Source organism: Bos taurus, chromosome 10 (genome assembly GCF_002263795.3).
Source record: "Bos taurus isolate L1 Dominette 01449 registration number 42190680 breed Hereford chromosome 10, ARS-UCD2.0, whole genome shotgun sequence".
In the NCBI taxonomy this organism is placed as follows: Eukaryota; Metazoa; Chordata; class Mammalia; order Artiodactyla; family Bovidae; genus Bos; species Bos taurus.
Window position 1 is genome coordinate 66,992,442 of NC_037337.1, and position 64,831 is coordinate 67,057,272.

Sequence of the window (64,831 nt, forward strand, 5' to 3'; positions counted from 1 at the left end):
AAAAACCTGACAAGGAAATCATCAAAAGCACTCTTCAGTTGGAGTTAGGGTCAGGTGGTACAAATGAATTTTTGATTGCAAGCAGGAAGATGGAAATCTTTTTCTTTAATGTATGCAAGTTCAAATACATAGAAAATTAGAGAAATTCTGTGAAATCTTAAGCACTTAATACTCAGCTTCAACCATTATCAACACATAGCTAATCTTATCTCATCCAAAACCCTCAGAACTGCTCCCATGGACCATCACAAAGCAAAGGTCAATAATCATTTTACCTACAAATATTTTAATACATATTAATAAAATGATAATACGTGCCATTGAAAACACAGACAATAATAATTAGTTCAGTTCAGTCACTCTGTCGTGTCCAACTCTTTGCGACTCCATGGACTGCAGCATGCCAGGCCTCAAAGTCCATCACCAACTCCCAGATTTTACTTAAACTCATGTCCACTGAGTGGTGATGCCATCCAACCATCTCATCCTCCGTCTTCCCCTTCTCCTCCCGCCTTCAATCTTTCCCTGCATCAGGGTCTTTTCAAATGAGTCAGTTCTTCACATCAGGTGGCCAAAGTATTGGAGTTTCAGCTGTGAGTGTGCTGCACTCAATATGCGAGCAAACTCAGCAGTGGCCACAGGACTGGAAAAGGTCAGCTTTCATTTCAATCCCAAAGAAAGGCAATGCCAAAGAATGCTCAAACTACCGCACAATTGCACTCATCTCACACGCTAGCAAAGTAATGCTCAAAATTCTCCAAGCCAGGCTTCAACGGTACGTGAACTGTGAAGTTACAGATGTTCAAGCTGGATTTAGAAAAGGCAGAGGAACCAGAGATCAAATTGCCAACATCCGCTGGATCATAGAAAAAGACAGTTCCAGAAAAACATCTACTTCTGCGTTATTGACTATGCCAAAGCCTTTGACTGTGTGGGTCACAACAAACTGTGGGAAATTCTTAAAGAGACAATAATAATATGTCACCTAAAAATAATAATTCTAGTCTTATTCACATAGAGTTCAAAGTTCAAATTTCCCTCATTTTTTTTTTTCCTTTTCTTTTTTAACAGTCGGTTTGATTGAGTCAGGTTCCAAACAAGGTCCACATTCTTTGGTTACTTCATATATGGGGTTTCCCCCTCCAATTCTTCAGAAAATTAAGAGTTTTGAGACCAATGCCAAATACAAGTGTCTCATTACAGTCCAAAAGAACTAAGGATTCAAATTTTAAGTTAAAATTAAATAAAAGTCTGCTTTTTCACCCTGTGTTGGGTAAATAAGAGCATATGTTACAACATTAAATGGCCATCACTTTTAAGTTGTCCTTTAAATTCATAACACTGGTAATATATAAGCTGTGATATACCACAGAATGTGCTATTTAGAGTTAGAAAATACACCCCACCAATACATATTTTCCAATAAATTAAGCTCCTGCAGGAGTCATGTATGTCCATCCTTTTACTTCTCTTTAGAGAAAGAAATGCTAAGTCATACGACGTTCCTACAGTATTCAAGCCTAGTTGGTTTTTTCCTGTCTTTCAAGAAAGACACACAAATCAGAAAACTAGAACTTCCAATCTCTTGTCAACCAAAACCAAAGGCAGAGCCCATTAGTAGAAACTAATAAATACTTTAGATTTTTGTAGGCAAAGAGCAATTTGTCACGACTCTTAAGGTTCTGATACCCAGAGCTGCTTGTGCAATTCTGACACCTTACGGATAGCAAACCAAGTGAAAAACATGCTGTGGTTGAATCTATAAAGCTTTTTTCCCATTCTCACTCCTCCCAATACCATAAGGTCAAAAACTCCTTCCTACAAGAAAAAGAAATGCAACTCAGCCAACTCTAACAGTTTCCAGTTAATAGATGCATTTAAAAATAACACCCTGAAAGCAACACTACACAGTAAATAACACACAAAGTGGGAAGCTTGAACTCAAGTAGTCATTTATTGGATAATCCACACAATGAACATTTAATGAATGTCAGGATGTGCTAAGTGTTAGAAACACAATGATATAAAATAGATTTAAACTGTGGGCCTGACCTAAAAGAGCTTATAAAGTCTATTAGAGAATAGGTCTACGTCAAAATCATCAGGCAAAAAAACACACACTTGTTTGTATAACAACTAGGAAAAGAGCTAGGAAAGAGAGAAACTCTATGCTGAGAACTTAATGACTAGCTAAAACAGCACAGTTACAGGAAGCCTGCCTGAAAAAGGCATCTAAAGGACCAAAATTGCCTATACAAAGATCCTTTGATTAAAGTGAGCACAGCACATATAAGATAACCAAAGGCCAGCGTGATTCAAGCACAGAGAATGAGCTGTAACACGTACAAGAGGAGGTTGGCAGGTGTTGGACTACATAGGGTGCAGTGGGTCATGTTAAGTATTTTGGTCTCTATATGAGCAAAGGGAAGCCACCAAGGTGTTTTAAGCAGGGAAAAGAATCAGATTTGCATGCAGGAAATAGGCAGAGAGGTTGCAGAGAACAAGACTATTTAACTGGCAAGGCTAATCCAGGTGAGAAGTGAAACACAGCTTAGACATGTTGATGAAAAGAAAGAGAAGTAGGTGAATTTCTGCTAATACTTGTTAACATGTATTAAACACTATAAGAAGACACTGTGCTATGTCCTTTTCATCGATCCTCAGAACAATCCCATTAGATGAGTATTGTATTATCCTAATGTGAAAGAAACTAGGACTAAGAGAGGTTAAGTATCTTCCTCAGAGTTACGCAACTAGGGGAGCCAGGATTCTAGCCAGACAGCCTGACTCTATCTAGCTCACTCTCTGAACCACCACGAAGGACCTGGTGACAGACTGAATACTAGGCAGGGTAGATTAGGAAAAAAGGTGACTCCTTAACTTCTTGCTTATGTAAAACACTTAAATGGTGCTACCTTTCACTGAGTTAAGGAACACTAGGTTTAAGGGGAAGAGATGCGTTCTATTTTGGATAAATCGAGCCGGCTTTGAGACACTCAAGTGGGTAAAGGCTTCCTGCCTGCTGCTGCTGCTGCTGCTAAGTTGCTTCAGTCGTGTCCGACTCTATGCGACCCCATAGACAGCAGCCCACCAGGCTCCCCTGTCCCTGGGATTCTCCAGGCAAGAACATTGGAGTGGGTTGCCATTTCCTTCTCCAAGGAGATGCTAACTAGTAGGATATACAAATCTGGGCTGGATCTCAGAAGTAAGGTCTGCAATACAAATTCCCAAGTCATCTATATGCAGGTAGGTGGTAACTGAAGCTATGAGTGTAGGTAAGAAAGGAAGGAGAAAAAATACAGAATGGAAAATGAAGCATTAGGATGGAGCCCAGGATTCCTACTTGTGACGTAGCACAGGGCAGGAGGACTACATGGGACACAGACAGACCCACAACAGGAGAAGCCCTCAGTTCTGTATCTGAGACATCCAAGGAAAGAAAATGCTTCAAAGAGGAGAGCGTTGTCAACACCCAGAATGCAGCTGAAAGATCAGAAAAGATAGATGAGAACTGAAGAGAGAGTCCCTTAGCTTTAGTGACCATGACAATTCGGTGGAAGTGGGTTGAGCAATAAGTGGGAGGTCAGAGAGGAGAACAGTGGGATTTTTGTGTTTTGCTTCTAATGAAAGAAAAGCATATTTTAAAACCCGATGGGAAAGATCCAGGAGATCCTCGTGGGTAATTGATTTAATTCTCCACTATTTTTGAGCGTGGAGTCAAACCAGAGCCCCCAGACCACGAAAGACCAAGCTTTTGACAATCACTGAAAGGTCAAGCGCCAAAGCACTGGGTCAAAAGATTTCCAAGCAAGGATAAGCAGAAATCCATAGAGCCAGGCCAGGAGAAGGAAGAGACAGAGGCTAAGGCGAGGCCGAGAGAATGGAATCAGAATTCGAACCCTCCCCCAAAGGCTGCCAGGCGGAAGGGCTCGGCGCCCACCGACCCCTCAAGCCTGGCCTGGGCCCTGACAGAGAAGCCAGCGTTTGAGGGAGCCCTCAGTTGGGCCAGACCCCCTGGCCCCTCAGATTTTTCGTCGTAGGAGCTGTGACTCTCCATCCAGAAGGATTCGGTGAGCACGACCCATTCCTACTGGCCGCACCCTAGTCACCGAGCCCGCTAGGCGGGCCAACCGCGGGCCCGGCAGGATGCTGCTGCTCTTGGGCGAGGCGGCAGCGGCGGCGGGCAGAAGACAAGGCTCCGACTGTGGGTACCCGCCAGCAGCCGGCCGGAAGCGGCCGCCGACCCACCCCGGGCGATGCCCGCCGATACCGGCTCTGGCAAACAGGAAAGTCCGGCGGGCTGACCCGGCCCTTCGGCCAGCCCCCGCCCTCCCCAGTGGCAACTCACCATTTTCCTTCCGGCCGGCAGTAGCCTTTCGCCGTCCCTCGGGCCCCTTTAAGAATAGCACTGCAGCCGCCTCCCTTCCTGCCCGGCGCCTGGCAGAACCGCCCCCACTGAACGACGCGACAGCGGCAGGCCATCACGTGATGGGGGACGGCGGGTGGCGCGGCTCAAAATTAAATCAGAACGCGAGCGCCCGCCTCCATCCAACCCTTTAGGGAGGAGGATGTCCTGTTGGATCCGGAGTGAGTGGCGGTGCCAAAATGCACTCTTAAGATTTAAGTCAGTTTTTGCTTCCTTTTAACGTTCAAGTTCTGAGTGCAGTTTCCTGGTGACATGATTAAGTCCACGATTTCAGTGATAAATAGGAAGGTTATCCCCAGCCTACCTTACAGATTACACACCTAGATACACCTGCCTTCCCTCCCACCCTCTTTGGAATCTTGTTTTCCCCCCGCCGCAACCACCTTCCGGTACTTGGTTAACACATTTGTTTCCTCAGTGGAGTTTATTTATTGAAGTATGATTGAATGATGTTTGATGTCTGGATGAGTGCTCTCGTAGTCGTTGCCTAATCGCTCACTAAGAATTAGTTTCTGTAGGAAGTACTGACTTAGTTCAGTTCAGTTGCTCAGTCGTGTCCGACTCTTTGCGACCCCATGGACTGCAGCACGCCAGGCTTCCCTGTCCATCAACACCCGGAGCTTGCTCAAACTTATGTCCAGACAGTCGGTGATGCCATCTAACCATCTCATCCTCTGTCGTCCCCTTCTTCTCCTGCCTTCAATCTTTCCCAGCATCAGAATATTTTCCAGTGAGTGGCCCTTTGCATCAGGTGGCCAAAGTATTGGAGATTCAGCGTCAGCATCAGTGCTTCCAATGAATATTCAGGACTGATTTCCTTTAGGATGGACTGGTTGGATCTCCTTGCAGTCCAAGAGACTCTCAAGAGTCTTCTCCAACACCACAGTTCAAAAGCATCCGTTCTTCAGCACTCAGCTTTCTTTATAGTCCAACTCTCACATCCATACATGACTACTGGAAAAACCGTAGCTTTGACTAGACAGACTTTTGTTGGTAAAGTAATATCTCCGCTTTTTAATATGCTGTCTAGGTTGGTCATAGCTTTTCTTCCAAGGAGCAAGCATCTTTTAATTTCATGGCTTCAGTCACCATCTGCAGTGATTTTGGAGCCCAAAAAATAAAGTCTGTCACTGTTCCATTGTTTTCCCATCTATTTGCCATGAAGTGATGGGACAGGATGCCATGATCTTAGTTTTTTGAATGTTGAATTTTAAGCTAGTTTTTTCACTCTCCTCTTTCACTTTCATCAAGAGGCTCTTTAGTTCTTCTTCGCTTTCTGCCATAAGGGTAGTGTCATCTGCATATCTGAGGTTATTGATATTTCTCTCCACCATCTTGATTGACTGACTTATTGGAGCTAATTTATTTTTGAATGTGGTGGGAAAGTAGTTTGGAAGAAGTAAGGATTGAACTCAGAATTCATACAGGTACCTTCAATGAAAGAAGCTGCCTGAGGCAAATCTCATGGTATTTACAGCTTATTCCCCAGCTGCTAGCATGGTCCCCTGTCCATAATAAATGCTCAGTTCGTATTTGTCAAATGAAAGAAGCAAAGAAAAAGAAAATTCCAGAACATACCCCCACTGCCATCCTTCTTCATTAGTGTTAGACTGAATTATTAGAATTTTTAAAGTTTGTTTTTAATGTTGTTTAATGACTTGTTAGCATGTTAATAAATAACATTAAATCAGAGTTCAGAATATGTAAACTAATACAATACCTATTTTTTCTCATAAATTAGAAAACTGTTAGAAGGATTTGTGGTTATTATTGTTGTTCAGTTGCTAAATCATGTCCAACTCTTTGCGACCCCGTGGACTGCACATGCCAGGCTCCTCTGTCTTTCACTATCTCCCAGAGTTTGCTCAAATTCATCTTCATTGAGTCAGCGATGCTGTCTAACCATCTTATCTTCTGCTGCCCCCTTCTCCTTTTGCCTTCAGTCTTTCCCAGCATCAGGATCTGTTCCATTGAGTCAGCTCTTCACATCAGGTGGCCAAAGTACTGGAGCTTTAGTATCAGTCCTTCCAATGAATATTCAGGGTTGATTTCCTTTAAGATTGACTGGTTTGATTTCCTTGTAGTCCAAAGGGCTCTTAAGAGTCTTCTCCAGCACCACAATTCACAAGCATCAATTCTTCGGTGCTCAGCCTTCTTTATGGTCCAAATCTCACATTCCTACATGTTTACTGGAAAAACCATAGCTTTGAATATACAGACCCTTGTCAGCAAAGTGATGTCTCTGGTTTTTGATATGCTGTCTAGGTTTGTCACAGCTTCCAAGGAGCAAGCGTCTTTTAATTTCAAAGCTGTAGCCACTGTCTGCAGTGATTTTGGAGCCCTAGAAAATAAAATCTATCACTGCTTCCAGTTTTCCCCTTTCTATTTGCCATGGTTTCCCTGGTGGCTCAGACAGTAAAGACTGCCTGTAATGCAGGAGACCCAGGTTCAATCCCTGGGTTGGGAAGGAAGTCCTCTGGAGAAGGAAATGGCAACTCACCACAGTAGAAGTCCATGCACAGAAGAGCCTGGTGGGCTGCAGTCCATGGGGTCACAAAGAGTCAGACAGGACTGAGGGACTACCACTTTCATTTCCCATGAAGTGATGGGACCAGATGCCATGATCTTCGTTTTTTGAATGTTGACTTTCAAGCCACCTTTTTTACTCTCCCCTTTCACCCTCATCAAGAGGCTCTTTAGTTCCTCTTCGCAAGGGTGGTATCATCTGCATATCTAAGGTGGTTGATATTTCTCCTAGCAATCTTGATTCCAGCTTGTGATTCATTCAGCCCGACGTTTCACAGGATGTACTCTGCATATAAGTTAAATAAGCAGGGTAACAATATACAGAAAGATTATCTATAAGAAATTCCACAGTTCAACTACATTCTCGTAGTGATCTGCCCCTCTCCCTATACTTTTTACTATGACTAGGGAACTGGGAGGGCTTCTCAGGTGGTGCTAGTGGTGGAGAACCCACCTGCCAATGCAGGAGACGTAACAGATGTGGGTTCAATTCCTGGGTCAGAAAGATCCCCTGCAGAAGAAAATGGCAACCTGCTCCAGTATTCTTGCCTGGAGAATCTCATGGATAGAGGAGCCTGGCGGGCTGCAGTCTACAGGGTCACACAGAGTCAGATACGACGTGATTTAGAACGCGTATTAGACTCAAAGAGAAGTTGGAAAATCAAGGGAAGATCAGAATTAAAATAATCTTTTCTGACCTGAATTTTTCTAAGTTCATTCTCTGTATTGCAGCCATGCTAAATAAAGTGTTTGTATTTTTACATATTCTTATTCATGCATGCAACAAATAGTTATTGAGGACCTATAATGTATTGGCTGTGTCCTGGTGCCAAGATCCAAAACAGATTAAAATCCCTATTGTCCTAGATGGTGCTCAGTTACGTCCGACTCTGTGCGACCCCATGGAGTGTAGCCCTCCAGGCTCCTCTTTCCATGGGATTCTCCAGGCAAGAACACTGGAGCAGGTTGCCATTTCCTTCTCCAGGGGATCTTCTCGACCCATGGATCAAACCCCCTTCTCTTACATCTCCTGCATTGACAGGCGGGTTCTTCACCACTAATGCCTCTTTAGAAGCCTAGAAGTAACATTCTAATGGGGAGGAGGAGGTAACAGACAATAGCATAGTAAATCAGTAAATACTGGTAAGTTAGAAGGTGATTGGGGTTGGGGAAAAGAATTGAAAAAGGGAGATGAGGAGTGCAGGTGATGAGGGATATTTTCTTTTAAATAGGGAAGCTGTCCTAATCCTCACTAGGAAAGTCATATCTGAACAAAGATTTGAAGCTGTAGAGATTGACCATAGTATCTGGAGAAACATCCCACACAAAGGGAACAGCACTGCAAAGGCCCTGAGGCAGAAACATGCCTATTGTTATTGCATGCTCCATTCTGTACAGCCTTGTAAGCAATCACAAGGGTGTGCTATCAGAGAGACTGAGCAGGACAGTAGCATGACCTGTTACACGTGTCCTTCTAAAAGGATCCTTTAGTTTTATTAGACTGTAGGGATTAAGTGACTTCCGGAGCCAACCACAGTGAAGAAAGCAAGCTGCAGTCGCTCTCCCCCACTGATTACAACTAAAAACTCTGGCAGAATATGAAAAGCACTTCCTGAGGACTCTGAAGAGTAAATAATAGCAAATTAGCTAGTGGATTGGGAAAGGAAGTGTTTTCTGTGTTTTTTCTTGGCCACGCACATCTTTGTTCCCCAACTGGGAATCAAACTCAATCCCCTTGCAGTGAAAGCACAGAGTCTTAACAGATGGACCACCAGAGACATCCCAAAAAAGGAAGTGTTTTGACTGTCTCTTCTTCCTCCTGTTTGTGAGAGGGATTCTCGCCCTAGGATTACGGGGATGGCCGAGCACACAACATCCAAAACTGGACAGGTGAAGTGGACAGTTTTTTTAGTCACATACATTCACAGTCTGGGGGAGGGGGACACCAAATACCATGTACTTGGGAACAGAGTGAACAACTAGAGGCAGGCTTTGCAGTATCAAGAAGGTGAGGTACCCCCTGGTTTCTGCAGGAGGGTATGGCCGGCTTATCTGAATGATTTCATAATTGGCAGGAAACAGAAACCCAGTACTCAAGGACAAGCACTGTGCCTGGTGCCCATGGTAAAAAGAGTTGTTTGGCCAGGGGCCCTCAGCTGTGGGAACAGAGTGGGGACAGAAACTTGCTGTTAGGTTACTCCCGATTCCACCAGGTATCAAGGCAGCACATAATTATTATACCTTAATTTTAGGCCTTACACTGCAGGAAGTCAGAACTTGACAAGTGACTAGGATGGTGCTGGTGAGTTTTCTAGTTTTTTCCCTCCTCTACTGCCTGACTTGAGAGCAGTCTAAATCGGTGAAGCAGGGACTGCAAAACCTCCAAAAGGAACCCTTTCTTCTAGCCTGGGGGTGGGAAAAAGGAGCCCCTGGGAACAGGAGAGTATGGATGGAAACTCCTTCTTTCTCTCCTAGCCCTCCCCTGAGGACAAAAATAATCAAGTTGGCATTATCACGGCAGGGCAGGCTAAAGCACCTAAAGCCCTGAGAGAAAATCCATTTTGCTGCATAAAGGAATTTGGAAAGGGTCCCTGTCATACAAAAGTTGATGGAGGTATCCTGGGTTTTCTTTTTTACTTTGGCTATGCTGGGTTTTCACTGTGGTATGCGGGCTTTCTCTAGTTGTGGCTCCGCAACAAGTGGGATTGTAGCTCCCAGACCAGGGATTGAAACCCAGTCCCCTGCATTGGAAAGCAGATTCTCCACCACTGGACCACCAGGGAAGTCCTTTCCAATTATTTTTTCCTCCCTTTTCTCTTGTTACTTCACCTGAAGGATAGGCTCAGTCACTCAGACCAGCACAGTAAGTGTAGAGGGAAAATATTCTGGGAGCTCCCATCTTTCAGTCCAGAAGAACAGAGAAAAGGGCCTCTGGGAGTCAGAGGGTGTAGAGGAAATCTTGAATAGGAGAGGCTGGGATTGACACTGGGCACATACCCAAGTTCCACATGTGCAGGACACACCCACAGAAGCACAGCAAAGACTTGGAGAGCCTAACTACAATGTAAATCATTGCCAGGATTGGGGTTAACCCCAGAGTGGCTCATGTGAGGAATGGACTTAACAGCATAATAAAGACTTTGAAAATTGAGCTGCCACTCTGTATCTTGATTGTGGTGATAGGAACATAACAAGACATGATGAATTTTTCTGTATATAAATTAAAAATTAAAATTTTAAACATGGGAAAAAAATAAAAGAACTAAGTGTGGGAAACAGAGGAGCAAGGAAACCATTGAAGAGACTGTTGTAGTAATCCAGGGTACACATGGCCTCGACCAAGGTGGAAACAGTGATTTGGTGAAAAATGCCTAAAACTGATAGAATTTTCTGTATCCATAGTTCTCAACTTCAGCAATATTGACATTTGGAGTTGGATAATTCCTTATGAGCAGGCTGTGCTGGGCATTGGAGAGTGCTTAGCAGCATCTCTGACCTCTATCCATTAGACACAAGTAGCCTCTCAATCAAAATATGTCCAAATGCATCCAGACATTGTTAGATGGTGCCAGGGCACACCGTTGAAGATGGATGTTCTAGGTGAATGCCTTAAGCTTTGGGCCACAGGTTAAGCATTGCATTAGTCATCAGTGTCAACTCAGTTGGAACAGGCTTCAGGTGGCCTCCTGACACTTAGTACATACAGATTATAGAAGTGCAACATATAAGACCGTGAGACTTTTTTTTTTTTACTAGAGGAACTTACAAGTTCAGTGGGCTACAAAAGGTTAGGTTCTGCTAAAGGACTGTAAAATTTTTCACAGTTCTTGTCATCTATGAGATCATACCCAAATTGCACACTCATTCAATTGCGTTGTGCAGTGATTGTCTCAAAGCTTGAAACTCAAGAGTCATGATGCTTATCATCTTCCTTGGTGTCTCCAAGACACAGATGAATTTGTCCTTCTAAGAAATAATATAGGTGATAGAAATAGCCATATAAAATGAATGAAGGGGTTGCAGTTCCAAGGAAAATTTACAATGGAAAATATTTTTTAAAACATAGTAGTATTTTTGGCATTTCTAATGAGACCTTCTCCTTGGTCACCTAGAAGTATCCATCAACCCTGGAGGATAAACAGAACTGTGATGTCAGAAATGCCAAAGAAAGTAAGCAGCTTTTAACTACCAGAATAAGATTTTTGAATCTGAAGAAACGCAGTAGTCTTGAAAAAGCCAGACACTACCAAGAGAGAAAGGTTTTATAAAACTGTAAAGCTCCATGAACATTTCAAAATCCAGACCCTGGCAAAAGTAAAAGTGGCATTTAATACACACCATATGGTAGAGAAAACTGAGGCTATGACATAAGGAAAGTACCTGCTGAGTGGGAAGGAGAGAAAGTTGCCCTTGGGATCTGGAGCAGCGTGGGAAGAAGGGGCTCAGGGAAGTGCAGTGGGCAGTCCGAGCCAGCCTGTTCTGGCAGCCCAGCCCCCAGGCTGATGTCTTAGAATGGGGGACAAGGAGGGGTCATAGGAAAGCAAGAAGAGATAGGAATGGGCAGACCACTTTCCCTCTAAGAAAGGAAGGGAGGCCTTGCACTTAGCTTTGCCCCTCCTTGAATATGGGTTTCCCTGGTGACTCAGATGGTAAAGAATCGGCCTGCAATGCAGGAGACCTGAGTTCAATCCCAGAATCCAGAAGATCCTCTGGAGAAGGGAATGGCAACCTACTCCAGTATTCCTTCCTTGGATGGACAGAGGAGCCTGTCAGACATGACTGAGCGACTTATACTTCCACTTCCTTTCTCCTTGAATATGACTCAGGAGCAACAGGGTTCAATGGCAGTGGGGGTCTAACTTGGTATCCTGCAGTTTTTAGTGGCCTACAGGGTACAAGTGGGAGAAGCTACATATTCCTAGTTCCCTCAGGAAGAACCACTGGAGATGATGAACAGTCTGGGGAACCAGCTAAACTAGTGCCTGAGGGGTTTACAACCAGAGGTAGGTGGCTAGAACCCTGAGTCTCAGGAGTGGTTGCCAACCCATGGCCACAAAAGACCAGATGAAATCTGCATCATCTTACTGAGGTCCCACAGGTGTACAGAATGAGACCTCATTTTCTCACCCCTACCATGAGATCACACGAATACCCTTTACAATTGGGCACCATCTTAGAGAAAAGCAAGAAAAGGAGAGACTAAGAACTTTTCTGAAAGAGATCAGCTGCCCAAAAAGTGCAGTTATACTTAAAGAGACTAAGCTAACTTATTAAAATTTATTTATTTATTCACTTTTCGCTGCACTGGGTCTTGCTGCTGCAAGCAGACTTTCTCTAGTTGTGGCTCTCTAGTTTCTCTGGTGGGGGCTACCCTTCACTACAGTGCTCGGGCTTCTTAGCGCAGTGGCTTCTCTTGTTGTGGAGCATCGGCTCAGTAGTCGTGGCTTAGCTGCTCTGCAGCACGTGGAATCTTCCCAGACCAGGGAATGAACCCCGCTGCTGCTGCTAAGTCGCTTCAGTCGTGTCCGACTCTGTGCGACCCCATAGATGGCAGCCCACCAGGCTCCCCCATCCCTGGGATTCTCCAGGCAAGAACACTAGAGTGGGTTGCCATTTCCTTCTCCAAAGCATGAAAGTGAAAAGTGAAAGTGAAGTCGCTCAGTCGTGTCCGACTCTTCTCGACCCCATGGACTGCAGCCTACCAGGCTCCTCTGTCCATGGGATTTTCCAGGCAAGAGTTCTGGAGTGGGGTGCCATTGCCTTCTCTGGGAATGAACCCTAGTCTGATTCTTCTCTGAATACTGCATCACCAAGGAAGTCTGAGGCTAAGATAAATTTAATTGATGAGTTTAAGCTCCCATTGTCCTTTCTACTTTTCAGTGGGGTGGGAATTCTTGAGCAAAACTGTATCAGTTATAGACAATAAAGAAGAAGCATTCTTTCCTTTCACCAGAGAGTAATACATTTTTTGGCCTAATATAGGTGGCTCAGATGGTAAAGCGTCTGCCTGCAATGCAGGAGACCCAGGTTCGATCCCTGGGTCGGAAAGATCCCCTGGAGAAGGAAATGGCAACCCACTCCAGTACTCTTGCCTGGAAAATTCCATGGACAGAGGAGCCTTGTAGGCTACAGTCCATGGGGTTGCAAAGAGTCGGACACGACTGAGCGACTTCACTTCTGCTTCTTCTATAGGTACTTTATGCTGCCAAGTTATCTTATGGAGAAGAATCCCCTCCCATCATCCCTCCCTTCTCTAAACGGGTGTTGAGTGGCTACAAGACATATGCTAGGTGCTGGTGGCACACACATCGACTAGCTGTCTTTCCGGCCGCAGAGAGTTGGGAACCCCTAGGCCAGACAGACTCATGAGCAGATCTTCACTAGGGTCAGGGGGATCCCACATAGATCCACATGGGGTGCTCTGGGAGAGGCATCTCCTCAAGGGTTGGGAAGTGTTCAGGAAGACTTCCCAGAGAAGGAAAGTTCAGAACTGAGGCTTAAGAAAAGCTAAAAATTCTCTAGGAGAAGGGGAAGGAAAGAAGGGTTTTTCAGGCAAAGGGAACAGCGTATGTATAGAGGTGTGATGATTAATTTTGTGTGTTGACTTGTCCACGTATTGCTCAGATTAAACAGTACTTCTGGGTGTGTTTGTGAGGGTCTCTCTGGTTGAGATAATCACATTGAATCAGTGCACTTGGTAAAGCAGATATCCTTCCCCATTGTGGGTGGGTATCATGCAATCCCTTGAGGGCCTGAATAGAACAAAAGGCAGAGGATGGAGGAATTTGCCACCCCATTTTTCTTTCTGCTTTCCAGCTTGAACTGGAATAGTGGTCTTCTGCCCTTGCACTGGGATTTATACCATTGACTCCTTGGGTTCTCAGGCCTTTAGACTTGGACTGGAATTACCCCACCAACTTCCCTGGCTCTCCAGCATATAGATGGCTGAGCTGACTATGGGACTGGACTTCTCCGCCTTCTTAATCCTGTGAGCCAATTCCTCATAATAAGTCCCCCTCTCTCTCTCCCTCCCTTCCTGGAGAAACCTGACTAAATAGTTTCTTTCACTGATTTTAAAAATTTATCCCCCACCCCCCCGCCCCACAACATTTTGTTGTGGTTCAGTTGCTCAGTTGTATCCAACTGTCCAACTCTTTTCAACCCCATGAACTGTACCATGTCAGGCTTCCCTGTCCTTCACTATCTCCCAGAGTTCGCTCAAACTCATATCCACTGAGTTGGTGATGCCATCCAACCATCTCATTCTCTGTCGCCCTCTTTTTCTGCCCTCTATCTTTCCCAGCATCATGGCCTTTTCTAATGAGTTGGCTCTTCCCATCAGGTGACCCAAGTATTAGAGCTTCAGCTTCAGCATCAGTCTTTCCAATAAACATTCAGGGTTGATTTCCTTTAGGATTGTCTGGTTTGATCTCCTTGCTGTCCATGGGACTCACAAGAGTCTTCTCAAGCACCACAGTTCAAAAGCATCAATTCTTTGGGGCTAGTCTTTACGGTCCAACTCTCACATCCGTATATGACTACTGGAAAAACCATAGCTTTGACTATACAGCCCTTTGTTGGCAAAATGATATCTCTGCTTTTTAATATGCTGTCTAGGTTTGTCATAGCTTTTCTTCCAAGGAGCAAGTGTCTTTTAATCTTATGGCTGCAGAAACTGTCCACAGAGATTTTGAAGCCCAAGAAAATAAAGTCTGTCACTGTTTCCATTTTTTCCCCATCTGTTTGCCATGAAGTGATGGGTCCAGATGCCATGATTTTAATTTTGAATGTTTAATTTTTAATTTTGATTGTTGAGTTTTAAGCCAGCTTTTCCAAAGTGCCCAAAGTAAATGAAGTTTAATTTTTGGGCCACTTGCTTGCATAGGCCCCCTCCCAAGGCCTTATATTTAATTTTGTATTTGTAACTTTGTGTTCACCCTCCTAGAATCGAGTCCCGACATGGTATATGCTTCAGGCCTCACAAACTTGCATCTCTGATGTGTTTTAGAAAACCAGTAATTCAGTAGATCTAAGAGTTGTATTTGGAGGGGATGAGGGAAGGGGAACAGGGATGAGTGATGAGAGATTGGAGATTAAGGATCTAATTTCAGTGAATGACAGCTACATCCACTCATCTGGTAGAAGAACCAGAACTTCAACTTCTGCTATTCTCATGCCCCATGTCCAATCCATCATTAGGTCCTGTGACAGAGTGCTGGTTCTCCCTCAAACTGTTTTTTCCTTCTATAAGGAATAAACCCTTCCAGTTTTAGATGGACTGTATTTTCCAGCCTCTTCCAGTTAGATTTTGGCCAACAGTATGTGCAATATATCCTGAGATTTTTCTTAAATTGAAATGGTGTCTCATTCTCCCTCATCTTCCTCCCTCTTGCTAGAAGGAATATGGACATGGTAGCTGGAGCTACAGCAGATGTCTTGGTCCATGAGGTGATTTTAGGAATATGGGGGCTACACATAGTGGAGCAAAACAGAAGCCTGAGTCCCTTACACTGTGAAGCACTATACCAATCATGCATTACCTAGTTTTGGACTTTCATCTGAAAGAGAAATAAACTTCTATCTCAGGTAATACTGTTATTTATTTATTTAGTCACTCATAGTTGAAATCCCTTCTAACTGATAATCCACTTCCCTGCAAGTCCTCATCACTTTCCTAATCAGAGTTACCAACATTTCTTGTCTAGACTTTTGAAAGAATCTATTAATTGGTACCTCCATATTCAGTTATATCCATCCCACCTTCCTTCCAATGAATTTTCTACACAATAGCTAAACTGATTGGTTCAAAATGCACATAGAATATTACTCCCTGTATTAGTCTGCCTGGGCTGCCATAATAGAATACCACAGACTGACTAAAACCAAAGAAATTAATTTTCTCATGGTTCTAGAGTCTAGAAGTCCAAGATCAAGGTGCCAGCAGCCATTTTGGAGAGAATTCTCTCACTTGGTTTTTAGAAAGCGGCTTTCTCCCTGTGGCCTCGTATGGCCTTTTCTCTGTGCACACAGCTATCTCTGGTGTCTAGTCATTTATCTTTTTATAATAAATACACCAGTCCTATTAGATTAGGGTTGCACCCTTATGACTTCACTTAACCTTCATTACTTTCTTAAAGGCCTTATCTCCAAATATAGTCACATTGTGGGGTTAAGCCTTCAATATAAAATTCTTTTCTTTTTTTTGAAGGGAGACATTTCAGTCTGTAAAACTCTATTTCTCAATCATATCAGGGCTTCTCATTACTCTTAGTTTAGCTGAGTAGCTAAAATGGCAAAACTTCTGTATGATCTGAGCCCTATATCTCCATTTTCATTTCATAGCAACTTCCTCCTCCCTCTCCATGCTTTAATCATACTGGCCTTTCATTTTCTTAGGTATGCTATGCTTTCCCACCTCAGGGCCTTTGCACATACTGTAGCCTCTGTTGTAAATACTCTATCTCCCTTCCTGTCCCTTGGCCTGGTAAACTTCTCCCCATCAGCTCTCACATCAGTCATCTGTTCTTGAAGGAATCCTTCCCTGATCATCCTTTTATTTCCCCACTTCCGAGTTACATGCTCTCACAGCTCAATGTACTTATTTTTAATAGCACTTATCATAATTTTCCCAGGTGGTGCTGGTGGTAGAGAATCTGCCTACCAATGCAGGAGACACAAAAGATGCAGGCTCCATCCCTGAGTTGGGAAGAAACCCTGGAGAAGGAAATGGCAACCCACTCCAGTATTCTTGCCTGGGGAATCCTATGGACAGAGGAACCTGGCGGCTACAGTCCCTGGGATAGCAAAGAATTGGACATAACTGAGCACTCTTATTATGTCATAATTTTTGCCTTTATATGTTGCTCAATATTCTTCTGTTAATGTTTGTCTTTTCCATCAGATGATACACTCCATGAGAAAAGAGATATGTCACCTTTTGCTTATTACTGTATCACTAAGATGTTCAAGCTGGATTTAGAAAAGGCAGAGGAACCAGAGATCAAATTGCCAACATCTGCTGCATCATCAAAAAAGCAAGAGAGTTCCAGAAAAGCATCTACTTCTGCATTATTGACTATGCCAAAGCCTTTGACTATGCAGACCACAACAAATTCTGGAAAATTCTTAAACAGATGGGAATACCAGACCACCTGACTTGCCTCTTGAGAAATCTGTATACAGGTCAGGAAGCAACAGTTACAACTGGACATGGAACAACAGACTGGTTCCAAATAGCGAAAGGAGTACGTCAAGCCTATATATTGTCACCCTGAGTACATGATGAGAAACGCTGGGCTGGAGGAAGCACAAGCTGGAATCAAGATTGCCAGGAGAATTATCAATAACCTCAGATATGCAGATAACACCGCCCTTATGGCAGAAAGCGAAGAAGAATTACAGAGCCTCTTGATGAAAGTGAAAGAAGAGAGTGAAAAAGTTGGCTTAAAACTCAACATTCAGAAAACTAAGATCATGGCATCTGGTCCCATCACTTCACAACAAATAGATGGGGAAACAGTGGAAACAGTGACAGACTTTATTTTTTGGGCTCCAAAATCACTGCAGATGGTGACCGCAGCCATGAAATTGAAAGACTCTTACTCCTTGGAAGAAAAGTTATGACGAACCAAGATGGCATATTAAAAAGCAGAGATATTACTTTGCTAACAAAGGTCCGTCTAGTTAAAGCTATGGTTTTTCCAGTAGTCAGGTATGGATGTGAGAGTTGGACTATAAAGAAAGCTGAGCGCCAAAGAATTAATGCTTTTGAACTGTGGTGTTGGAGAAGACTCTTGAGAGTCCCTTGGACTGCAAGGAGATCCAACCAGTCCATCCTAAAGGAAATGAGTCCTCAATATTCATTGGAAGGACTGATGCTGAAGCTGAAACTCCAGTAACTTTGGCCACCTGATGAGAAGAACTGACCGTTGGAAAAGACCCTGATGCTGGGAAAGATTGAAGGCAGGAGGAGAAGGGGACGACAGAGGATGAGATGGTTGGATGGCATCACCGACTCCAGGGACATGAGTTTGAGTAAACTTCAGGAGTTGGCAATGGACAGGGAGGCCTGGTGTGCTGCAGTCCATGAGGGTCACAAAGAGTCAGACATGACTGAGTGACTGAACTGAACTGAATGCCTTCTACAGTGTCTGACACATATCTGACCTTTAACTTTTTCTGAATGAATAGTAAGACGTAAGTGGGACTTGGGTCATGGAGAGGTGAGTTTGCCAAATAAGGAACTTGGGACTTCATTCTCAAGGACATATAGCTTGGCAACCAAGAATTTTCACCAGTGGAATGAAATAAGAGATGTGTTTAAAAATATATAGTGTGTTTTAAGAAATCATTTTTTTCTAGCACTGTGTAGAATGTACTAGAAAGAATTTATGTTGGAAATAAAGTTACAAATTTCAACAGTTTTTGTAATTATCCAAGTGGGAAATAAAGGCTTGAGTTAAATTTGTGTTAGTTCCTGTTGTTTTTTTCAGGGACTTCTTCTGTGTGAGTCAGATTGAGTCTGTTTTCTCCACTGCTGGTTTGGGATTTAGCTTTAATAGCATGGCTAGTGAATTATCCTTGTTCATCTGTTTTCCATCTCTCAGTATGTTGCTGCTGTTATTTTATTTCCTGTTCTTCTCGTTTTTGTTGATTTATTTTAAAAATCCCTTTGATGTAATTTTAGTGGAGTTTTGGGAGAGAGCAGCCTTATAGGCATATGTTTAATATATAAGTTTAACTTGGAATTCCTTACATTTTTGTTTTCATTATGGAAATTCTTCACTGTTTATTTCAATAAAACTGCCATTCACATTAGCCAAGATCTTGTTAAGTGACAATGTGAAATGGTGACAAAACTGAGGACAAAAGAGAGGGAGCATAAATTGGTACATTTCTGGAGAATGGTGTTTCTTCAAAGGTTTAAGATACATACATTTTTGAACCAAAAGTTCCACCTCTAGAAATTTATCCCGAGGAAATGATTTAGCTTTAAGAATGTCATTCCTGTGTTGTTTGTAATAGTAAAAAGCCCAAAAATTGAGGGTTGATTAAATAAACCATAAATTTGCACAAGTCATATATGCAGTCATTAAAAATTATGTTGTTAAACCAAGCTTCTCACACAACACTACTCCAGAGCACAAACAATACATGGTCCTTCACCAAGGGATAGGTGAAACCACAGGACAAATTTAGCTCATCTTCCTCCTGCAGTAATTTTATTGGTGATATGGGAGTGTGGAGGCATAACAAGTTATCTATCTCTAGGTCCTTTGTCCCTTTCTTCCATGATAGCAAACCCCCATCTGTAGCAGTGAATACTGCTGCTCAGAATAAAAGACTGCCTGCCTTTCTCTTACCTATGGTAGGTAGGTGGCCTTACCAGCAAACCAATGAGATATCAGTGAATGAGTTTTGAGAAGCAACCAGTATAACTTTAGTTGGAATCTGTGGTACTTCCGCAACCACTGACTCAACCAACCACAGGCCATGTAGTACTGTGTGTGTGTGCTCAGTCACTCAGCCCTGTCCTGCTCTTTGCCACCCCATGAACTGTAGCCTGCCAGGCTTCTCTATCCATAGGATTTCCCAGGCAAGAATACTGGAGTGGGTTGCTATTTCCTTCCCCATGTAGTACTGTAGTATTTACTATTGAAAAATATTCACCTGTAAGTGGACTTTGTGCAGTCCAAATGTGCACGATCCAAACCTGCACTGTTCAAGGTATATATGTATATATGTATCAATCAATCAGTTCAGTCGCTCAGTCATGTCCAACTCTTTGTGACCCCATGGACTGCAGCACACCAGGCCTCCCTGTCCATTGCCAACTCCTGAAGTTTACTCAAACTCATGTCCCTGGAGTCGGTGATGCCATCCAACCATCTCATCCTCTGTCGTCCCCTTCTCCTCCTGCCTTCAATCTTTCCCAGCATCAGGGTCTTTTCCAACGGTCAGTTCTTCTCATCAGGTGGCCAAAGTTACTGGAGTTTCAGCTTCAGCATCAGTCCTTCCAATGAATATTGAGGACTCATTTCCTTTAGGATGGACTGATTGGATCTCCTTGCAGTCCAAGGGACTCTCAAGAGTCTTCTCCAACACCACAGTTCAAAAGCATTAATTGTTTGGCGCTCAGCTTTCTTTATAGTCCAACTCTCACATCCATACCTGACTACTGGAAAAACCATAGCTTTAACTAGACGGACCTTTGTTAGCAAAGTAATATCTCTGCTTTTTAATATGCCATCTTGGTTCGTCATAACTTTTCTTCCAAGGAGTAAGAGTCTTTCAATTTCATGGCCGCGGTCACCATCTGCAGTGATTTTGGAGCCCAAAAAATAAAGTCTGTCACTGTTTCCACTGTTTCTCCATCTATTTGTTGTGAAGTGATGGGACCAGATGCCATGATCTTAGTTTTCTGAATGTTGAGTTTTAAGCCAACTTTTTCACTCTCTTCTTTCACTTTCATCAAGAGGCTCTTTATTTCTTCTTCGCTTTTTGCCATAAGGGTGGTGTCATCTGCATATCTGAAGTTATTGATAATTCTCCTGGCAATCTTGATTCCAGCTTGTGCTTCCTCCAGCCCAGCGTTTCTCATGATGTACTCTGCATATAAGTTAAATAAGCAGGGTGACAATATACAGCCTTGACATACTCCTTTCACTATTTGGAACCAGTCTGTTGTTCCATGTCCAGTTCTAACTGTTACTTCCTGACCTGTATACAGATTTCTCAAGAGGCAAGTCAGGTGGTCTGGTATTCCCATCTGTTTAAGAATTTTCCAGAGTTTGTTGTGGTCTGCATAGTCAATGGCTTTGGCATAGTCAATAATGCAGAAGTAGATGCTTTTCTGTAACTCTCTTGCCTTTTTGACGATCCAGCGGATGTTGGCAATTTAATCTGGTTCCTCTGCCTTTTCTAAATCCAGCTTGAACATCTGGAAGTTCATGGTTCATGTACTGTTGAAGCCTGGCTTGGAGAATTTTGAGCATGTGAGATGAATGCAATTGTGTGGTAGTGAGCATTAGTTGGCATCACCTTTCTTTGGGATTGGAATGAAAACTGATCTTTTCTAGTCCTGTGGCCACTGCTGAGTTTTCCAAATGTTCTAGCATATTGAATGCAGCACTTGCACAGCATCATCTTTTAGGATTTGAAATAGCTGAACTGGAATTCCATCATCTCCACTAGCTTTGTTTGTAGTAATGCTTCCTAAGGCCCATTTGACTTTGCATTCCAGGATGTCTGGCTCTAGGTGAGTGATCACACCATCATGATTATCTGGGTCATGAAGATCTTTTTTGTATAGTTCTTCTGTGTATTCTTGCCATCTTTTCTTAATATCTTCTGCTTCCATTAGGTCCGTACCATTTCTGTCCTTTATTGAGCCCATCTTTGCATGAAATGTTCCTTTGGTATCTCTAATTTTCTTGAAGAGGTCTCTAGTATATACGTATGTGTGTGTATATCACATATGCACACATAATATATATTTTAAATTATTATTAAAGTGAAAATTAATACAAAAAATTCAAATATTTAATTCTTTTTTTTTCAAGTATCTAATTCTAATTTGAAGGGTAGAGGGGGACGAAAAAAAGAAGAAAAGCGTATGGGAAAACAGTTGATTTATTTCTCAGAATCTTGACATCCAATGCTAATTTGCCTCTAGCATTAAATCCAACTTGAAAAGGCTAACAAGGCGCCTAAAAAGTGCTTGTGAGCCTCTTCTGTGTTTTGTACAGTGCCTATTTGTAAGTTTTGTGGACAGAAAACAAGAGTTGGTGTGGGGTTATTTTACTTTGTAGAACTTAAAATGCCGGTTCTCCTCTTCCTGCCATATCTCTCAGATGTAATAGGCAGGATCTCAAGATTTAGGCTCTGTGACGTGGATTTCGGGCTGAGTCTCCTCTCTCTGGCATCAGAACACCCTACCTGAGTCTTGGACGGAGTCGGCACCAATATCTCTTCAGACTTTGCCGCAGAAAACCGTGGACCGCTAGGACAAACAGCCAAAGAACACGCCCGCTGGATACCAAATCCGGGATCCGGGGGCGGGGCGAGCCTGGGCCCCGACCCTCGGCGAAGCCAGTAACTCGGCACTGGAGCGGGAGGGGCGGGGCGAGCCCTGCAGGCGACCTCGTGATTGGCACGCAGGCTCCCGCTCCCGGTGAGGCTACCCCTATCTCTAGCCTGCTGGAGCGCTAGGCTAGTGCGGATCTACAAAGTTTGTCCGCTCCGGGGCACCGTAGTGACTTTTACGCTGGCGGAGAGGGCCCGGCTGGGCTAGGCTGGGCTGGCCGGCAGGAGCCCGGCTCAGCTTAGGAGATCCTGATGGCTGCGGTGTTTCTCGTAACGCTCTATGAGTACTCGCCGCTTTTTTACATCGCGGTGGTCTTTACCTGCTTCATCGTGACCACCGGCCTGGTGTTGGGATGGTAAGAATCCCCAGGGCTAAGGGCAAGTGGCTTCGGGGCGGACAGCCAGGGAGATGAGTAGCGGCGGGCTGCAGGGTGACTGCTGGACTGGGGCTGTCGGAGAGCCGGTGCTCAGGGCTCCCACCGGCTCAGGAGGAAAACTAGGTGGACACCGCACCCGCACCACTGCCCTGCATCATCGTCCGATCCCCGTCGCTGCGGGTATCTGGGGATGGTGCAGGATTGAGGTATTTTACTCAGCTTTGTTTCTAGGTGATAAAAGTATCCAGTAAGGGCTTGGTCTTGGTGTGAGGATAGAGAGGCTGTCCAACAGGCTTCTGTCCGGATTTGGGGCCTACTGTGTGCCCGGAGTGAGCCCGTCATCTGCGGTACAGTGCTCAGACGTGGACAGTAGACCCAGTTGTTCGTTGCTCTCTGACATGAACTGAGCATTTGCCGTGAGATCTTCGAGTGTAATTTATAACTGAACTCTGTGCCGTTTGAGAATGTAATGATTTCTACACACATTCCACACCTTTTGAACGCTGAAACTATAAAGACATAATTTTGGAGCTGGAAGAGACCTCAGAGATAAGTTACAGTAAGGCATAAGGGCACTTCACCTATTGGAGACTAGGAGAGTAGACTGTTAGCTCATCCGTGAGCCATTCTAGCTCAGAAATTCTAAAATTTCTCTCTCGAAGAGATGCCACTGTGTCTTATAATACAGCTAGCTGAAACCATCTTACAGGCCCATCCTTTGAGAAGAGAGACAGGAGCTGGATTTTGAAGAGTGAGTATTTTGAAAAAGAAATGGAGCTAAACGTGTATAGTAGAGAACAGAAGGCATTTCAGAGATTACATGAGCAGAGGGTCGGAGGAGACATGCTAGTGAATAGAGCAGGCTGTGTAATATGAGTTTTAAAATACCCTTTGAGCATGTATATGTGATTACTTTGGGCTTCCCAGGTGGCTCAGTGGTAAGAATCCACCTGCCAATGCAGGAAATGCAGGAGATGCGGGAGATCTGGGAGGAAGATCCCCTGGGATGGGAGATCCCCTGGTGGAAGAAATGGCAACCCACACCAGTATTCTTGCCTGAAAACTCCCATGGACAGAGGAGCTTGGGGGGCTACAGTCTGTGAGGTTACAAAGAGTCGGATACCACTGAGCAACGGAGCACGCATATGTGATTACTTTAAAGAAAGAACACAAACTCTTGTCAATTTCTGAAAATATGCCATCTTTAGGAACTAAGTAAAGTTTTTAACATTTTCACACTGCTTTCCATGCTGTCAGGAGTTGATTATAAAATTCTTTCTTGGTTGGTGGGGGAAGAATAGGACCAATTTTACACAATTTGATATTCTTGACACATCAGAATTTCTTGCTGTTGTTCATTTCAAGAAAGTTTGTAATTGGATTTAGGAAGATGTTGTCTAAGTGAGAAGCGATGTCTAAACACGAGATTTTTATTGGCTATACTGTTGCTGTCTTCAAGAGTATAATTTTCCTCCATTAAGGAAAATAAGTAACCAGTTGATAATTGCATAATATCCTTAAATTTTAATTTTCAATCAGCCTAATAATTTTAAAATTAATTTTCAGTTGGCCTGATTCAACTAATTAGAGATTGTGGATGTCTATCTTTAGTAATGGGAGGAGGAAAACGAGTAAAGACCTATTGATAGTGATGGTGGTATTTGTGAGTGAAGGGTAGTTCAGAACCTCGTGCTGGGATGGTGAAGAGACAGACTTTGGAGTCAGACAGGTTCAAATCCTGGCTCTGCCAAATTTGAGACTTGGTTTGAAAAGTTAATGATTATCCAAACACTCCATTTAAGTATGACTTTTCCCTGGTGGCTCAGAGGTTAAAGCATCTGCCTGCAATGCAGGAGACCCGGGTTCAATCCCTGGGTCGGGAAGATCCCCTGGAGAAGGAAATGGTAACCCACTCCAGTATTCTTGCCTGGAGAATCCTATGGACGGAGAAGCCTGGTAGGCTACAGTCCATGGGGTTGCAAAGAGTCGGACACGACTGAGCGACTTCACTTTCACTTTCTTTACAAGGATGGAGGCCCAGATAGTTGTAGAACTTCGAGAAGTCTGAATTAAGCATGGCTGAGGCCACAAAACTATATAAGTGCCAGTCACTTCCATCCTGATTTGGCCGTAACAGTCATCTTAAGCTTAATCCAGCCATTCTCTCCATATGGGTTAGCTTTGCCCATGTAGATAACCTTATTATTATTATTTTAAACTAGTGTTCACAGTGAAGGTCATCTAGAGCTCCTCAAAGTAATTTTCTAATAGTACCCCCAGGCAGAAGGCAAATGCATTAATCCACTATGCTTTTTCACTGTGCTTGTCATTGTCTTTAAGCTCCCCCAATATAATTCCTATTGGTCATCTGTCTGCTCTGTCATGGTTCTTACCTCAGTACTGCTTTGCATTTCTGTCCCATTGCTTAGTTCCTTTCCCCGTCTTTTGCACTGTGTGGGAGTAGAGAAAGAACAGGAGCACCTGACTGTTGGAATCCCAGTACCAGTAGCAAAGAATAACACAACTGAAAGTACTGAATTTCTATTTAACTACATGATGGTTTCTGTGAGCTCTAATACTCAGATTTATCAAGCTCTAGCTATTTTGCCAGGCAGTGTGCAGAAAGGAGGCCAGGGTGCCATATACATCCTTAAATAGTTTCAGGTAATTCGTGACCCTGACTCTGCAGTTGTGCTCTGCTTCCTCTTGACTGCAGATTATTAAGCTATTATCCTTCTGTACTTTGCTTGGTGACTGTGGGGCAGAACCTCTAAAGACCTTTCTTCTTTGCTAGCTCACTGCTTCCATGAGGCTTTGCCAGTAGGGGAAGGGAGTAGAAGGTTAGAGGAGGACAGAAGGACTTGCTGCTTCCTGCTTGATTATTTTCCTCCTCTGTCTCACCACAGCCCTGGTGCCTCCCTCTGGCCTTAACAGTGGGTCACAGTTTATAGTTTTCTCCGCTCTTAGAACTAGCCTCATTGTTGCTGCTGCTGCTGCTGCTAAGTCACTTCAGTCGTGTCCGACTCTGTGCGACCCCATAGACGGCAGCCCGCCAGGCTCCCCGGTCCCTGGTATTCTCCAGGCAAGAACACTGGAGTGGGTTGCCATTTCCTAGCCTCATTATCGGAGAAGGCAATGGCACCCCACTCCAGTACTCCTGCCTGGAAAATCCCATGGATGGAGGAGCCTGGTAGGCTGCATTCCATGGGGTCGAGAAGAGTCGGACACGACTGAGCGACTTCACTTTCACTTTTCACTTCCATGCATTGGAGAAGGAAATGGCAACCCACTCCAGTGTTCTTGCCTGGAGAATCCCAGGGACGGGGGAGCCTGGTGGGCTGCCGTCTATGGGGTTGCACAGAGTCGGACACGACTGAAGTGACTTAGCAGTAGCAGTAGCAGTAGCAGCCTCATTATACCCCTCCAAAGATTTCAGTACACCTTCCTCAGATCTGAGTCCCAGCTGCTCGGAGGTCTTTCCTCCAAATCTCTAAGCAGTAGGAATCCTCTTTGCTCTGTTCTGTGTCCTGGGAGTGATAGTTGCTTCCCACTGTAACTAATTCTGTGATACTCAGCGTCTCCCTTTTGCCTTTTCAGTTCTTCAACATCTGGCTAACAAATTTTTATATTAAATTATCTGTTAAAATGCTCATGTGGCTTTGGTTTCTTGACTAGACTGATAAATATTAATATATTGATTAAGAATTTGTTACTCAGAATGGGATCCGGGGGGGAAATCCTTTAAGGTTGGGATTTGGATTTGGTCATTTCTTCAGCCCCGTGCCAATGGGAAATAAGACTCTAGTAATCCATGGTATGGATTGGCATCATGATTAATCAACTTACTGCCTTTTTTGCTTGTGATTAATGATTTCTGAAGTTAAGTGCCTTGGGGGACCAAGTGGCTGAAGTACATGACCATTATGGGAGCAGTGATACTGCAGAGACTGGGGGAAGGATGGAAAGGTTGCTCATGGGGCCACTGGAGCACTTACAGAAAGGAAATGACATGTTCATGTCTTTAAACACTCAGATCAAGTCTTAGTCAGAGAATCACAGTTTTTATGATGCTAAAGCTCTTTACTTCATGTAGCCACAAAGCTTCACAGTTTTAATTGTGCTGGTATTAGAATTGCATAGCCTTGCCAATGTCCTGTTTAGGACAACGACTAGGAAAGAGTCAGAGCCCTGAAACTTGCAATGGCAACATCTAAATGCACTTAGATAGAGCTGAGAATCTTGAAACTCCAGTCACTCTGTGTGCCTCCTTTGTTGATGGAAGCAGCTTGCTTTCCATGTCTGAGAAAACTAGCCTTCTCTTGCTTGTAGGTCCTGTAATACATCTCCTAGGGCAGCTGCTTTGCAAACAGTGTCTATACTCAAAACCTACCTCTGTAACCGTTTGTCGCTAGGCCCAGATCTCTTCATGTTCCACAGAACAGGGACAAAAACCTGACCTAGTTAGAAAGAACCAAGCCTCTAAAAGAATAACAATAGTTGGCTAATTTGTATCCATGAGAATTTGGGAAGTATGTGTGGGAATGAAGTGTAAATATATTAGGCCAAGGAGGGTAGAATGTAACAATGGATCAAGTTACATTTATTGATCTGGATATATTCTTAAAAAATTCTGACTTTTAAGTGTTAACTTGTATATGGTTGACTGAAACTTGAACTAAGAGCTGCCCTGTATACAGAGTCCGACACGACTGAAGTGACTTAGCAACAGCAGCAGCAGCATATTTAGTAAAGTTGAGATGCTAGAACTTTCCTGGCATAATGAAGAGGAAATCTGAGGGCTTAGGAAGATAGGAATATTGGACTGGATTTATTATGTGCCACCTGCATACCTATCCTCTTACTGCATCCTTCAGCATGGCCTAGAAGACACATTTCACAAAGGCGCTAAGGAGAGACTGGTAGCCTTAAACATCTCTGGTGCCTGTCCACTGTAGGGCTTTTATGATGTGGGAGATGCTGCCATTCGGGTGGACCTCCTGATCTGAAGTGAAGTGACAACACATAACCACAGGAGTCAATGTGGACTTCTATCCCTTAATGGGCAGTGAAGGACAATGCAGAGAATGATTTGGCCCACAAGGATCTTTGGAAAACTCAGAAGTGGCCACAGGACTGGAAAAGGTCAGTGTTCATTCCAATCCCAAAGAAAGGCAATGCCAAAGAATGCTCAAACTACCGCACAATTGCACTCATCTCACACGCTAGTAAAGTAATGCTCAAAATTCTCCAAGCCAGGCTTCAGCAATACGTGAACCGTGAACTTCCTGATGTTCAAGCTGGTTTTAGAAAAGGCAGAGGAACCAGAGATCAAATTGCCAACATCCGCTGGCTCATGGAAAAAGCAAGAGAGTTCCAGAAAAACATCTATTTCTGCTTTATTGACTATGCCAAAGCCTTTGACTGTGTGGATCACAATAAACTGTGGAAAATTCTGAAAGAGATGGGAATACCAGACCACCGGATCTGCCTCTTGAGAAATCTGTATGCAGGTCAGGAAGCAACAGTTAGAACTGGACATGGAACAACAGACTGGTTCCAAATAGGAAAAGGAGTATGTCAAGGCTGTATATTGTCACCTTGCTTATTTAACTTCTATGCAGAGTACATCATGAGAAATGCTGGACTGGAAGAAACACAGTTGGAGTCAAGATTGCCGGGAGAAATATCAATAACCTCAGATATGCAGACGACACCACCCTTATGGCAGAAAGTGAAGAGGAACTCAAAAGCCGCTTGATGAAAGTGAAAGTGGAGAGTGAAAAAGTTGGCTTAAAGCTCAACATTCAGAAAACGAAGATCATGGCATCCGGTCTCATCACTTCATGGCAAATAGATGGGGAAACAGTGGAAACAGTGTCAGACTTTATTTTTCTGGGCTCCAAAATCACTGCAGATGGTGACTGCAGCCATGAAATTAAAAGACGCTTCCTCCTAGGAAGGAAAGTTATGACCAACCTAGATAGCATGTTCAAAAGCAGAGACATTACTTTGCCAACAAAGGTTCATCTAGTCAAGGCTATGGTTTTTCCTGTGGTCATGTATGGATGTGAGAGTTGGACTGTGAAGAAGGCTGAACGCCGAAGAATTAATGCTTTTGAACTGTGGTGTTGGAGAAGACTCTTGAGAGTCCCTTGGACTGCAAGGAGATCCAACCAGTCCATCCTGCAGGAGATCAGCCCTGGGATTTCTTTGGAAGGAATGATGCTAAAGCTGAAACTCCAATACTTTGGCCACCTCATGCAAAGAGTTGACTCATTGGAAAAGACTCTGATGCTGGGAGGGATTGGGGGCAGGAGGAGAAGGGGACGACAGAGGATGAGATGGCTGGATGGCATCACTGACCAGATGGACGTGAGCCTGAGTGTACTCCGGGAGTTGGTGATGGACAGGTAGGCCTGGCGTGCTGCGATTCATGGGGTCGCAAAGGGTCGGACACAACTGAGCGACTGGACTGAACTGAATGGATTAGCGTATCCATAGGAATAAAATAGATAGGTGGCCTCCTAAGTCCTACATCAAGTACACAGAAGGAGAAACTCCAGGCTGGAACTAGAAACCTGACTTGTCATAGTGTCATATTGGGGAGTTATGACCTTTATGGGGAGTTATGACCTTTGGCCTACTTTTCAAATCTAAGTCAATCCATAGAGCTGGAGCCCCTGCTTGATAGTGAGGTCAGGTCCTCTTGAGGAAGGTCTCTGTCTCCTGAGTACTGCCCCAAGGGTACTGTGAGTCTTCATTTGGTCTTCTCAAAGTCTCTTGTCTCTCAGCTGCAGACACGCTATCTGTACTCTGCTTTTGATTCTGGAGCTGGGACTTTGCAAAGCTATTTCTCTTATGCTAGTTTGCTCCCTGTGTTAGGCTCTGCCGGTTCAGTTCAGTTGCTCAGTTGTATCCGACTCTTTGAGACCCTGTGGACTGCAGCACGCCAGGCTTCCCTGTCCATCACCAACTCTCAGAGCTTGCTCAAACTTATGTCTGTTGAGTTGGTAATGCCATCCAACCATCTCATCCTAGAGTCTGAAAGGCTGGTAAAGGAGGAAGGGACTTCCTGTTAACCATTTGCTTCCTTTTCCTGGTCTACATTCCTGCAGTACTGGCATCACCCTGGCCTGTAAAGCAGCAGTTTATTTTAGTTTTCAATTTTTCCTCACACCAAGAATCAGGCTTATTGCACTCCTTCAGAAATATCAGTACCAGCTGGCCAGCACTCCTACTACAGAGGTCTGGATCCAGCTCTGGGGGATTCCTTCTCCCAGCTTCTAGCTATAGTAATCCCCACGCTTCCTTTTGTTTCCTTAGCCTTAGGAAGGATAACTGCTTCTTGCTGGGATACCTTAGTGTCTCCTTCTTGCCTTGACTGTCCTCCAGTACTTGGTTAATAGTTCTTTATGTTAAATTCTTTGCTAAAATGTTGATGTGGTTTTCTGTCTCCTGCCAAGCCTGCCTGAGACACTGACCTTGACTATTTCTCATCTCACTTGTCGAATGCAGCAGGTTGTGTGTGTGTGATGAGGTTGGTGATGAGGTACATGTACAGTCGCTTCAATCATACTACCCCATGGACTGTAGCCCGCCAGGTTCCTCTGTCCATGGGATTCTTCAGGCAAGAATACTGGAGTGAGTTGCTATGCCCTCCTCCAAGGGATCTTCCCAACCCAGGGATCAAACCTGTGTCTCCTGCATTGCAGGTGGATTCTTTACCCATTGAGCCATCTCGGAAGCCCTCTTAGGAAAAGAATATAACATTATTTTGTATTTGCTTAGGGTACAAGATATGGGACACTTCTGCTGGGAATAGATTTCTTGGAACAATTTAGAAGAAAAAACTTTTAGAAATGGCATTTCAGACCTTAATAGGGTCTTAAGATAACTTATTCTAACCTTTCTTTTTACAGTTAAAGGCACAGAATTTTAGAGATTGAATCCCTTGACTCAAATTTGCTCAGAAACAACGCTCCTCCTCTCCAAGTATTTCCCCATGAAAGTTTTTTATTGATATATCCTGACCCAGCGTCAGTATCCAGCTAGCCAAGTGAGGCCAATGTGCAAGATGTCACAGAAGAGAAGCGCCCTCACCCCCAGATTAACAGCTGCCTGCGCATTTTCTAACTGGCTTTAGCACTCAAGTCTGAAGGGGTGATAAATGTGTTTACTTTCGGAACTTGAAACTTTCGCCTCAGAGTAACTTTTATTCATGAGGGACTCTGTGACACTCCAACAAGAAAAGGAGGTCAGTTCTACTGATTCAGCAGCTGACAGGAAGCTTAGGAAGTGTGTGCAGAGTAAGACAGTGGATGGGCCCTATGAAAAAGCATGGATTGAATTGGAAGTCCCCAGGTCGCCACTGTGCTGGAAGTTTAAGCAGTAAAAGTGCAGCAAACACTTTAGAAATGGGAAAAACCAGAATTATTGAAAATTCCAGGAGGATTAAGTATGAAATTGTAACAGTAAAAAGAATAGAAAATTCTCTCCCTCTCTCTTTAGAAAGTTCTCTTAATGGGAAAAAAAAAAGGAGGGGGCTGGATTTATATAAAAGAGAAAGCAATGAATGTTAAGAAACATTTATTTAGTTAGCATTCCATTATTAAGAGTTGTCAAAATGACTTTGAATGGAAAAAGATAAAAATGCAATTTGATTGAAGAGAAAATTTGTCAGTTTTATATTTTACTATTTCTTCTAAAATCATATCAGCTATGATCTGATACCGCATATCAATGTCTTTATTGCAATTTGATTGAAAATAAAATTTGTCAGTTTTATATTTCATTATTTCTTCTAAAATCGTATCAGCCATGATTTGGTACCAGGCATCAATGTCTTTATTCAGATTTTTGACTAAAAATGTGGAAAAGACCAGATGTAAGGATGGTAGCCAGAGGCACATACATTACTGGGTCTAAATACTAGCATTTGACAGAACCAATTGTCAACACTAATTATGAATTGTTCTATAGCCAGTCTCCAGTGTTTAACCTTATTCTAAATCATTTCTGCATGTTACCTTTGAGTAATACATTAAAGATAGAAATATTGGCCCACATCAAATAAGTTTAAACTGTGGAAGTTGTGGAATTTTTGTGCAAAAAGAGCAAATTCATCATAGGTCATGTATATGAAAAGGTTGAGGATTATTCTAGGCTGAAAGCTCGACGTGTCATCAGTGTGTATGGTGATCTTAGACTACATTAAGCATAATGTTTAGGACAAGAAATGTGGTCGGGCTATGATGTCACCTGTCACACAGTGAATTCTACTCGCCTCACCCCCTGTTTTCCCCTCAAAGCATGAGGATATCAGGGGAACAGGGCTGGCTAAGTCAAATAAGGACCCAGAGCCTTGACTAAGCCCTGGCCACTCTAGCTATGCTTTACTGACTCCTCTAAGGGGGTAGGAATATGAAAATGTCTGAGACTGTAATTTAGAAGTGTAGCAGTGTTAAGCAGAGAAGGCACTGGCAACCCACTCCAGTACTCTTGCCTGGAAACTCCCAGGGATGGAGGAGCCTGGTGGCTGTAGTCCATGGGGTCGCTAAGAGTCGGACATGACTGAACGACTTTACTTTCACTTTTCACTTTAATGCATTGGAGAAGGAAATGGCAACCCACTCCAGTATTCTTGCCTGGAGAATCCCAGGGATGGGGGAGCCTGGTGGGCGCCCATCTGTGGGGTCGCACAGAGTCGGACACGACTGACGTGACTTAGCAGCAGTAGCAGCAGCAGCAGCAGTGTTAGGACATAATTTATATAAAGCAGTAATGAAAAGTCAAAGAGCAAAAACATTAACCTTAAAGGAAAAGATTAATAGATTTTATGTTAAAATTAAGAACCCTGTTCATCTAAAGATACCATTATGTATGTGAAAAGGCAAGGTATAGAGGAGCTAAAGATATATACAAATAAAGGACTAATATTCATACCATATAAAGAATTTTCTATAAACAAGACAAATAAAGACAAACCAGTAGAAAAGTAGGGAAAGGATATGAAAGGGCTTTCCCCAAAGAGGATATCCAAGTAGCAATAAACAAAAAAGTGCTCCATATCATTAGTCTTCAGGAAAATATAAATTAAAACCGTAATTCAGTGCCACCATACACCTACCAGGATGGCTAATAATGTTTTGGCAAGGATATGGAGCAAGGGGGGACCTCATTCATTGCTGGTAGAGTGTAAATTTATATGTTCTATAACCATATAGAACAGTTGTTAACATTATTCACCAAAGTTGAAGCACAGACCTTTTGGTCAAGAAACTCCATTCCTAACAGAAACGTATTTGCATATATACATTGAGAACCTGTTATGAAAGTATTCATATAAGCAATATTCCTAATGGCCAAAACATGAGAACAACTTAAATGTCCATTAAAAGTAGAACGTGTAAGTAGATCATGGCATATTTTTGCAATAGAATACTATATAGCCACAACAGTGCAGTATCAGTTCAGTTCAGCTCAATCGCTCAGTCGTGTCCGACTCTTTGCGACCCCCTGAATTGCAGCACGCCAGGCCTCCCTGTCCATCACCAACTCCCGGAGTTCACCCAGACTCATGTCCATCGAGTCAGTGATGCCATCCAGCCATCTCATCCTCTATCGTCCCCTTCTCCTCCTGTCCCCAATCCCTCCCAGTAAGTATAGATACAAAAATGAATCTTCAATGTAATGTGATAAAATAAATAAAAGTATACACAGCATGCTTCCACCTATATAAAAGTTCAAAAACAGGTAAACTAAATTATAGTGCTTGAAGTCAAGATAGAGAAGGAAGGGGTAGTACATGGGAGGTGACACAGGAGACTTTCTGAGGATATTGTTTGGTTCTTAACTTGAATAACAATTATTTTGTTATTCAAAAAAGTACTTGTGTACCTTTTTATAGGTATGTTATCCTTTGCAATAAAAAGGTTATGTCAGATAAAAAGGCTGAATATTGAGCAACATGTATAACAACAATTTTAAAAGACATTAAATCAAGGACTGAAAATGTAGACCTGAGATTAAGCATGAGGGAAAGAAATTAAAAATCTAGAGAAAGGAATCTCTTTTAATAATAGATGTACTTTGCCAACTGTTGATGTGATGCTGTGCCAAGCAGCCTTGGGGCATCATGCTTAAAGAGAAGCGGTATTTGCATGTCAAATTATTTGTTTCATTCTGAGGCATATAGGCACAGAGCAGATATGGTATAACCTCTAACAGTATTGATTTATGTAAAGATTTGGAGAAATATTTTTATATTAAAAGCAGATATATTATGAAATATAAAAAGCTTTTCACAAAGGAATATGCTCACAGTGGGCTGCTTCCAGATATTCCCCTAAAGCTTTGCCTTTTGGGGTTTCTGGCTCTAATACCTTAAAGGATTCTTTAATTGAAATTTTTAGGCACAGGATTATAAAATACCTGAAATACAGTACTTGAACCTACAGTAGAAATGAACATGATGAGATCTAAATGCTCGCTTTTACTGCTGGTAATGTAGTTATAGTCAGGCAGTGTGGGTAAAGAAAAAAAATGGTGGGATGAGTTAGGGAGAATTAAATAATGAGGAAGGAGCCAGAATTATTGCAAAATTCAGACTTAAATTGAAGAAAATAGGGAAAACCGCTAGACCATTTAGGTATGACCTAAGTCAAATCCCTTATGATTATACAGTGGAAGTGACAAATAGATTCAAGGAATTAGATCCGATAGACAGAGTGCCTGAAGAACTATAGATGGAACAGGAGGCGGTGATCAAAACCATCCCCCAAGAAAAAGAAATACAAAAAGGCAAAATGGTTGTCTGAGGAGGCCTTACAAATAGCTGAGAAAAGCAGAGAAGCTAAAGGCAAAGGAGAAAAGGAAAGATATACGCATTTGAATGCAGAGTTCCAAAGAATAGCAAGGAGAGATAAGAAAGCCTTCCTAAGTGATTGATGCAAAGAAATAGAGGAAAATAGAATAGGAAAGACTAGAGATCTCTTCAAGAAAATTAGAGATACCAAGAGAACATTTCATGCAAAATGGGCAAAATAAAGGACAGAAATGGTATGGACCTAACAGAAGCAGAAGATATTAAGAAGAGGTGGCAAGAATATACAGAACTATACAAAAGAGATCTTAATGACCCAGATAACCACAATGGTGTGATTACTCACCTAGAGCCAGACATCCTGGAGTGTGAAGTCAAGTGGGCCTTAGGAACTGGATGTGGAACAATGGACTGGTTCCAAAGGAAAGGAGTATGTCAAGGCTGTATATTGTCCCCCTGCTTATTTTAACTTATATACAGAGTACATCATGAGAAACACTGGGCTGGATGAAGCACAAGCTGGAATCAAGATTGCCGGAAGAAATATCAATAACCTCAGATATGCAGATGATACCACTCTTATGGCAGAAAGCGAAGAAGAACTTGATGAAAGTAAAGAGGAGAGTGAAAAAGCTGGGTAAAACTCAACATTCAAAAGACCAAGATCGTGGCATCTGGTTTCATCACTTTATGGCAAATAAATGGGGAAATAGTGGAAACAGTGATAGACTTTATTTTCTTGGGTTCCAGAATCACTGCAGATGGTGACTACAGCCATGAAATTAAAAGACACTTACTCCTTGGAAGAAAAGCTAGGACCAACCTAGAGAGGATATTAAAAAGCAGAGACGTTACTTTGCTGACAAAGAGTCTTCTAGTTAAAGCTATGATTTTTCCAGTAGTCATTTATGGATGTGAGAGTTGAACCGTAAAGAAAACTGAGCACCAAAGAATTGATGCTTTTGAACTGTGGTGTTGGAGAAGACTCTTGAGAATCCCTTGGACTGCAAGGAGATTTAACCAGTCCATCCTAAAGGAAATTAGTCCTGAATATTCAGTGGAAGGACTGATGGGAAGCTGAAGCACCAATACTCTGGCCACCTGGCAAAGAACTGATTCATTTGAAAAGACCCTGATGCGGGGAAAGATTGAAGGCAGGAGAAGAAGGATGACAGAGGATAAGAGATGGTTGGATGGCATCACGGACTCAATGGACATGAGTTTGAGCAAGCTCTGGGAGTTGGTGATGGACGGAAGCCTGGCATGCTGCAATCTGTGGGGTCACGACTGAGTGACTAAACTGTAGAGTGGTTTTTTCTCTGCTTTTTTTCACTCTATAGGATGTAGGTAAGAAAGAGAAGGTGTTTTGACTGTCACAGGAAGATTATATCTTGTGTCCTACCACTGCATATGCCTGACTTGACCTCTAAAGGGCATTGGGGCAACAATGAGCAGTGAAGTCAAAAGCTGTGGGGTAACTGATTCTGAGGATCAAAGAGAAGTTACTGGATTTGTGTTTTCTCTCTGCCAACCCATAAGTCCACTCCATCATCAAGATTACTGTTGCAAGCACTTCCATAATGCCAAGCCCTGTTATAAACATTTGCAGGTGGTGAAACAGTTACATAGAATTGGAGTGATTGCTTAAGGACACATGGCTGTTAAATATCTTGTTCCTGACTTTAGGAGGAAAGCAGTTTTTAATTAAGTATGATGTTAGCTATACTTTATTTTTATTACCACCCTTTATCAGGTTAAGTTCTTTTTCCACATTTCTAGTTTCCTGATGGTATTTACTGGACTAGACATTGGGTTTTAGCAAACACTTTTTCTGCGTGTATTGAGTGTATTTTCTGTATTGAGAAGATTGTATGGTTTTCCTTTTTTGGTTTGTTAATATGGTGTATAATATTACATTTCTAATGTAATGTTAAGCCAGCCTTGCATTCTTGAGATAAACCTTGCATTCTCGAATATTAACCTTCTTATATACTGTTGGATTTAATTTGCTAAAATTTTGTTAAGGATTTTGTATTTATGTTCCTGAGAGATATTTGTTTATTGTTTTTTTGTTTTGTCTCTTCCCTTCCTCTGCAGACTTCAGTTACGTGTATATTAGATTGCTTGAACTTGTCCCTCAGCTCGCTGATGTTTTGGTTTTTTGTTCAGCCTTTTTTCCTTTGTGTTTCATATTGGATACCTTCTGTTGCTATATCTTCAAATTTACTAATCTTTTGTCCTGTGATATCTGTGGTTGTTGTTTAGTCGCAGGGCTGTGTCTGACTCTTGTGACCCCAGGGACTGTAGGCTGCCAGGCTCCTCTGTCCAGGGCATTTCCCAGGCAAGAATACTGGAGTGGGTTGCCATTTCCTTCTCTCCGTATCTTCCTGACCCAGGGATCGAACCCATGTCTTTTGCATTGGCAGGTGGATTCTTTACCACCGAGCCACCTGGGGTGTTTACCGCTAATCCTATCCAGTGCATTTTTCATTTTCAGAGATGGATTGGAGTCTTTTCTGTATCATCCTTGACTCTATACTGTAGCACAATCTTTACTTATTTTCTTGACACATGGAGTATGGTTATAACAATTATTTTGATACCCTTGTCTACTCATCTGAATATCTATCCCATTCCTGGGATCTATTAATACTAATCCCAGTATCTATCCCATCCTTGGGATCTATTCATTAGTTTCTCTGCTCATTCTGGGTCATATTTTCCTGCTTCTTTGCATGCCTGTGAAGTTTTATTACATGCTAAACATTGTGAATTTTACCTTAGTGGGTGTTGGATATTTTGTATTCATATAAATATTCTTGAACTTTGTTTTGGGATTTAGTTAACTTACCTGGAATGCTTTGATCTGTTAGAGACTTGCTTTTTAGCTCTTTAAGGCAGAAATAGAACAGCCTTATCCAACATTCTATAAAATTAAAATCATCTGAAGTGAAATTTTATTCCATTTGTTAATTTTACTGGCTTTCTCTTAGCATTATAGTTATGATTTTGAAATTTTAGTTTGCAGCCTGGATTTTAGTGGAAGTCCCCTGTCCCCTTCCTTTGTCCTCATCCTTGCTGTTTAACCAGATTCCTAGACCCCCTCAGGAAGGACTAGGTCTTACAATGACAATTCTGTTCCATATTGATATTGCCCTAACCCAATTCCTGGATTCAAGGTGTGAACCTGGCTCTGGCCTTTGTCTTGAGTGGACAACCTGTAAGGCCCTCTGTTTGTGAGAAGGCTTAGTTGCCACTGCCTGCTGCCAGACTCAGAACATATCAAACCATGGTATCAGTCTTACTCATTACTTTATTACTTTTTTCTTTTCAGATCCATAAAGATCCAACTTTTAACTCAGCTATGATTTTTTTTTAATTAAAACTTATTAATTAACATTTTCAAACATACAGAAAACTTAAAAGAATACATAGTGAACACACATATACCCATCACTTAGGTTCTACAATCAACATTTTATTATAATGTCTTTATTACATATGTATCTATCCATCTATTCCTCTATCTACCCATCAGTTCATGTTAATTTCTTGAAACTTCAAAGTAAGTTTGTAGTCTTCATCTATAAGTATTAAAGCATTGCATATTGCTGTCTAGAGTTAAATATTTGTTTTTGTTTGTAGTTCTTTTATTTTCTTTTGCAGTAATATTTATATACAGTGAAATGTACAAATCTTAAATGTTGTCAAACATATGTATGCAACTCAAACCTCAACCAAGATATATGACATTACCATCACCAGATAAAGTTTGCTCACACCCTTTCCCAGTCAGTTCGTACTCCTACCCCCTAGAAGAAGGCATTGTTCTGTTCTTTATTTCTACCATAAATTAGTTTTTCCTACTGTAGGCTTTCCTATTATGGAATCATAGAGCATGCACTTTTTTATGTAAGGCTTCTCCAGCACAGTATGTTGTTTTTGAGAATTATCCACATGGTTGTTTCCTTTTCATTGTTGCGTGGTAGTATTGCTTTGTTTAAACAATGACTAAACCACTATTTGTTTACTCATTTCAGTGGGCTCCTTTTGATTTGTCTTTTTCTTAATCAGTCACTGCTACGTGTTTGGAGAGAAAACAGTGTACTAAAGTAACTGTGCTATCTTAAACTAAAGTCCCCTGGTTTAACTAATGTGTTTTCATTTTTAGTTATTTTGTTTAAACTGAGTTAACTTATCTTATTTCTACCATTATAAGGAATTGAATTTATGCATTCCATTTTCCCTCTAAGTTTGTTCTTTATCACACTTTTACATGAAATTTAAAAGTAGAGAATATGTTATATTAATGAAGGGCTATATTTAGTGTTTAAAATTCTTTTGTCCCTTAAATAATATCAAATAGTCTACATATTAAATATATATTTACTTTTTATATCATTTAGAAGTTCAGTAATTCTATCATGTTTTTGCTATTGTATTAGGCACATTTTGGTTATAATCATGGAACTCCTTTGTAATCAACAATAATTAACAATAGAAATCTTTGTTTTCAAGAGTATGTTGATTCAGCCAGGTGAACAATATATTCCAATTCTATGGGATATCTAATCTCTCTTAATTTTGGATTACTTCTTTAATATAATGTAAATTTTCTGATACTTAGGTTAAAAGGAGTAACTAATAAAAAACAAAATACTTTACATATGACAGAAAGTTTCAGTATTTGTTAAAGTTATGCTTTATTTTGTTTTTACCTTTCTTCAGGTTTGGTTGGGATGTTCCAGTAATTCTGAGAAATTCAGAAGAGACCCAGTTCAACACAAGAGTTTTCAAAAAGCAAATGAGACAAGTCAAGAATCCTTTTGGCTTAGAGATCACCAATCCATCTTCAGCTTCAATTACAAGTTGGTGGCTATTTTCCAAAGATTTCTCTGTCTTTCTATGACCCTTTCTTAGCCCCTTAATTTTCTTTCTCTATTGCTTTCTCTTCCTCAGACCCAGCAAACATTTGTTGAGCACCTCTTCTGTTCTAGGAGCTATGCTGCATACCTGAGACACGATGACTAGTAATTCACAAATCTTGCTCGTAAGGAGCTTATCAACTAGTAAATAAAAGCATTTATATGAGAAGAATAAAGTGTCACAGGAGTTAATAAGAGAAGTCTTATTAGGATGCTATGCCATTTTCATTGGTCTTCAGCGTAGAGAGAAAAGCAAAGCAATGTAGTAGAAGTAGAGCTAATTAACGTTGCTACCCTCCTGAAGAACAACCATCATTTCATCTGAAATTCTGGTATTTTGATATTAAATGGTAACAATACATGGTAGTTGTTTGTTTCTGTACTTGGGAAGATAAATTGTCTGCAAGATTATCTAGGAAAGTGAAGTGAAGTAGCTCAGTTATGTCTGACTCCTTGCGACCCCCGTGGACTATAGCCTACCAGGCTCTTCCATCCATGGGATTCTTCAGGCAAGGATACTGGAGTGGGTTGTCATTTCCTTCTCCAGGCATCTTCCCGACCCAGGGATTGAACCCAGGTCTCCCACATTGCAGGCAGATGCTTTACCATCTGAGCCACCAGGGAAGCCCATTATCTAGGAAACACTGGAGTAAAAGAAAGAAAGGGTTAAGTTTCAGGAGGTGTATGCAGGAAAAGCTTCATAAAGAGAAATGTTCTGTCTGTCTCTTATTTTTCTTTTCTTCCCCTACCCACTCTTTCTTTTTTTTTTTTTAAGAGTAGTCTTGAGATAAGTAGGTGTTTATTTGGGAGGTTGGAAGAACTTCTAGGTAGCAGGAGAAGCATGAGCGTAGCACTGAGATATAAACAGAAAAATATGTTAGAGAATCAGTAAGTAGTTTGTTGGGCTTCCCTGGTGGCTCAGATGGTAAAGAATCTGCCTGCAGTGCGGGCAACCTGGGTTCAATCCCTGGGTTGGGAAGATCCCCTGGAGAAGAGAATGGCAACCCACTCCAGTATTCTTGCCTGGAGAATTCCATGGACAGAGGAGCCTGGCTGGCTACAGTCCATGGAGTCACAAAGAGTCGGTAGTATATACAGATATTATGATATGACTCAATTCTTTTTTAAGACTCATAGTACTTCATTATAAAGTGTTCCATATTTTATTCATTTAATCTCTTTTGATATTTGTGTGGCTTTCAGCATTTTGATATAACCAGAGCTCTAAACATACATCTTTTCACATTTTTGCTAGTAATATATTAAGAAATTCTTTTCTAGGTTCTGTTTTTTCTTTTTTCTACTTTTTTTTAATATGCCTTTTCTGTTTTTTCTTCTCCTATCTACTTGCAGATTTTTTATCTTGTTTCATGTAGTGTGGTTCTTAGGTGAAACAGAGGAAAGTATGTGTGATTTTAATATATGTATGTAATTTGTATTAATGGAATGTTTTTCTTCAGCTACTTAATAGCTAGTTGAAAAACAGAGCTAATTGAATTTTCTATTCTTGAATTAATACCTGTGATGTTTGGAATTATATAAAAATTTGAAATCAAATTCTGTTCCAATTACCTATGTGAAATTCCTGCCAATTAAGATTTTTGCTTAACATTGCTGCTACTGTACATATTCAGAATCTGAGCCTCTGTGTACATACTACTAAACTGAGAAGAAAAGTGAAAAACTCAGTCAGTTTTTGATGTCCTCTAGAGCATCTGCTTCTGTCTATGTAGCTCCTTCCCCAAGGAGATCACCCTTTAAGAAGTAGATAATACATCAATAAAAATTCCTATTTGTTAACAACAGAAATGATTCCAATAAAAGGACATTGAATAGTTTACAGAATTGCCAGTAGGTTTGGAGAGCCAGAATCAGATACCAAAGCTGTTCAGTCAGGAACAAGGACCAAAACCATGCCCTTTTGCTCTGGTAAGTACGCCATGGCCACTGAGCACGAGACGTTGCAGCTTGCAGTGTCAACAGTATGAGAAGTGAATGTTGCTGCCCTTGAACTTGATATTGCTACAACTGCCATAGGCAAGGGGAAAAAAGTCATACAGCTGGCATACAGTCCTATGTAAGTGTTAATAGGTAAAACTACATAAGATAATTGTATGTGCATAAAGCAATTACTCTCCAATAAAAAAATTTTAATTTAGAAAAGATAATTGTATGTTCACTTATAACATATATCTACATAATCAGGTTTACTTAAATTATAATATCTTTTATTATGCTGAAAGCAAATGAGTGAGGGCATCACTGTCAACCCCTCCATGTTTTGGAATCTCCACTCTTTCCTCATATTTTGCATATTACATGGGACATTGACTGGATGACAAGAGTATATTAGTGTTGTCACTGAGTATGTTCATATTAATACAGCTCAATTTCTTTTTAATGTTTTTTCTATTCTACTGATCATCTTGTGGCCCCCATGGTTGTATACCTGCACTTTGGGAGACAGCTCTATTAGTTCTTGTAGTGAGGATTATATATGCTGTTAGAGCAGTAGGTTATCAATAGTGAACTGTATTTCAGTCTTTTAAATATGTGTGGGCAGTCTTGAAGTCACCAAAAAAATATTATAACTTCCAAGGCTAAGTATGAAATAATGTAACAGAGTTTACTGAGAGCGCTTCAAAACTGTGTAGACATTGAAGTTTTTATATCTTTTGTTTCAGAGACCATTTCCTTCATTTATAGACACATACCCTTTAATGAGTCCCTTTAACTGCCATCAGCCTGGCCAGCATCCAAAAGGAAGCTTTTGTTATTCACTGTGTATAATTGTAATAGAAATTACATTAGGTAATTTTCTTCTCTTTGTCTCGTTTGTTTTCTACAGCTGGCATAACTTTGACAACAGATTGCCTTGAAGATAGCCTCCTTACGTGCTACTGGGGGTGCAGTGTTCAAAAATTATATGAAGCTCTGCAGAAGCACTTTTATTGCTTCCGGATAAGCACTCCACGAGCATTAGAAGATGCTCTGTATAGTGAATATCTCTATCAAGAGCAGTATTTGTATCCTTTTATTTGATACATCCATTAGCACATGAAAATTTTAGACTTAAGACTTTCTATGAATAAAATTGCGTTCCTAAGTTATTATTTACTCCTTTTGGTATATCGTTGTATTCTTTGCTTATAGTGGCAATTTACCTTTACATCTTCAAAAAGTATTAAAAAGGACAGCAAAGAAGAAATATATTGCCAGTTACCAAGAGATACTAAAATTGAAGACTTTGGCACAGTGCCGAGATCTCGCTATCCTTTGGTAGCGCTATTGACCCTAGCCGATAAGGATGACCGAGAAATTTATGACATTGTAAGTAATTTTAAAATTCTGGAAGCATTACTTTTAAGTGATTTGATTGATGGGTTTTAATTATTTGGTGAGATAGAAAAAGATTTATTTTAATTTCTGCGGCCTGGACACATTTTTCTTGGAAAATGAATGTATGGGAAGTACTCCTGTAAGAGTTTTTTTATATGTATTGCTTCTTCAGAGTGTGATTTGTGGTTTCCCATATGGGTTGCAGGAATATGATTATATTTAGAAAATAAAAGACAGAGTTGAATTATGTTAATTTCCTCATTCTGTATTCTGTGGTATTTGCCACATAGAAGAAGGCTGTTAGGGAGCATGTTTATTCCTGGCATTTTTAGCACCAGATAAATAAATATTGTAATGATCTGAAGTGCTCAATTTTAAGACAGTGTCCACTCTTTTCTTTGCATGCTTGCAGTCATCTTGTTTCCATCACAGCCCCTGTTGCACCTACATCTTATATGTCTTTGGTCCCTATATTTTCAGTAATTATTGTAATCTTCTTTCTTCATTATGTGCTATTTCTTTAGTCCAGTAGTTTATCCCAATTAGGAAGATAAAAGCATGTTAGAGATCTAAAAGGCCCTGAGCCTGACATTCCTCTAAGTACAGTAGAAGCTTGTGCATGAAAATAAACTTTTGGTAAAATCTTATCATGATGAGAATGCCTTTATAACCAATTTGCTACTTTTCAGAAGTGCTTGAAATAGATATATTGATTAATACAGATATGGTAACATTTTTATGACACTTTGTAACATACAAAGTACATTTGCCACCAGTAACTTTATTCCTTCCAACAACCTTGTATGTTAGGGCAAATATCCTTCTTATAAACACTGAGAGTTTGAAGAAAAATCCCAGCCATTCACGAAATAAGAGATGGAACCAGGGCTTGATTTTGAGCCTTTGTAGTCCTGTGCCAGCATCCTTTGTTTTTAACAGGATTATCTCCATGAAACAAGCATGCATTGAGTTTTGGAAGGTGCAGACCCTAATTGGGAGATGTAGACGCTGCTCAGTGTAGTTATGCCTCTGTAGTTTTTTTTGAAGGAGGATGTTAATTTGAAGTTCCACTGAGCTGAAGTCAGTTTGTTTTTTCCAAATAAAAGTCATACTAACTTTTTGTTTATTTCCAGGACCTAACAGTACCTAGAACTCAATGGGTACTCAGTAAATTTGTTAAGTGGAAAAAAAAAAAGTCATACCAATCAATGTTAGCAAGCCACTTACAGCCCCACAGCTAAGCTCCTGGGTAGTCTACAGGAGAGCTCTTGTCTCTGTTTTCCTTCGTGCTCCTGTGGCCCTCCTGTCTTTTCCACGGAAGGAAATAAGATTTGCTGAGTTGGGCGCTTCGTATTTCCAGCCTTTCCGTCCTTTACCCCGCCTACCTGGGCAAGATAGCCCTTCTCTCTCCACCATGTCCCCCCACCCCCCATCTTTTCTAGGTTAAGGTTAAGTCACTTCAGTCGTGTTCGACTCTGTGTGACCCCATAGACGGCAGCCCATCAGGCTCCCCCGTCCCTGGAATTCTCCAGGCAAGAACACGAGTGGGTTGCCATTTCCTTCTCCAATGCATGAAAGTGAAAAGTGAAAGTGAAGTCGCTCAGTCATGTCTGACTCTTTGCGACACCATGGACTGCAGCCTTCCAGGCTCCTCCATCCATGGGATTTTCCAGGCAAGAGTAACCAAAAGGTCTTTATAATTTGGCAGCAACTGAAAGCTACTACAGGTTTTAGAGAGTAGTTTTTTAAAAGTTGAGAAAATATAGAGGCAGGGGTCTCTTGAATAATCTGGATGCAGAATCACTGGACTATGAAGGTGTGTAAAGATATGAGGCCCGATTTCAGTCGAAACAGAAAGGGTCACACCTGTCACCTTCTTCTCAGCCTCCCCTGTGGTTCCTTTCCCCCTCACTGCTGCTGCTCTTTGTCAGCTTGAATTCTCAGACTCTTCCTTATTTTCTAGCTTTCCTCCTCCATCTAAACAGAGGAGTGTGTGTGTGTGTGTGGTAAAATACATATAACATAAAACTGACCATTTCAACCACTTTAAAGTTCAGTGGCATTGTAAATGGGGAAAGATTTGCTCTCGCACCCCTGATCCAACTGGAGTGAAGTCTCCTGGCCCAGTAGTGCTTGGGGGAGGCTTATTCCCACAGGGCAGCTGGGTACCTGGCTCTACAGGTCAGCCATCCTGTTCTCTCTTTCTTTGTACCTCCCTGCCTGGGTCCTTCTCTGGGTCTTCTGTTCTTATCAGCCCGCTCCCTCCTTTCCTTCCTGTTAATCCTAGCTTCTCCATCTCTCAGATAGGGCCTAATACCGGAACGAAAGTCTATTAGTGTATTTTGTAGTCATGTTCTGTTAATTTTAAAAGCAAACTGGACATTTGGTTTTTCAATATTTTATCTGGAGTCAGAGATTCTAAATCTAAAAAAATTAAACTCTCTCATTCCTATTGTAACTCTTATTGTAAATTACATTCAGATCCTATAGTTAGGAACTAGTTCGTTATTTTAGCTAGATAAGGAAAGTGAAGACTGTCATTGCAAGATTTGGACTTAAATTTTTTTTCACTTTTACTAAATTATGCTAGTTTCTGTTTTGTATTACTCAAATAATGTATGTTTGTGGAAGGAAATAGAAAATCTAGAAAGGCCAAAAGGGAAAAAAGGAAAATCACTGGTATTCTGTCACACAAAGACAGTAACTATATTTGTCTATATCTTTCTAGACCTTTATATATGTAATTTCGAGACAAAAATGGGATCAAATTGTCCATTTTATTTTGGGGGTCAGCTTTCATTTAATAATATGTTTTGTACATTTTTCCATATCAAAGGTATATCTACAACTACCTATATATTCATAACTAGCATGATAGTAGCTTCAGAGGCTTTTGATGTTAAATTAGATGGCAGGATTGTCAGTAATAGGTGATAGCATTACTATCTTCTACCAAAATACAATCCTGTTATTTTGATATAATATTAAGTCTCTAAAGTCATTGCCAAATTAATATATCCTCATGAGGCTGTAAAAAATATTGTGTGTTTACAGCCATTGTTTTTTAAACTTTCTATATGCATATAATTTCAGAAACTCGCCAAAATAAAAATGTAAAAGAAACCCATATACCCTTTACCCAGATCTAATTGTTAACATTTGCCCCATTTTCATTATTTGCCCATATATATATGTATATATGGGCTTCTGTGGTGGCTCAGTGGTAGAGCATCCACCTACCAATGCAGGAGATACAGGTTTGATCCCTGGGTTGGGAATATCTGCTGGAGAAGGAAATGGCAACTCACTCCAATATTCTTGCCTGGGAAGTCCCATGATCAGAGGAGCCTGATGGGCTAGAGTCCATAAAGTTGCAGAATAATCAGACATGACTTGGTGGCTAAAAACAACAACAAACAACATGCATGTGTATGTATACATATATTTTAATGAATTGAGAATAAGTTGTATACATGATGATTCTTTATATCCAAGTACTTCAGTGTGTATTTCCTAATAATAGGTGTCTTCTCTTAAGTAACTATGATGTAGTTATCTACTTTATAAATCTAACATTGGTACAATATTTTATCCAATTTATTACCTGCATTCCAATTTGTCAGCCTAACAGTATTGTTTACAACATGTCTTTTCCCTCCAGAACATATTGTAGTTTAGAGTCAGAAATTATATTTGTCATGTATTTTTAACCTCCTTTAACCTGAAACATTTCCATAGCCTTTTTTTTGTCTTTTATGACATTAGCATTTTTGAGGATTACAGTCACATGCACACACTGTTTTTGTAAAACAGGACATTCCTCATTTTGTCTGATGTTTCATCATGATTAGATTGAAGTTAAGCATTTTCAGCCAGTGTACCAGGCAGGTGATAGCGTTTGATTTTCAGGGCATCGCCTATAGAAGAATAGGAGATTCTTTTCCCTCATTGACAATGTTAATTTTGATCTCTGTCAAGGTATTATCTAATTTCCCATCGTTTCCTTTTTTTTTTCTCCCTCCCTTGCAAATAATAGGCAGTGTGTGAAAAGGCACTTTAAGACCATACAAATATCTTGTTCTTTATCAAAATCCCCCCTTGGATTTAATATCCATTAGTGATTCTTATCAGAGTTCATCTTTACCATGATGGTTGCAAAATGATTATTTTCCAACTTCAGCTCTGCATTCAGCCCTCTGCCTTCTATTACAAGTAAGAGACCTCTGATTTATCTCTTTAATTATCTATTTGTTATCTCACAGCTTCGTAAATTCCTTTTCCTCCCAGTGGTTTATAATTCATTACGAATTTGATTATTTAAGTCCTCAAACTACCCTTTCCTTATTTCCTGCCCCAAACTGAGGATTTATCGTCAAAAACAGTGTCCATAAATTCCTCGGATTAGTTCTCTCAAAGTAAAAAACCTACGTAAAGAGGTATAACTCAGATGATGCTTTCATCCACAAGTTCATTGTTTTCTGGCTTATCCTTCCTATGTTTCTTATTCTAATGGTAAGAAAATACAGATATCTATCTATTCTCATTTTCCCTTCTTTCTTATACAAAAAGTAGGAAACACTTTACACTATGCATGTTCTCACTTTTTTTACTTTATATCTCCTGGAAATCACTCCAGATCAGTTCATAGAGATCTTCCTCATTTTTTTTTTAAACAGCTGCCTAGCACTCTATTGTATGTAGGGTATACATGCATTAATGCCATAGTTATTCAACCAGTCTCCTGTGGTTGGACATTCAGGTGGTTTCCAGTATTCTGTAATGACAAATAATCTTGCACTGGATAACTTGTGTGTCGGTAGTTTAATATTGGTGAGGTTATGTGGTTGAAGGTTAAGTAAATGCAGTTCGTTTTGTTACCTACTGCTAAATTCCCCTCCATTGGAGTTGTTCCTTTGGAATTTTTTTTTTTTTTTTAACACATTTCCTCCAGCAGTATATGAGAGTGATGGTTTCTCCATAGAATGTACAGATAAGCTATTCAATTTTTGTTAATCTGATGAGCTAGAAATGATATTTCAGTGAAGTTTCAATTTGCATTTATCATAAGTGAAATTGAACATCTTTTAATATGGCTAAGGACCATGTTTTATCTTTCCGTAAATTATCTATTCATGTCTTTGCCCCATTTCTGTATAGAATTTTTATTCACTTTTTCTTCAGTTTTTTAAAAGTTCTTTATAAGTTGAGGATATTAACTTATGTCTGTGATATACATTGTGAATATGTATTTCAACTTGTCGTATGTCCTTTGACTTTACTTATAGTGTTTCTTGTCATGCAAATTTTACATTTTTATATAGTTATATTTGTCATATTTATCTGCCTCTAGGTTGGAGTCATAGAAAATCTTTTTCTGCACTGAAACTAAAAAGAAATTCATGTTTTTTTCCTAGTACTTGTATAGTTTTATTTTTTACAATTATGAGTCTAATTTTGTTTTCCCAAACAGCTATCCAGTTGCCCCAGTACTTTTTATTATTACAAAGACTCTCTTCGTTTAGTTATTTGAAATGTAACCTTTATATTTGCATATAAGGTTAAGTCTGTTTGTGGACTGTTTATTCTGTTCCATCCAGCTATCTATTCATGTGCCAGTACCACACTGTTTTAATTTTAGAGGCTTTGTAGTGTGCTTTAAAATTTTAGAGGCTTTGTAGTATGTTTTAACATCTGACTGAACTTAGTCCCTCTCATAGCTTTCTTTCCAGTATTTTCCTAGCTCTTATGTTTTATTTTAATTGTAGAGTCAACTCATGTAGCTATATGAAAAACTAATTGCTATTTTTGTTTGGATGACATTAAATTTGTGAATTTGAGGATAAGTAAAATAACTCTGGCAAAATATATATAACTGGGTTCTAGTGACTGTGATTTAAGGAAATTATTATAAGTTTTCTAATTTATCAATCTCTTATTTTTATTTGAGAAATATTTTTCACATATCTGTAAAATAATATAAGGAAATCACATACTGACTGGTGTTCAATTTCTGTTTTAGATTTCCATGGTGTCAGTAATTCATATTCCTGATAAGACTTATAAACTCTCCTGTAGGATATTATATCAATATTTACTTCTAGCTCAAGGTCAATTTCATGATCTTAAGGTAAGTTGTACCCTCGAGTCTTATTTTTGTCTTTTCTGTTTGCAGAGTTTCAGAGAATGACTATTATAAAGAGATAATATTTTCAGTTACTTATCACACAAGTTAACTTTTATTTGCTATTAGACTTGCTAGTTCATATGTTTTTAGCAGCTCTTATAACCCCTGTATTTGAAGCATAATTGTCATTTGTAATTATTTTTACATTTGTTTCTTTGATTTTCAGCAACTTTTCATGTCTGCAAATAATAATTCCACTCCCTCCAGCAATTCTTCTCCAGAAGAAAAAAACACAGACCGAAGTTTGCTAGAAAAGGCAGGACTCTCTGAAAGTGAAGTGGAGCCTCCAGAAGAGAATAGCAAGGACTGTGTGGTTTGCCAGAATGGGACTGTGAACTGGGTGCTCTTGCCATGTAGACACACATGCTTGTGTGATGGCTGTGTTAAGTATTTTCAACAGTGCCCAATGTGTAGGCAGTTTGTTCAGGAATCTTTTGCACTTTGCAGTCAAAAAGAGCAAGATAAAGACAAACTGAAAAGTCTCTGAGGATGTTGTAGCAACTGAAAAGTACACTTCCCACTGAAGATGCAAACTGTATTCTTGGAATTAATCAGAACATGGAATCTACAGTGTTAACCGTCAGTGAAAATTCTATTTTAACTTCATATTTGTACGATACATGGACGGCGAAAATTAATTATTCCTTGCTGTTCGGTATGGCAAATACTGAAATTCCACTCTGTGTCAATGCATAAAAACCCATTCAGCCTCTTGTGAAGAACGTAAACATTTGGCCTTTTATCAGCTAGAGGATTTCATGTAATATCAATTAGAAAAATTCTGAAAAGCAATCCACCTAAAATTTGAGGAAGTAAAAGTCTTAAGATTTCAGAATGTTTTTTCTTTGATGTAATCTGGAGTGCAATTGGGTAAAAGCTGAATTCTTCTAAAATAATTGTATGTTTCTTAGTTTACAAAAGAGTTGGAAAGGGCTTCTAATTTTAAATCCTTTCCTGAAATATCAGTTTTTATAAATATCCGTTTTGGTTTCTCATTTTCCTTATAATCATAGTCACATAAACATATCTTAATTTTTAAATATAGCTTCTTAAATTATAAATGCAAGAAATAATTCTTGACTGTTCTCAGTGTATCATAGATTTAAATGATACTCATTTATAGGAAGCAGATATATAAAACATGGGTAATAAAATTTCTTGGATAATTAAATTTATTGTCAAATATGATTAGATTAGCAGGATGTGACCTACTAGGGAAGATCTGTGAGACTCTCAATACCTTACTTAGATTTCCTCCTGCATAAAGAATCCATCCAAAACTGGAGAGGTTTCAAAGCCAGAAAAATCACTAAAAGAAACAAACCATTTTTTTCTCGTGTGTGTGTGTGTGTGTGTGTGTGTGTGTGTGTGTGTTTTAATGCCAGATTAACCCCATGTCCTTCTGAATAGTAAATCACTTTGTTTATCCCATGTTACATCCTCTTAGGAGTTGAGGAACCTGGTAGTCAAAAAAAGCCCCATTCCCCACTTTTCCCAAGATGATTAAGAAGAATAAAGTAAATCAGAGCTTCCTATTTCTTCAATGGAAATTACCTTTAATTCACTAAGAAATTATATCATGGCAAATAAACTGTGACATGCAGGGAGATTTCCAAGCCTTGTTTTGTCTTGTTTGTATTAAAAATTATGCCTTATCTTTCTATCATTGTGTTTATATAATATTATTTTATTCCCATCAAATATAGCACCCTCAAAAAGATATTACTATTTCTTCATTTTATAAACCAAATCAAATTTCATCTGTATTCAATAACTAGGTAACAGATATCTTCTAGGGGCCAGATACCTTTTGGGAGTCTGAGCTACAAAGAATCAGACAAGTCTCCTGACCTCAAAATATCTATCTCTAACAGAAGCATTGATGGCTTATTAGAAGCACATCCCTGACTTAGATGTTCCTAAAGCCCTGTTCTAAGCCTGGAACCCAGTGGTCAAAAGCTACAGTCCCTGTTGCAGTTGGCTAGCTGTATAGCAGTTCATCTGGGAACTTCACTTTGTATATCAATTGCAGGGGACTACTCAGAAGTCATTTTGACATCCTTATCCATCCTGCTTCCCTTTACAGGTCTATTTGTACCTAAACTGTCCTAGACACACGCTTACTTTCTCATCTTAGGTAGATTCCATCTGCCATCTTATGCTATTTTTCATAACTTTTTTTTATTGTAGTAAAATAGATATGACATAAAAGTTGCCATTTTAACCATTCTTAAGTATATATTTCAGTGGCATTAAGTACTTTCACACTGTTGTATTACCACCACCAGTTTCCATCTTCAGACATTTTCCATTATCCTAGACTGAAGCTCTGTATCCATCAAACAGTAACTCCTCATTCATTACCTGTCCCTTCAGCTCCTAGGCAACCACCATTCTGTTTTCTGTCTCTGTGAATTTGACTATTCTGGGTACTTCATAGGCATGGAATCATACAATATTTATCCTTTGGTGTCCAGCTTATTTCACTAAGTATAATGTTTTCAAGGTGCATCATGTATCCGAATTTCTTTTTTAAGGCTGAAAAATATTCTGGTATATGTATATACCATAGTTTGTTTATCCATTCACCCATCATTTTTCATAGCTCTTAAAGATGATTAGCCCTTCATTCCCCTTTGCTGCAACTAAAATAATTGTTTTTCCTAACCTCAATAGTAATAAATATGTGAAATTTGGTAAATAATCAATTAAAAACAAGTACACTGACTCTTATAGGCTTATGCCATAATTTGCCAATGGCAATGAATAAGAGACATCTTGTGAGAGCATCTATAAAAGCATTTTATTTGACTGGATCACTAGATGAAATGTGATTTAGGGCTTGCCTGGTGGCTCAGATGGTAAAGAATCTGCCTGCCAATGCAGGAGACCTGGGTTTGATCCCTGAGTTGGGAGAATCCCCTAGAGTAGGAAATGGCAACCCACTCTTTCCTGAAGAATCCCATACACAGAGGAACCTGGTAGGCTGCAGTCTATGGGAGTGCAAAGAACCGGACATGACTGAGCAGCTAACAGTAAAGCGCACTAAGTGGCTTACATAGAGTAGTTGGTACTTTCCAAAAACCTGAACCAGGGATACATTAGCAGACCTAATAGGTGACTAGCCACCTCCTTTTTCAATGACGCATTTTTCCCAGCTTGGCACCTATGAGAGTTCTTAATGTCTAAACAATGTCTAAACCACCTCTAGGGGAGGAACTTAACAACTGTTACTTAACAGCTCAACACAAATCACTGAATTATTTCCCATTGGAACTATTGTATTTTTTAAGCCTTCCCACTAATTGTGGAATGAAGAGTTTTGTCTTGGCTTGTGGGAATTTGAAGCATCAATATAGATAATCTGGGGTTTAGGAAGAGTGGGTTGAAGTGATTCATTGCAGCCTCCTCTATTGAATCCTGCCTCAGATGGGCCCTGTTCCACTGGATAATTCCTGAACTCCATTACCTAGATTTTGAACTCTGAATTCCCTTTTATTTCTGTATTTCCCTATATTTCTCCTGAATCTTCTTTATTGTCATCACAACCTCTAGTTTCTGGGTCCCCGAGTCTATTCTAATTATTCATTAACTTGCTCCTGGGTTGCCTGCTTAACTGTTTCAAATATGTTATCATCTTAGCTTGCTTGCTTAATCTCTCCACTCTACCTGCCCCAGGAATTCATACTTGGCTTGCCTCAATTATGCTTCTTTACTGCTGTTACTGCAGAAGTTCAAGTGGTCTAACTAGTTCACAGAATCCACTAAGAAACTTCGCTTCCAGGTGTTCACTGCTGCTCAACAATCCTTTTATTTTCCTAATGGACCCTCGACTGAACTCTGAACAGCTATTTCTCTTCCATTCTTCTCAAGTTCTGTACCCCACCACTGCTGTATCACTTTCAGAAAAGAACCTTCAAAAGATGGGTTAAATTGACAGACACTAAAGTCATTATATCATGAGTTTATATCTCAGTTCTTCCACTTCTCCCTTGGACAAGTTACTCAACCTCAGTCACTCTGATCAGTTTCCTCATCTATAAAAATAGTGATAATAGAACCTACCTATAGGCTGTTGAAAGTTTTATACATGTGAGTTGAGAGTTAATATATGTGTGAAGAGTTAATATATGTGTTGAGAGTTAATGTGTGTGTGAAGAGTTAATATATGTGTTGAGAGTTAATGTGTGTGTGAAGTGCTTGGACCTGGGCATAGCATATAGTATTCTCTCATGTATGACAGGTATTACTGTTAATATCTTGTTTACATATACAAAGCCAGTAGACACTCTTTTCTCTCTTCCCCCAAAGAGGAAGTATGTTATATCTCCTTTTGGGGCCAACACTGCTTGTATTCTTCATCTCATCTCTTTTGCTCCCTGAACTCTATTCAGTAACTGAATGATTACTGAGTGCCAAAGACATTACATATGGTGTGAGCATGAGAATACAACAGTGAAAAAAATACACAAAACCCCTCACCTTCATGGACCTTACATTCTAGTAAAGAAAAGGACAAATTAATAAATGATACCATATTATCAAGTGGAGGTTAAGTGCTATGGAGAAAATCAAAGCTGAGATGGTGAGTTGGTGATGAGAAAGATGGAAGTGAGGATTCTACTTCAAATGCAATGGTCAGGAAAGGCCTCACCAGGAATTTATTAATAGAGAACTGTAGAAGACCAGGAAGTGAGCTACGTATATCTAGACAAAGACGCCTGAGCCACTGCAAGGCTGAGAGGTGCACTTTACTGAGACGGAAACAATTGGGAAAAGGTGGTTTTGGAGGAAAAGAACTACTGTGTTTTTGTTCCATTTCGGATGCCAGTCAGAAATCCAAGTAGGGATCTCAAATAAACAGGTGAATATAGTTCTCTGAGGTTCAGAGGAGAGGTCTGACTGGTAAATTCATCTTACCTTGATGCCATGTCATCAGCATGGCATTTAAAGCCATGAGTCCACGTGAGATCACTGATGGAGTGAGCGTGGGCATAGAAGTGGTCCATGGACTGAGGGGATACTCCAGCATTCGGGCAGACTGGGGGTGGCAGGCGACCAGTACAATAAGTAAACAGTGAGGGAGAAGGGAAATCAGAAGAGCGGGCTTGAGAGGCCATCCCAACACGGAGTTGTATAAAACAACCACCATTTTATTATGCTCACAGATGGTGTGGTCAGGTATTGGGACAGGATATGGCAGAGATGGGAATGTCTAGAAGCTTAGTTCAGTTCAGTTCAGTTCAGTCACTCAGTCGTGTCCGACTCTTTGCAATCCCATGAATCGCAGCACGCCAGGCTTCCCTGTCCATCATCAACTCCCGGAGTTCACTCAACCTCACGTCCATCAAGTCCGTGATGCCATCCAGCCATCTCATCCTCTGTTGTCCCCTTTTCCTCCTGCCCCCAATCCCTCCCAGCATCAGAGTCTTTTCCAATGAGTCAACTCTTCGCATGAGGTGGCCAAAGTACTGGAGTTTCAGGTTTAGCATCATTCCTTCCAAAGAACACCCAGGACTGATCTTTAAAATGGACTGGTTGGATCTCCTTGCAGTTCATGGGACTCTCAAGAGTCTTCTCCAACACCACAGTTCAAAAGCATCAATTGGTAGGGAAGACCCAAATGACTGAAGTGACTCAAGGCCAGAGGACTAAAATCATCTGGAGGCTCTTCACTTACATATGTGGTGCTCAGGCTGTGATGACTCGAAAGCTGGGATGAGCTGGGACAACTTGTGGCCTCTTTGGGTGGCTTGGACTTTGTCACAGCCAGGTGGTCTTAAGATAAATTCCTTAATTCGGGGCTCAAGATTCCAAGAGTGAGTGTTCCTACTAGCTGCAAGGCCTTTTCTGTTTTTGACTTTTTTCTTTTTAACAGCTTAACAGAGATACAGTTTAATTACCATATAATTCCCCCATTCAAGAATTTAATGTACTCACAGAATTTTCCAACCACCACTACAATTAATTTCAGAACAATTTAATTACCCACAAAAGAAACCCTGTGTACATTTAGCCATCACCCCAAATTCCTGCCATCTTCCCCCAACCCTGTATAACCACCAATTTACCTTTATAGTAAAAAGTGTAGATTTGCCTGTGCATGCGTGCTCAGTTGCTCAGTCATGTCTGACTCTTTGCGACCCCATGGATGGTAGCCCACCAGATTCCTATGTCTATGGGATTCTTCAATAATACTGGAGTGGGTTGCCATTTCTTCCTCCACGGAATCATCCCCACATCTGTCACATCTCCTGCATTGTCAGGTGGATTCTTTACCACTGCACCAGCCTTTTCTGGACATTAAACAGAATGTAATTACATGTAGAATCACAGATGAAATCACACACAACATGTGGCCTTTTGTAACTTGCCACAATACAACACTTAGCATAATGTTGTAAGGTTCATTCATGTTATAGGATAAATCAGCATTTTATTTTTTTTATTGCCAAATAATATCCCATTGTATAGCTATAACACATTGTATTTATCCAGTCATCCATTGATGGACGTTTAGATTTTTTCACTTTTCGGCTTTTATGAAAAATGCTGCTGGGAACATTGGCTACAAGTTTTTATGTGAACATATGTTTTAATTTCTCTTGGGTATATGCCTACAAGTGGAAGTGCTGGTTCATATCACAACTCTATGTTCAACAATTTGAGGAACTTCCCAACTGTTTTCAGAGCAGCTGTACCCTTTTACATTCTCACCAGCAATGAATAGGGTTCCAATTTTCTCACATCCTTGTCAACGCTTGTTATTACATTTTTACTATTGCCATCCTAGTGGGTGTGAAGTGGCATCAAAATTTTTAATTGGGTAAAAACAATATATAACGTAAAATTTACCATTCTAACCCTTTAAAAATGTATAGTTTAGTAGTGTTAATACACCACATTGTTGCACAACAGATCTCCAGAACTTCCATTTTGCAAAACTGAAACTCTGCACCTTTTAAATAACAACTCCCTATTTCCCCCTCATGCCAGTCCCTGGCAACTACCATTCTACAGTATAACTCTGGTTTTAATTTGCACTTGCCTAATGGCTAATGTTGAGCATCTTTTCATGTGCTTATTAGCCATTTATGTATTTATTCAGTCTTATGACCCATTTTAAAATTGAATTGACTTTTTGCTATTGACCTTTAAGGGTTTATATTCTACATACAAGTCCTTTATCGGATATATGATTTACAAATATTTGCTCCCATTCTATGGGGGGATCTCTTCATTTTCTTTGTGGTGCTCTTTGAAGCATGAAAGTTCTTAATATTTCTGAGGTCCAACTTAGCTGTTTTTTGTCTTGCTACTGTTTTGTTGTCACATCTAAGAAAGCTTTGCCTAACTCAAGGTCACAAAGATTTAATCCTATTTTTTTTAAGTTTTCTCATCTAGGTCAATAATCAATTTTGAGTTAAATTTTGTATATGATATGATTCAACTTCATTCATTTGCACATGGAAATCCTCAACAAAATATTAGCAAACCAATTCAACAATAATGAAGAGAATCATACATTGTGATCAAGTGGAATATTTTCCAGGGGAATGAAGGATGCTTCAACATATGCAAATTTATCAGTGTGATACACCACATTAACCAAAGGATAAAATTCAGATGATCAAATCTTAAAAGTACTGAAGAATCACTGCAGCAATTTTAAACAGAGCAATACAGTCAGATACCCTTTTAAGAAATGTCAGTATTAGAAGTGCTTTGAATGTAGCGAGCTACAAAGTGGAATGTGGGTTAAAGATTGGAATTCATGTTTATTTTTATCTGCATAAGAAATTAAATTTTACTAATCTTGGATTAGCTGCACAACATGTCAATTACTTATGAATAAATATATAAACTTGTAGGATAGTTTAGAGTTTGAAATGGGAGAAGACTAACAATGGGAAAATCAGGATTCAGATACTATTAGAGTATTCCAGTTGAGAAACAGCAAGATCCTAAGGACTTTATCAATTTGGATCATGAAGATGAGAGGTCTAGTTCAGTTCAGTTCAGTTTCTCAGTCATGTTCAACTCTTTGTGATCCCATGGACTGCAGCACACCAGGCTTCCCTGTCCATCACCAACTCCCAGAGCTTGCTCAAACTCATGTCCATAGAGTTGGTCATGCCATCCAGCCATCTCATCCTCTGTCGTCCCCTTCTCCTCCTGCCTTCAGTCTTTCCCAGCATCAGGGTCTTTTCCAATGAGTCAGTTCTTCACATCAGGTGGCCAAAGTATTGGAGCTTCAACTTCAGCATTAGTCCTTCCAATGAATATTTAGGATTGACTTCCTTTAGGATTGACTGGTTTGATCTTCTTGAAGTCCAAGGGGTCTAGGATAGCTGTTAGTTGTGGGCTGGGTGAAGTTGATAACAGTTGGTAAAACTGGTAAGACTCTGTCTTATTCATGCTTGTACACTCAGAACACCATCTATTCATCTAATGAATACTCGGGTCTTATTTGGATTAGCTGCTGTGCTTGGTGCTAAAGCTAGAGGATGAACAAGATACGTGAGGTCTTTGCCCTTGTGGAATTCACTTGGATGAGTGGAGGGCACTAACAATAAATAGTAAATTTAACAAGTAAGATGATACTACTTATATTGCAAACTCCAAAAGAAAAAAGCAAGTTACCAGGTAAGGAGGTAGGATGGTGTTGGTGGAGGTCTCTCTGAAGAGCCTACAATTGAGCTGAGCCCTAAGGGTTGAGGAAACCAGCCTTGTCAGAAGCCTGGGCACAGGATATTGGATGGAAGAAGCAAAAAGCACAATATGAAAAAGAGCGTGGGTGGTAGAGGAAGAGAGAAAGTCCTATGGGCGTGGAAGTGGGTAAAGGAGGAGGTATGTGGATGCGGTTGGAGAGAGGGCAGGCCTTGTCATGAGGAGTCAGGATGGTCCTCCTGCAGTGGGAAGACATTGGAGAGTCAAAGCAGGGAGGTAACCTTGTTGCCTTGAGGTTTTTCCTGTGGTCATGTATGGATGTGAGAGTGGGACTGTGAAGAAGGCTGAGCGCTGAAGAATTGATACTTTTGAACTGTGGTGTTGGAGAAGACTCTTGAGAGTCCCTTGGACTGCAAGGAGATCCAACCAGTCCATTCTGAAGGAGATCGGCCCTGGGATTTCTTTGGAAGGAATGATGCTAAAGCTGAAACTCCAGTACTTTGGCCACCTCATGTGAAGAGTTGACTCATTGGAAAAGACTCTGATGCTGGGAGGGATTGGGGGCAGGAGGAGAAGGGGATGACAGAGGATGAGATGGCTGGATGGCATCACTGACCCGATGGACGTGAGTCTGAGTGAACTCCGGGAGTTGGTGATGCACTGGGAGGCCTGGCGTGCTGCGATTCATGGGGTCGCAAAGAGTCGGACATGACTGAGTGACTGATCTGATCTGAACCTTGTTGCACTTTTAAAAGACTGAGGGGGAATGCATTTGGGGAGGGTGGAAGGGGCAGAATCAGGAGTTCAGTTTTAGGCATTTGAAGTTTGAGCTGTGATGTTAAGCCTACGTTTAGGCTTGTTTCACTTATTTAGTTGAACTTGCAGGCATTTAGTTTTGTCTCTCTTTACTGTATAGGTCGTATGGAAGTTCTGCAAATCCACACCAGGCATTGGACTGTCAGTCAGGTTCGGGGAGGAGGAATAGCTGTCATATGCTTTTGACACTCTGAGCACTTTGTATTTGTGCCAGCAATTGTTATTGCCTCTCAAACGCAAACCCACCCTTCTATATTTGGCTTTGTGATGCTGGTGTGTGTGTGTATGTGCTCAGTCGATAAGTCATGTCTGACTCTTGTTACCCCATGGAATGTAGTCCGCCAGGTTCCTCTGTCCGTGGGATTTCCTAGGCAAGAATACTGGAGTGGGTCGCCACTCCCTTCTCCATGGGATCCTCCTGATCCAGGGATTGAACCCACCTCTCCAGCTTGGCAGGCTGATTCTTTACCACTGCACTACCTATGAAGCCCGATGCTGGGGTAGGACTCAGCAAACCACGTTTCTGCTTTGTCAGCAGGCTCTATGAGACTTTGTAAACTAGAACAATAGAGGGAAACTGGAAGACAGGAGAAAGAAGGGATTTGCTTCTTCCTGTTGATTTCCTGTGGGCTTCATGCTGGCTTCCTGTTCCTGTGAGCATCACTCAAGCCTCACTTCTTTACCTTGATATTGCTGGTTGATTCCAGGAGTGGCAGTTTAAACCAGATTGCAGTCCTCTCAACATTTGCCAAACTTGTCTCCTCAACCCCTTGAGGACACCGTCCCCAGCCTAGCAGTGCCCCCTCCTCAGAGACCTGAGTTCTAGCTCTGAGGAGCCCCTCCTCCAAACCTCTAAGTTTTTATAATTCCAACTTTTTCACTTTGTTTTTTCCCAGCCCTCTGGGTGATAGCTGCTTCCTGCAATTGCTACCTGTGAGATACCCTCATGTTCTTTCGACTTTTCAGCAACCAACTCTTTATATTCATGGTCTCTGATAAAAATAACTAGTGGTTTCTGTTTCCTGGCTATACTAATTGATACGATTAGATATTATCTCCTAGATACCTGGCTCAGTTTACACAGCAGATAGAAAACTGAGACCAACTTAGGCTGAATAGCCCATATCACACATCCACTAAGTGGTAGTGTTAGGATTTGAACCCAGTTCTGCTCTGTTTTATTTTGCCTGAAGCTTGTGCTCATAATCACTAATCACCTTCCTAATTGGCTGAAAAGCACCTGCTTTTCAATATTGAACTGTGGGTACAATTTTAAATTCTTTCTTCATTTTTATTGTTTTCCTTGTTCTTTTTACATTTTTATTTTCTAATTGTGGGATAATTGCTTTACAGAATTTTGTTGTTTTCTGTGAAACATCAACATGAATCAGCCAAACATGCATATATGTCCCCTCCCTCTTGAACCTCCCTCCTGTCTCCCTCCACATCCCACCCCTCTAGGTTGATACAGAGCCCCTGTTTGAGTTCCCTGAGACATATAGCAAATTCCCATTGGCTATCTATTTTACATATGATTATATTCTTTGCAGCCAAAGATGGAGAAGCTCTATACACTCAGCAAAAACAAGATCAGGAGCTGACTGTGGCTCAGACCATGAACTCCTTATTGCCAAATTCAGACTTAAATTGAAGAAAGTAGGGAAAACCACTAGACCATTCAGGTATGACCTACATCAAATCCCTTATGATTATACAGTGGAAGTGAGAAATAGATTTAAGGGCCTAGATCTGATAGATAGAGTGTCTGATGAACTATGGAATGAGGTTCGTGACATTGTACAGGAGACAGGGATCAAGACCATTCCCATAGAAAAGAAATGCAAAAAAGCAAAATGGCTGTCTGGGGAGGCCTTACAAATAGCTGTGAAAAGAAGAGAAGTGAAAAGCAAAGGAGAAAAGGAAAGATATAAACATCTGAATGCAGAGTTCCAAAGAATAGCAAGAAGAGATAAGAAAGCCTTCTTCAGCGATCAATGCAAAGAAATAGAGGAAAACAACAGAATGGGAAAGACTAGGGATCTCTTCAAGAAAATCAGAGATACCAAAGGAACATTTCATGCAAAGATGAGCTCAATAAAGGACAGAAATGGCATGGACGTAACAGAAGCAGAAGATATTAAGAAGAGATGGCAAGAATACACAGAAGAACTGTACAAAATAGATCTTCATGACCCAGATAACCACGATGGTGTGATCACTGACCTAGAGCCAGACATCCTGGAATGTGAAGTCCAGTGGGCCTTAGAAAGCATCACTAAGAACAAAGCTAGTGGAGGTGATGGAATTCCAGTTGAGCTCTTTCAAATCCTGAAAGATGATGCTGTGAAAGTGCTGCCCTCAATATGCCAGCAAATTTGGAAAACTCAGCAGTGGCCACAAGAATGCAAAAGGTCAGTTTTCATTCCAATCCCAAAGAAAGGCAATGCCAACGAACGCTCAAACTACCGCACAATTGCGCTCATCTCACACGCTAGTAAAGTAATGCTCAAAATTCTCCAAGCCAGGCTTCAGCAATATGTGAACCATGAACTTCCTGATGTTCAAGCTGGTTTTAGAAAAGGCAGAGGAACCAGAGATAAAATTGCCAACATCCACTGGATCATGGAAAAAGCAAGAGAGTTCCAGAAAAACATCTATTTCTGCTTTATTGACTATGCCAAAGCCTTTGACTGTGTGGATCACAGTAAACTGTGGAAAATTCTGAAAGAGATGGGAATACCAGACCACATGATCTGCCTCTTGAGAAATTTGTATGCAGGTCAGGAAGCAACAGTTAGAACTGGACATGGAACAACAGACTGGTTCCAAATAGGAAAAGGAGTTCGTCAAGGCTGTATATTGTCACCCTGTTTATTTAACTTATATGCAGAGTACATCATGAGAAATGCTGGACTGGAAGAAACAAGCTGGAATCAAGATTGCTGGGAGAAATATCAATAACCTCAGATATGCAGATGACCCCACCCTTATGGCAGAAAGTGAAGAGGAACTCAAAAGCCTCTTGATGAAAGTGAAAGTGGAGAGTGAAAAAGTTGGCTTAAAGCTCAACATTCAGAAAACTAAGATCATGGCATCCGGTCCCATCACTTCATGGGAAATAGATGGGGAAACAGTGGAAACAGTGTCAGACTTTATTTTTCTGGGCTCCAAAATCACTGCAGATGGTGACTGCAGCCATGAAATTAAAAGACGCTTCCTCCTAGGAAGGAAAGTTATGACCAACCTAGATAGCATATTCAAAAGCAGAGACGTAAAAAAAAAAAAAAAGCAGAGACGTTACTTTGCCAACAAAGCTTCGTCTAGTCAAGGCTTTTTTTCCTGTGGTTTTTCCATGGTTTTTCCTGTGGTCATGTATGGATGTGAGAGTTGGACTGTGAAGAAGGCTGAGCGCCGAAGAATTGATGCTTTTGAACTGTGGTGTTGGAGAAGACTCTTGAGAGTCCCTTGGACTGCAAGGAGATCCAACCAGTCCATTCTGAAGGAGATCGGCCCTGGGATTTCTTTGGAAGGAATGATGCTAAAGCTGAAACTCCAGTACTTTGGCCACCTCATGTGAAGAGTTGACTCATTGGAAAAGACTCTGATGCTGGGAGGGATTGGGGGCAGGAGGAGAAGGGGATGACAGAGGATGAGATGGCTGGATGGCATCACTGACCGGATGGACGTGAGTCTGAGTGAACTCCGGGAGTTGGTGATGGACAGGGAGGCCTGGCGTGCTGCGATTCATGGGGTCGCAAAGAGTTGGACACGACTGAGCGACTGATCTGATCTTATCTGATCTGAATGTAAGTTTCCATGTTACTCTTCCATATATCTCACTCTTTCTTCCCCTCTCCCTGTGTCCATAAGTCTGTTCTCTATGTCTGTTTCTCCATTGCTGCCTTACAAATAAATTCATCAACCCGTTATCAGACCCAGCATTTCCCAAACCATATCCCAGGCAACACTGTACTACAAGACCTATGAAGAATGTGTTCTGGGCTCCAGGAACCCGGCCTGCCATATACTGTACTCTCCAGAAGAGCACAATGAATGCTAGCATAACAAAGGCTCTGAGAAATTTTGCAATAAAATTTAAATGTGTAACCAGGCAGTTTCTCATAAACTTTCTAACTAGGGACATTCCAAGGATGTGGAAAATGTGGGATTAATCAATATTTAATGTATCCTATGCAACAGTAGTATCTGGTTAAGAGAAGGTTGGTGCCAGCAGTCTTGGAATGTTCTCACGACAGAGAGGTTGCTTTAAAGAATATTGGAGAAGGGGAGTCTGATCTTTGTTTAGATTATAGAAATATGACCTTAGATGTGTACATTACAAAATTTCAGCTATTTAGGGATTGTTAGGGAGTTTGGGATTGATATGTACACTGCTCTGTTTAAAATGGATAACCAACAAGGACCTACTGCATAGCACAGAGAACACTGCTCCATGTTGATGGGAGGGGAGTTTGGGTGAGAATGGATACATGCATATGTATGGCTGACTCCCTTTGCTGTCTACCTGAAACTATCACAACATTGTTAATCAGTTATGTGCGTGTTAAGTAGTATGTGCGTGTTAGTCGCTTCAGTAGTGTCCGACTCTTTGCGAGCCTGCCAGGCTCCTCTGTCCGTGGGTACTTCTCCAGGCAAGGGAAACTGGAGTGGGTTACTATGCCCTCCTCCAGGGGATCTTCCCAACCCAAGGAATCAAACCCAAGTCTCTTATGTCTCCTGCATTGACAAATGGGTTCTTTACTACTAGCACCCCTGGGAAGCCCATTAATCAGCTATGTTGTTGTTCAGTCACCCAGTCGTGTCTGACTCTTTGCGACCCCATGGACTGACTGTAGCACGCAGGCCTCTTGGTCCCTCACCATCTCCCAAAGTTTGCCCAAATTCATATGCGTTGCATCAGTGATGCCATTCAGCCATCTCATCATCTGATGCCCTCTTTTCCTTCTGCCCTCAATCTTTCCCAGCATCCAGCGAGTCCACTGTTTTCATCAGATGACCGAAATACTGGAGTTCCAGCTTTAGCATCTGTCCTTCCAATGAGTATTGAGGGTTGATTTCCCTTGAGATTGACTAGTTTGGTCTCCTTGCTGTCCAAGGGACTCTCTGGAGTCTTCTCCAGTACCACTGTTCAAAAGCATCAATTCTTCAGCTCTCTGCCTTCTTTACCGTCCAGCTCTCACAACCTTACCTGACCACTGGGAAGATCATACATAGCCTTGACTAATACAGACCTTTGTCGGCAGAGTGAGTCCCTGCTTTACAACACACTATCTAGATTTGTCATAGCTTTCCTACCAAGAAGCAAACGTCTTCTGATTTCAAGGCTGCAGTCACCATCCACAGTGATCTTAGAGCCCAAGAAGAGGAAATCTGTCGCTACTTCCACTTTTTCCCCTTCTCTTTGCCATGAAGTAATAGAGCCAGATGCCACGATCTTAGTTTTTTAAAATTTAGTTTTAAGCCAGCTTTTTCATTCTCCTCCTTCATCCTCATCAATCATCTATACTCCCATACAAATAAAAAATGATCAGCTATTTTCCAGTGCAAAATAAATGTAGAAAAAAATGTCAGCTGTTAGGTTAGTAAAAAAAGTAATTGCTATTTTGCATTGTTGAACGTTGCCATTTGATATTGGAATGCATTCTTAAACAAAAGTGGTTATACATCATTTTAATGTCCATTTCTCGCTTTATGTTTTCTTTTGCTAATGACATACCTGCTGTTTATCTTATGTTTATTTTAGACTATAGAAATAATGTTAGACAAAAAGCAGATTTGAGCAATTTTTTTATTGGAGTTCAAAATGAGTCATAAAGCAGCAGAGAAAACTCAAGACATCTACAATGCATTTGGCCCAGGAACTGCTAATGAGATGAACGTACAGGGCAGTGGTGGTTGAAGAAGTTTTGTAAAGGACACAGACTTGAAGATGAGGAGCATAGTGGCTGTCCATTGGAAGTTGACAAGGACCAATTGAAAGCAATCATCAAAGCTGACTTTCTTACAGTACGTGAGAACTTGCCAAAGAACTCAACATGGACCATTCTATGGTCACTAGGCATTTAAAGCAAATTGGAAAGGTGAAAAACCTCGATAAGTGGGTGCCTCATGAGCTGACCACAAATTAAAAATAATAATAATAATAATAATAATTTTGAAGTTGTCAAATAAGTTGTCTTCTCTTATTCTACACGACAACAACGAACCATTTCTTGATCAGATTGTGACATGCAATGAAAAGTGGATTTTGTACAATAATCTGCAAGACCAGCTCAGTGGTTGGACTGAGAAGAAGATCCAAAGTTCTTCCCAAAGCCAAACTTGCACCAAAGAAAGGTCATGGTCACTGGTGGTCCGCTGCTGCTCTGATCCACTACAGCTTTCTGAATCCCAGCGAAACCATGACATCTGAGAAGTATGCTCAGCAGATCGATGAGATGCACCACAAACTGCAATGCCTGCAGCTGTCACTGGTCAACAGAAAGGGCCCAATTCTTCTCCACGACAATGCCTGACTTGCACAATCAGTGCTTCAGAACTGGGCTATGAAGTTTTTCTTCATCTGCCATATTCACTTGACTTCTCACCAACTTGACTCCCAGTTCTTAAGGCACCTTTTTGCAGGGAAAATGCTTCCACAAC

The 64,831-nt window shown here is 40.9% G+C and overlaps 2 protein-coding genes across 2 annotated transcripts in view; one reads left to right on the plus strand and one right to left on the minus strand.

Moving 5' to 3' along the window:
• Positions 1-4,432, minus strand: part of GMFB (glia maturation factor beta) — a 13,949-nt gene extending 9,517 nt beyond the window's left edge. Inside the window, 1 exon segment of the mRNA NM_001101237.1 lies at positions 4,349-4,432. Coding sequence (NP_001094707.1) covers positions 4,349-4,351 — 3 coding nt within the window. The 5' untranslated portion in view covers positions 4,352-4,432.
• A 17,767-nt stretch (positions 4,433-22,199) lies between these two features.
• Positions 22,200-49,658, plus strand: CGRRF1 (cell growth regulator with ring finger domain 1). Its single transcript, NM_001192807.1, has 6 exons — positions 22,200-22,392; positions 38,963-39,102; positions 42,008-42,185; positions 42,342-42,489; positions 48,518-48,625; positions 48,849-49,658. The coding sequence occupies exons 1-6, from the start codon at positions 22,289-22,291 to the stop codon at positions 49,167-49,169; spliced, it is 999 nt and encodes a 332-aa protein (NP_001179736.1). The 5' UTR covers positions 22,200-22,288; the 3' UTR covers positions 49,170-49,658.
• Positions 49,659-64,831: the final 15,173 nt, after the last annotated feature.

Bases quoted from the DNA above. Each gene is read 5' to 3' on its own strand.
- CGRRF1 (NM_001192807.1), top strand. From the start codon at position 22,289: ATGGCTGCGGTGTTTCTCGTAACGCTCTATGAGTACTCGCCGCTTTTT. The intron at 39,103-42,007 runs GTTGGTGGCTAT...TGTTTTCTACAG, and splicing joins ATCTTCAGCTTCAATTACAA to CTGGCATAACTTTGACAACA. The intron at 42,186-42,341 runs GTATCCTTTTAT...ATCTTCAAAAAG, and splicing joins CTCTATCAAGAGCAGTATTT to TATTAAAAAGGACAGCAAAG.